Genomic DNA, 72,089 nt, shown 5'->3' with positions numbered 1-72,089 from the left:
AGTATCACTGATGTTCACAGAAGAGTTCATCCTAGCAGGACTGTTTATGACTAACAGTTAGACATGGATGTAAAGAATTCATAAAGATAACTCAAAAAACTACTTAAGGATTAACAAGCATTTATGTAAAGGAAGGAAAGCATTTTGGATACTCAGACCAAGTGATGCAGGGGTACCCTATATACCTTCATGTATATATTAGCTAGAATCATTTAACAGCAAACCCAAGTATAGAATGACAACACTCAAAGAACATAGCATGATAAGCATGAAGACTGCAATAACAACCCTAAATATAGAATGATAGAACTCAAAGAACATGGCATGATGAGCATGAAGACTATAACACCAAACCTAAGTGTAGAATAACCGAACTCAAAAGAATGCAACATGATAAGCATGAAGATGATAGCAAAATATTAGAGTAAAGTCTGAAGTCAAGGTAGATGTGAGAAAGTATTAAGGCAGGTTAGGCAGCTTAATCACATAGGCTATTCAATACAGAGATTGAAATCATTAAAGTCACACAACTACTTAATCAATATTAGATAAATATAATAGCTTATCAAAGATCATCAACAGGTTATGGTGAGCCAAAGTAAACAATTACATACCTATAACAAACATTATATACGAAGAAATTAACAAGAAAGCAGTAGCACATTCATGATTTTCAAATGAAGAAATTAAGAGAGGAACGATGGAGTTGTATTGACCTCCTCTTGAGCAGCAAACTAAATAAAAGACTCTTTTCTAGTCGTATAGAATCAAGAACTCACCCCAACTAGTATAATACTCAGAATCAGAAAGAAATCATAAGCTAGTCAAAATCCTAGCTTAATTTACTACCCAAGACTAAAATCGATATTTGCTAAGTGATTTCTTGATAGCTTTATTGTATTTTTTCTATGTGTTAGGTGTATTAGCTGTGTATGTTGAATATGTTAGGTATTATTAGGTGAGAATATTAAAAACCCCTATTTATAGTGATTGTGAATGCATTAGGGTTTCAGATTCAAATAGATAGTGGAGAGTGACGAAGGGATGGTGATGTAAGCACAATCGAGTGAAAATCTTAGTGAGATAGAAGGGAAAGTGGTATCAATTTTACCTGAGTACGAGAGATGTGAGAGACCGACCGTTGAAGCGTAAGAGACCATCAGTCAGAACCCTAATACCTAGAGATCATTACATTTGACCTCTGGGTGTCGAATATCGATGATGAAGGCAGCTAGCATCTCGTGCTTGCTTCGATTTGAAAGGACGAAGGAAGAAGTCTGGCGAGTTGTAGTTTCACCTTTTGTCCTGACTTCTTTGATTAGGGCTTTTGAAATCGAATGGTGAAAATGGAAAGAGTGACGAAATATGAAGTACAGAAGAAAAACGAATGACCATCCATGCCATGGATTTGAAAGGTCAATGGCGATTTGAGGTTTAATTTTTGGGGTTAGGGTTCGGATTTGGGGGAATTGAATATTTTATGATGGGAGAGGAAATATTCCGCGAGAATCGTGGATAGAGAAGGCAAAGAGGATGATTTTCTGGCTAAATTCATGACCTTGCACGAATTTGTGCAAGGTCTTGTGATTGATTTGAGATGTGAGGTTGAAAGAAAAGGAAGAGGAAGGGGAAAGGGAGGCGGCAGGGTGAGTGACAAATGAATTAGGGTTAGGGGTCTGAGAGGCGATCTCTAGGGTTAAATATGGGAGGTAGAATCTGGGCCATTGGATCTGATGATCAACGGCCTTGATAATTTGGTCATTCAAGATTTTTGGGGAAGAATTTTGGTAGCCGTTAGATTATAAGATTTTAACGGTGGATATGAGATCTTTGGGCGGGTGTTTAAAAACCAAAAGGAAATCGGAGATTAAATGTGCGTCGTCGATCAGATGGACCTACGGTTCAAATGCATGTGCGTTTGTTTTGTGAGTGATAAGGACGGGTGACATGGCATGATCTCATTGGTTCAATAGCAATGGCATAGATTGCCAAAGTGGAGGGGGGGGTGTTTGGACTGGGTCATTTTTGGACTTGGCCTGTGTATTGGGCTGGAATTGATTTAGGGACTAGCCACTTGGTATTTCATTATGGAATTACAATTCTAGCCTTTTAGTTTTTAACTCTTTTGAAATTAATTTAAATAAAATTAATTATTTTCAATAAAATATAGTAGAAATTATAATCATCAAATATATTACTAATTATCGTAATTATTTATTTATAAAATGCTTTGTTTTCTAAATTATAACACTAATTTTGAATTATCAACATAGTAATATAATTAATCTAAATTTGAGAAGTAATTCGTAAATTAATTATAAATCCTCTATGGTGTATTTAAATTTTTTAATAGTAGTATATTTATAATTACACAATACTAATGCTAGGTTATTAATTTCAAAACTAATACTTAAATAATTTGTAAAAAATAGGTATTTATTGAAGGAAAATTCTTTCAAAACATTTATTGCAAATATTTAAGTATAGATAAATTGATTTTAAAAGGGAGGGTCAAAATTGGCCGTCAACAGCTGCCCTTCTTTCACCGGAGAAGATGAAAAAGTTTTTGGGCAAAGAAATTGAACCAAAACAAATTTTATCCCGACTTTAGGCATACATTGCAAGGATGACATATGGATTTAAGGAAGATTATGGATTGCATCATTTAGGGAGAGTTAAGGAAGATTTCGGGAAGATTTTTGGAGTTGGGCCAAATTCTGGCTTTGAATTGCTTAAATACCTCACGCTTCACGAGGATCAGGCCTCACGTAGTTCTGGAGTGAGGTTTTTGAGGAAGCGGTACTCGCAGGAGCTACCCCAGTATCGTATCATAACGATACGACTAGGCAGAGGATTGGGCACTCACGATAGCTTGAATTTTGCGGCTTGACTTGAAGGATTTGAAGATTTGGAGTTCCACTGGTCATTTTTGTTCATGAACTTGGATCCTTGGCCTGCTAGTGAGTTTGTTTTCCCTTATAGAGTTGTAGTTTTGTTTGCTACTTAGAAAGAGTTCCACGGTGCGATATTTGTTCTTGCAAAAAATGAAATACACACATACCCATATATTTCAATGTATAATATATTATGATGTGATGTAAATGATGCAGGAATGATGATGTCTGGCTGCCGGCGAGCCGTTATTTTGGATTGGGATGATAAGATACTTTAACTTGACTCGATTTGTTAGCCGGACTGTGTACCGTTCCGCATCTTTCAGAGCATTGAAAATTGCCTCTATTTTTTAGGAGAGCTTGACTGGTAGAGTGTGTCTCTGCTTGTTGGGAGAGCTTTGCACTTAGAGAATATCTTCGCTTGTTAGGAGACCTTGATTTGTAGAGTGCGTCTCCACTTGTTGGGAGAGCTTAGCACTAAAATGTAAAATAATTTACGCTTGGGAGTGATTGACTTAAATCGTAATCATGCCTAAAGATGCATGAGCAAAACGTCAAAACATACAAGGTAATAGTAAAGGAAAGAAAAGTATGCTCAATAGATACTCTTGATTGCGAAGCTATGTTGCGTCCATCGATTTGCAGAATATCGGTGACGAGGTTTGCGACTATCTATTCTGGCCTATGTTGAGACGGAGCGGCGGTGCGGATTGTTCCGTTGGAGGAATGAACAGTTACTATATACAAGGCTTCGATTAGTGAAGCCAACGCTTGATTTGTATAGGGCGCTCCGACCGATTGAGCCGACGATTTGCTATATACAGGACTTCAATCGTTTAAGTCGACTACTCGTTTTGTATAAGGTGTTCCGATTAATTAAGAAGACGGTTTGCTATGTACATGACTTCAATGGGTGAAACCAGCGGTTTCTTTTGTACAAGGTGCTCCGATTATGGAGCGGGCGGTCTGCTATATACAGTGTGTTTTTCCTGTATCACCGGTCAGACTCCGAGGTACCTACAAAGGATTCAAAGATTAGATTTAGGTCTACCAGAAAAATTTATGTAAAGGAGAAAGGATGATAATCCTGGAAAAGTGGTGGATCTGTTGTTTGCCATAGTATGGTCTCAATGTTTCCTTGCTTGACCATGCACTCAAAGAAAAATGCTTAGTGGGAGAGGGAAGTTGGTTTGTAACGACCACAGTGTTGGTTTGCCCCGGCCTTTGATATGGCTATGCCGCGAAGTTCGGTAGGTGGAACAAATTATTGTATTTTTTAGAAAAACAATTTTGAAAGCTTTGTTTTAAGACAAGTGCCTCCGTTCCGGATTATGACATGCTACGAAAAATTCTCCACATGCGAGTGTCTCTTCTTGAAAACTCTGTCCCGTTGATGTCAATCCTTCGTGAATGCTTGACAACGTGAATGCTTGTCGTCGTCCTAATTTGAACTAATGCATTACAAAGGTTTTTCCTAAGGTTATGACTGCACCCTTTTAGGTTGCCTACGTATCCTAAACGGAATTAGTTCTGAACGTAGTTCGTGGATAATGATAAAATATGATGAAGATGACCGAGCCTGACTCAGACAGCCTACGCATCCAAATGGAATCAGGTCAATACGTAGTTCAATTACAATAGATACAAAATGATGGGATTAAGAATGAAATGACCGAGTCTGACTCAGACTACCTATATATCCGAATGGAATCAGGCTAGAAAGTAGTTCAATTACAAAAGACGACTGAATCTGATGAGGATTTCCTACGTATTCCTTTCTGAGAAAATCAAGTTGGTGTAGTTCTAGAGCAACATACAAAAAATGATGTTTGGATTTTCTATTACAAAAGAAAAGAGGGAGAGAAACCGAACCCTACGTGGGTTACCTACGTATCCCTCCGTAGGAAGTTAGGTTGAGCGTAGTTTTGTTACAACAAAAATCTAACTCTATTTGTCTTCAAACATAGTATCTCTTGATGGCGTCTTAGTTGATGAGCTTCGTGTTGATTCTTTCATCCATTTATGCCAAGATTAGAGCTCCATCTAAAAATACTCGGTGAACCACATAAGGACCTTGCTAGTTTGGTGCGAACTTTCTTTTGGCTTATTCCTGGTGGGGAAAGATTTTCTTCAGGACCAACTACTCCGGTGTGAACTGGAAAGGCTTCACCCTTTTGTTAAATGCACTGGCCATACTTTTTTGATATAGTTGACCATGGCATACTGCATCCATTCTCTTCTCGTCGATGACCATGAGTTGCTCCTATCTGACCCGTATCCACTCTGCATCGTCCAACTTGGCCTATTGAATGACCCTTAAAGATGGTATCTCGACCTCTGCGGGTATCACAGCTTCAGTGTCGTATACTAACATGTTCAGCGTTGACCCAGTGGATGTTCTCATGGTGGTATGATAACCCAGGAAGGCGAAGGTAAGTTTCTCGCACCATTGCCTGTGATTATCCACTATCTTTCACAGAATCCTCCTTATATTCTTATTGGTTACCTCAACTGCCCCATTCATTTGTGGTCTATAGGATGCGGAGTTGATTTGGATGATTCTGAACTTCTCGCAGATTTCTTTCATGAGGTCGCTATTGAGGTTAGTGGTATTGTCAGTGATGATCGATTCCAGTATGCCAAATAGGCAGACGATGTTTTTTCGGACGAAATCTGCCACTACCTTCTTTGTAATGGCCTTGTAAGTAGATGCTTCGAACCATTTAGTGAAGTAATTGATGGACAGCAAGATGAAGCGGTACCATTTGACGTAGTGGGCTCTATTGGTCCAATCACATGCATGCCCCAAGTGGTGAACGGCCAGGGTAAACCCATCACACTCAACTCATTCGGCGAAACCAGGATGAAATCCATGTGAACCTAGCAATGGTGACACTTTTGTACGTAGAAGATACTATCACTTTCCATTGTCATCCAAAAGTATCCGGCTCTCAATATTTTCTTAGATAATGTGAACCCGTTCATGCGGGGTCCGCACGTTCCTGCATGTATTTCCTCCAATAACCTAGTCGCCTCAGTGGCATCTACACATCTCAAAAAACCCAAGTTTGGGGTCCTCCTGTACAAGACTTCCCCGTTAAGGAAAAAGTGATTCGCTAACCTCCTAAGGGCTCATTTCTGACTATTAGTAGCATTCTCGGGATAGTCTCTGGTTGCAAGGAATCTCCTGATGTCATTGTACCATGATTTTCCATCTTGCTTTTCATCAACATGGAAGCAATATGCATGTTGATCCTTGATTTCTACCTTGATAGGGTCGATGTAGTTCTTGTCTGGATGCTAAATCATAGATCATAGAGTTGCAAGGGCGTCAGTGAACTCGTTCTGAATCCTGGGGACGTGCTTGAACTCAATCATTGTGATATTCTCGCATAACTCTTTTATGCAATGCAGGTATGGAAGGATCTTGACATTTTTGGTGGACCATTCCCCTTGGACTTGGTGTATCAATATATCGGAATCCCCTATGACCAAAAGTTCTTTGACGTTCATGTCGACTAACATTCTGATCCCAAGAATGCACGCTTCGTATTCAGCCATATTATTAGTACAAGGGAATCTTATCTTTGCCGATGCTGGATATTGCTGTCTGGATTCCGAAATTAGGACTGCCCCAATTCTGACTCCTTAAATTTTGCTGCTCCATCGAAAAACATTCTCCATCAAGGGTATGACTCTGCAATATCTTCCCTAGCAAATAATACCTCTTCATCGAGAAAATACGTAGTGAGTGGCTCGTAATCCCCATCCACTGGGTTCTCTATGAGGTGGTTGGCTAAAGCTTGCCCCTTGATATCCTTCTGAGTTACGTACACAATGTCAAATTCGCTGAGGAGAATTTGCCATTTAGCTAGATTTCTGGTCAGCATCGGCTTCTGGAAGATATACTTGAGCGGGTCGAGCCGAGATATCAGATGCGTAGTGTATGCTGACATGTAATGCCTTAGTTTCTGGGCAATCCAGGTCAGAGCACAACAAGTACGTTCTATCAAAGTGTATTTGGCCTTGCATGGTGTGAACTTCTTACTTAAGTAGTAGATGGCATGCTCCTTTCTCCCAGTTTCGTCATGCTGTCCCAACACACAGCCGAAGGCGTTATCCAAGACTGACAGATATAGCAATAATGGCTTCCCGGGCTCGGGGGGAACCAACACTGGTGGATTTGACAAATATTCCTGAATCATGTCGAAGGCTTTCTGTCACTCTTCTATCCATTTTGTGGCAGCATCTTTTTTCAGCAACTTGAAAATGGGTTCACATATTACCGTCGATTGGGCTATGAAATGGCTGATGTAATTCAGTCTACCCAGGAAACTAATCATATTTTTCTTACTCTTGGGTAGTGGAAATTCCTGAATGGCCTTGATTTTTTATGGATCCAGTTCTATCCCTTTCCTACTTACGATGAAGCCCAACAATTTTCCAGCAGGGACTCCGAATGCGCATTTTGTCGGATTCAATTTCAAACTGTACCTTCGCAGGCGCTCAAAATATTTCCTCAAATCATCCAAGTGCTCTGAACTTTTTTTTGAGACTTAATGACAACATCATCCACATATACTTCGATCTCTTTATGAATCATGTCATGAAAAAGGGTCGTCATGGCCCTTATGTAGGTGGCACCGGTATTCTTGAGACCGAACGACATGACTCTATAGCAGTAAACTCCCCAAGGTGTGGTAAAGGCTGTCTTTTCTGCATCTTCTTCGTGCATTAATATCTGGTGGTATCCGGTGAAGCAATCCACGAATGACTGCAATTCATGCTTCGCACAGTTATCGATGAGAATGTGGATATTTGGTATAGGGAAGTCATCCTTTGGACTAGCTTTGTTGAGATATCGGTAATCCACGCATATCCTGATCTCCCCGTCTTCCTTGGGTACTAGGATGATATTTGCCAACAGGCTAGGATAATTGGTGACCCTTACCACATTCGCCTCTATCTGCTTGGTCACTTCCTCCTTTATCCTCATACTCAAATCGGGCTTGAATTTTCTAGGTTTCTGCTTGACCGGCAGTGTGGTAGGATCGATGGGCAGTCGATTCCAGACAATGTCAGTACTTAATCCTGGCATGTCATCATATGACCATACAAACACATCGATGTATTGTCAGAGGAGCTCAACTAGTTTTTCCTTCTGCATGGCTTTTAGATGAATGCTGATTCTGGTTTGTTTCACTTCTTCTTCACTTCGAAGGTTGACCACTTCCGTTTCTTTGAGGTTGGGCTTTTTCTGACTCTCTAGTTGTTCGATCTCTTGTGGGAGATTGTCTGGCATCATACTCTCATCATACTCCTAGTAATCTGGGTTGTTTCTCTCGACGGTTTCGTTACATGTCACAATCACGGAACGCGTGTTTCTATTATTTTGATTACTGAAAAGAAAAACTAAGTATAAATGAAGTGGTAAATAAAGTTGCAATATTTTAAGAAAATAATTCTTTTTATTTCATCAAAAGAGGAACGTCTAAGCATTCAAAAGAGGCAAATGACAAAAAGGTACAAACACGGTGAAGGCCTCAATTGACCGCACACTTTTCAAAAAGAAATCTTTTACAGTTCCACACTACCAAGACTCCCGACGAACCAAAGATGGACTGGCAGTCCAGTTCCGAGCTCTTCCCCTAGTTTGGCATCCGTGATGGTTGATGTCTGGATGTTAGTCCCTTCATAACATTCTTCAATCATATTCACGAACATCCTTCTCATTCCATCGATGATATCATCTTCTGGTGCTGAACTCTGTCCCGTACCCGAAACATGCTCTGACACAAAAACCTTTTTCCCGGAGCTACCGGTATGAGCTTTCCCCACCGGAGGCTGATATCCTATGCCGGCCCTTCCTTTCTGCCCATTAGGTTCAATTGGCTCTGTGATCTCGTCTGACCTGGCTCCCAACCCTGTTCCTGGTCTATATCCATATTTCATCATCTCCCTCATAGCCATGTTGGACTGCATTCCCAAGTTTTGTTTAGTCTCTTCTATTTCGGTGGTCTGTATGATTTCTACCGTATGGAAAGAAACTCTGTCTAACACTTCAATAAATGGGACAACATGCTCTAAATAAGCTGATTGGCCCCATTCTCCATGGTCTCTTGATATCCCTACTCAAATTTCATGCATTGGTGTGGAGTGAATGGGACAACCCCTGCCATGTCTATCCAGGGACTTCCTAGCAGCAAGTTGTATGAAGAAGAAATATCCATTATTTGAAACAATATGGGAAATTCAACCGGCCAGATCTGGAAGGCCAAATAAATTTATCCGATAACATCCTTATGCGAACAATCAAAAGCCCTTACCCTCACGTGGCTTTCCTTGACTTCCTTCAAATGAATTCCCAACTCCCGCAGAGTAGAGAGCGGAAAAATATTGACTCATGACCCTTCATCAACCAACACTCGGGACACCACTTTGTCCCCACTTTCTTATCTTCTGAAAGTGATCATATTTGCTTCGACTATTTTCCCAATCATTGCGGCCAGCGCCTCACTGGTGGTGTCGGTTGGCATACTAATGCCACTTAGTACTTTTATTAGGGCATCCTTATGACTGTCAGAACTCATTAGCAAGTCCATGATTGATATTTGCGCCAGAGTTTTCTTGCGTTGCTCCTCCACAGAGTACTCTTTGGTCAACATTCTCTTCCAGAATTTGGCGGCTTCTGGGTCTTTTATGTTCCTTCTTTGAATCTGCTCTCTTCCCAAATTCCCTTGATTTTCATCTTCAGGAGCGTAGCATCTCCCTGACCTAGTCATACCGTAGGCTGCTACAGGGTCAGTCATCTTGGCCTTCCCTTTTTGCTGGTACGTCCATGGGATAGTTTTGTATTCCTGACTCTTTTCGTCCCCTATAGCAATGGAAGGTCATTGCTGATAAGTATGAACCATCACCATAGGTCTCACTTGCACTGTGATCATTGCAGTCCTTTGAGGTGGGATCCTTGCGGCCTCTATATTTCCTATTGTGCCAATCGTTCATTTCAAATTATATTCTTCATCCAATGTGATCATGTTGACCCCTGGTTTCGGTGATTTGGCAGCGGATTGCAATTCACATTGGGCTGAGCCGGAGTGCACTGAATGGATCCGCTTTTGATCAGTGTTTTAATCTCATATTTCAGCTTAAAACAATCTTCAGTATCATGCCCAAGCACGTTTGAATGGTACACGCACCTTTTAGTTGTATCAAAATAATTAGAGGGATACTCAGGAACTATTCCTTCAACTGGATGTATCAATCCTGCTCTTCTCAGTCTTTCAAACAATTGGGCTAGAGGCTCAGCAACCGGGGTATAATTTCTGGGACCCCTCTCTTCAAAATTGGGACGAGGGCGTGGTGCATAAGTGGGTCGGTTTTGGTGGGTAGTGATTTGGACAAGAGTATATGGTCGTTGTGGGCTCCAAGAGGGTTGTATTGAGGTTGGGGGTGGTAATATGGTTGGGTGTTATAGATTGGAGCGTAAGCGAGTGGTGGTGAATGGTTGTTTGGGGAATAGGAAGTGTTTCTGTGATGTGGGTTGGGATGATAGTGAGGGACAAATGTTAAGACCTCTTCTTTCTTCTTCTTTCCGCTATCGATTGACCTTGATTGGATTTCCTTGCTGGCCGCTTGCAGTGCAGCCATGGATTGTACTTTACCAGATTTTATACCTTCTTCTAAGAAATCTCCCATCTTGACCAGCTCGGGGAATTTTTGTCCCATCATTTTTTGAAGTATATACCTTTCTGGGCCCTGATGAAATACTTGGTTAACTCACTGTCATCAAATGGAGGTTGTGCCTTGGCGGCTTTTGACCTCCAGCGATGTGCATATTCTTGGAAATGACTCGGTCGGCTTTTTCTACAGGTTTACCAGTGCGAACCTATCGAGAGTGATATTTGTGTTGAATCGAAAGCGATTCATGAAATCTTCCACCATATCTTCCAAGGTTCTCCAATTTTGCGGATCTTGTCGAGTATACCAGGTAAGTACTTCTCCCTTAAGGCTCCTTATGAACAATTTAATTCTTAGCTTCTCGTTCCTTCCCACTCTACTAACTTGTCACAATATGCCCTCAAATATGCGTGGTGATCACCTGTCCAGTCGAAGATATCTAACTTTGGAGGCTTATATCCCACTGGCATATCCACATCAGGATGGATACACAGATCCTCGTAGTCCAAACTTTCACTTCCCCGGGCGACTTGGAGGTTCTTCATTTGTTTTCTCAAGATTTGCAGCTGCTCAAATACTGACTCCTCTTCCTTACGCATATCTTCCCTCTCCATCTCAGCGTATTGGTCAATCTTATAAGGAACCCTGACCGTGACAAGTGCTGTAAAGGTAGGTTCAGAAATGACATATACAGGAGAAACATATCACTCATGGGTGGCGGTATGTGCCACGAATATGTGCTGATTTGGGTGAGTCGTAAAAGTGACTCCATCATGAGGAGGGGTGTGAGTTGTGTTGGTGGTGATAGGCGGGTTATGTGGTGTTTGAACGTACTATGGTACGTAGGGAGTATGGATAGGGGGATTTGGTGGGTTTGTGGGAGTTACTGGAGGTATGACTTGAGTGGTGGGGACTGAAGTTGGGGTGTTGTTATTTTGGCGTGATATGGAGGGAAAGTGGTCAGGAATTGAAGCTAAAGAAGGAAAGCAAGGTGTTTGAGGGAGCATTGTCACGGCCAGATGTGCTAGTTCCCTGATATGTTGTACTTCCTCCATTAAAGACTCCATCTCCTAGGCCATCGTGGCCATGTGTTCATCATTTATTTTATCGTCCTTCTCTCACGATCGCCCCGGAATATCAACTATGACTAGAGCATGTTCAGTCGGGTTTTCTGTAGCAAACATCTTTCCCTTTGATCTTAGATTGTACGGTGGTTCCGCCAGTTTTAGGTTGACAAAAACCAACTTTATTTTGGGGAGTAATAATAAAGTAAAAAAACAAGAAGAAAGTAAAAAGTAGAAGAAACAGGAACCAGTTTCTTCATTTATACGAGCAGGAAATCACACCGAGCAATTTATTCGCGTATTCAGGCTAGCACATTTTCCTAGAATTCGTGGGACCTCTCATTGCCGGAGGTAGGCCTAAATCGCGAATGTTTGATAAATAATTAGACTTGACACATTTAGATCCGGAACAAGTTTTGTTTTCTTTGATACTGTTTGGACTGAGAATAGTGGGAGCAAAGGTTACATCGCTGTTTCTGATATTCATAGAACTGCATGGGCTTAAATAACTTGCCATTCAGGAAAGTAAGAAAACTGGGGATAAGGGTACAAAGTGGGAAAGAAGGGGGAATCAACCGATGTCTAGTAACCATCACCGGAATCATTCCATATCTCCTCATCTTCTTCTTCTGGCTCTTCCTTTAGATCTTATTCAAACTCTCCTTCGTCATCGTTGAACTTGGACTCCTCTCCCAGATCTCCCTCTGGCTCTGTCTCAGATTCTATCTAGATGCACTCCACTACCCGGTCATTGTCTTCAGCATGTGGTAATATGTGATCGACGGATCCTGGGACCACTTGACGGTGCATTAAGGTAGTCACAATGTAATGTGGTATAATCTCATGGTAGATTTTCAAAGCAACCACTGCATCCTCCAGCCAGGCTATACCCTCTCTGCTTGGTCGGGCTAGCTCATCTTTCTCATTTATGCAGACATAATACTCCGGAGTGCACCACGAGTTTTGACCCATCAACATTGTGACCAGGTCGTTCCACTATTCTTAGAGCCTTCTTATCCTAGGGATTGGAATCTGGCTGCTATACTCATCCTCATATAGCTTTGTCCTCGTCCATAAAGGCACATCCTGGATCATTCTGAACTGTCTGAGAACCCGCAGGGGTGAGTATGGTTGGATGCCCTCAAGTCTGATCAACTCAATGAAGTATTTCTGATGAGTTTTAAGATTGCCCTGCCACCTAACCATGATACCTTCCAATTGATCCATTCTCCACTTAGATTAGTCAACATTTCTCTCCACTCTTCTTCTCCATATGGGGAGACCCAATGTCTCATCCTCTCATTGTGGTTGCAGATCATGTTGTTGACGCCCACAAATTAGTCAATGGTAGCCTCTCACTAGAAGAAATGTTCTGTGGCCCAGATCTGAAGTAGCAAGTTACAACCCTTAAATAAATCATACCCCAGCGCACATGCAAACAAAGCCCTCAGAATCTCAGCTAGTACCATCGACACCAGAGTAGCTTGAAGGTTACCACGGAAGGTCGCCAGAACCATGGGTAATAAGTTGATCTGACCCCTCCTCTACGGGAAGACCAATAATCCCAACAGTGCCAATGAGAAAGTGAAAGGCCTGAGACTCTCCCACGTTGCTTGATCACACTGAAGCTCTCCCAAATACCACTCATAGATTTGCGATGTCCAAATCTATTGACAGTTGATCTAGGCTCACCCATCCGTCCTCGATATTTCTCAGACCTCGACTGTTAGCTAGACCCAAAGCATTCAAGAACCTATAACCGGGCATAGTGACTGGTAGTATTGGTTTCCTTCCTATGAATGGCAGCTCCGTGAAACTAGTAACTTCTTCCAATGTCGGTACTAACTCATAGTCAGCAAACTTGACCACCACCTTAGTCGGATACAAGAATACTATCAGCAGGCGAGTGAGCACCCTGTCTTCTCGGATGTTTAGCAAAGCGGTCAGTGCCCCCAGGTGTGTTTGAATCTCATCTCCGTGTTCCCGGCGGATGTTCTTCCACCACTGCTTCAATCTGTGTGGCGCTTCCATCACCATGTTGATCTCATGGGATGTTTTCTTGGATTTCCATTTACTGAAGTGGGTAAAGAAAGTTATTGGTAAGTGTTTTCTTCGGATCTTTAAGTGTCTCATTAGGTTTGTTCGTCTTTCCACATAAGTCATGTCGTTGGGTGTATGACCAGTTGACATTAGGGTGGTTTTCCTAATTATGTGTCGATACCAAGGACCGACTCACCTAAGGATGATGCAATATGACTTATTTTTGTTAGAGTAGAGTGTTTCGTACTTTTGAGTTGGACTGAAGACTGCGAGAAGTTATGTCAGTTAACCTGACAAAGCCATTCTCTGAAACTAGAGAGTTTTGAAAAGAAGGTTCAGAGGGGTGTAAAAGACGACCCTCGCGTGCCATTGTGTGTGATAGTGTATGGCCAAGACTCGATTGGAAGCAATGTGATGACAGTATATGTAAAGCAGTAACAGATAAGGGCCTAGCAATAATGAGCATGATAATAAGCATAAAGAGCAAATAAAGCAGGTAAGCATGTAATTGCAAATTTAACTACAGTTAAAACAATGTACAAGCAAATCTAAATGCCAAATTCAATCTATGTCTGCTAAGATTAGAACCTAAGTGTTTTCCCCAGTAGAGTCGCCATGTTGATGCACCCTATTTTGCACTATTCAAAACAAGATCCAACTTGTGGTTTCTCTGTTGTTGATAAAAGAGAGTCGCCACCTAATATTTAAAGGTTTACTAGGGTACCTATTTAATTACAAATGATTATATTCTTTATTAGTCTGCTAACCTATGAGATTATGGGTAAGGGTTCTTGTTCTTCTAAGGGGAAAGTGCTAGGCACCCCTTAAAATCTACCTGAGGTAGAGCCATAGGACTTAGACTAGATGTAGAACTAATTGTTTGTACTATGCCTTAACTAGTGTTCAAAAGAGTATAGCTTACCATATATTAGGGCATAATTTCTATAAGGGAAGAGTATGGTTTAAAGAGGATGGATTTAAAGAAAAGCCTTTAGGAAAATAGTGTTGTTATATATAAACTTGAAAAGAACTTTGAAGGACGGAATGTTTATCATGAAAGTGTTTAAAAAAAAGCTAAGTTAATAAACTTTGTTTCCTAAAGAATAGAAGTTCATATTATTCTAATGTGATGAAAGTGTTATGAAAATGATCCTAAGATGTACCTTGGTTTTAAATAGAAATCTGTTTGAAAGCCTTTGTTTTCGGGGCAGCAACACTTTAATATTTTTGAAATAGTTGATTCCCTTTTAGAAAAATTAAACTCGCAACTCGGTTCTGATTTTTCCTTTTGAAAGAGGGACTGCCACCTTTGTTATGCCTTTTTGATTCAAACATCTTTAAGAAAAGAGTTAGTAAAGCATAATAAGTTAATGACAACTTATGATTTGCGGATTGAGGATTAGTTGCTAACTAATGCCTCTTTTAATCCTAAACTCTTTACGGATTGCTTAGGTTATTTTATGTGAGTTGAAAGATAAAATAAAGCATTCAATCCAATATATAATTGTCATATACATGCGAGATAAAAAAACATGAACACAGCCAAGAGTATCAACATAGTGAAACTGTAATAATAACGAAAGCAGTAAATAAAGGAGCGAAGGGAGAGAAAAGACTCTTAGGGGTTTGGGCCTCAAAGAGGCAGGCCTGGAAGTAACAAGGGCGAGCAAAAGCTGACTTTGAACCTTCTGAGACATAGTAGGGCTGGACTTGGGCCTGAGTTCTTAAAGAACTCAGCAGGCCCAAATCACTGTACATGTTCAAAAAGGAAAAGAGAAGGTCAGTAGAATAGAAGTACCTTATACATATCCATATAGATGAAATTCGCAAGCAAAGAATAAAAGAAATGGTTACTGATAGTATTTAAATACTAAGGAAGTCATGCTAATGTGGAGGTTATGCATAGTGAATGATCCACATTGAACACCTTTCGTTGTCATTAAACACCAAACCCAAAGAGAGTAATAAGTGTCAATGAATTGAGGGCTAGGAGAGAATTCTACTCAAGGTCGATGCCCCCTTTCAATCCCCCGACACTTCAAAGTTCCCAAGGGTCTCAAGGCCCAGGGCAATGCTTATGTCGGGAAGAGCAGCCCAATATAGAGTCAAACTCTACTCCCAAATACCTCTAACCACTAACGACTCATTCTTCCCTATAGGTTTGAATGCCAATAAGGCTCTTTCAATGCAAAGCAACCACTATGATATTTCCTACCACAGAAGCATACTTTTTCTTAACAGAATAACCTAGGAAAAACACTTAGAGACAGTTCCCACTTCTTATAACAATACTTTCAGCTCTAGGTGATTGATTAACACACTAGACATACATGAAGCTCTAATTCCAGATACACACATAGGCAGGAACATCATACTGTTTTTGCGAAAGAAACATACAATTGGAATCAAGTATCTCAGAGATAGATAAATAGCACATAGTTTAGAATTGCAACAGCTTTGGGATACAGATGCTAATGCATCAACGTTGATCACATATTAGTTTGACACCAGAACACTATCATGACCATACACATAGGTTAATAACACTACTTAAATCCTTTGGGATTTACAGTAAAGATTCAAACAATGATATAGGCAAGTTATTGCACTCAATCAATAACAATAGAAGGTTTCTCCTATACTAGATTCAATCCAGAATGACTGGTGAAAGGTAGGACTGAGTATAGTTTCAAAACAAGGTTCAAAGTATGAAATCATGAGGGATAAATAAAGATTCAAGCCAAACTTCTACACATACAGAGACTTTAATCAAAGTTATGATCTCGCAAGATAGGATGAGTCTCAAACATTACATAATAAGGTTATCAGTATCATTAGGGGTTAAGAATAGGGGAAACATCATACTAAACAGACTTAAATTAGTTGTAAAGACTAGGTTGAATAACTAAGAACATGGTGGAGCCATATTCAAACTAGAAAAACAATCAGCATTCAACCACAACAGGCACAACTATACTCTGACTTATAAGAGGTAGGATGATCATGATAAAGTATCACTGATGTTCACAGAAGAGTTCATCCTAGTAGGACTGTTTACGACTAACAGTTAGACATGGATGTAAAGCATTCATATAGAGGATTCAAAAGACTACTTAGGGATTAGCAAGCATTTTTGTAAAGGAAGGAAAGCATTTTGGATACTCAGACCAAGTGATGCAGGGGTACCCTATATACCTTCATGTATATCCTAGATATAATCATTTAATAGCAAACCCAAGTATAGAATGACAACACTCAAAAGAATATGGCATAATAAGCATGAAGACTGCAACATCAACCCTAAATATAGAATGACAGAACTCAAAGAACATGGCATGATCTGCATGAAGACTATAACACCAAACCTAAGTATAGAATAACCAAACTCAATAGAATGCATCATGATAAGCATGAAGATGATAGCAGGACATTAGAGTAAAGTATGAAGTCTAGGTAGATATGAGAAAATATTAAGGTAGGGTAGGCAACTTTATCACATAGGCTATTCAATACAGAGATTAAATCATTAAAGTCACACAGCTACTTAATCAATATTAGATAAATGCAATAGCTTATCACATATCATCAACAATTCATGGTGAACCAAAGTAAAAAATTACAAACCTATAACTAACATTATATACGAAGCAATTAATAGGAAAACAATAGCAGATTCATGATTTTCGAATGAAGAAATTAAGAGAGAAATGATGGAGGTGTACTAACCTCTTCTTGAGAAACAAACCAAACAAAAGACTCTTTCTAGCTGTATAGAATCAAGAACTCTCCCCGACCAGTGTAATACTCAGAATCAGAAAGAAATCAGAAGCTTGTCAGAATTCTAACTTAATTTACTACCCAAGACTAAAATTGATATTTGCTAAGTGATTTCATGATAGCTTTGTTTTATTTTGTTTTCTCTATGTTAGGTGTATTAGCTCTGTATGTTAAAGATATTAGTATCGTTAGGTGAGAGTATTAAAAGCCCTATTTATAGTGACTGTGAATGCATTAGTGTTCCAGATTCAAATAGATAGTGGAGAGTGACGAAGGGATGGTGATACAAGCATAATCGAGTGAAAATTTTAGAGAGATAGAGGGGAAATCAATATCGATTTACCTGAGTATGAGAGACGTGAGAGACCGACCGTTGAAGCGTAAGAGACCATCGGTCAAAACCCTAATCATTGCATTTGACCTATGAATATCAATGATAAAGCCATCTAACGTCTCGTGCTTGCTTTGATTTGAAAGGACGAAGGAAGAAATCTGGTGAGTTGTAGTTTCACCTTTTGGTCTGACTTCTTCGATTAAGGCTTTTTAAATCAAATGGTGAAAATGAAAGAGCGACGAGATCTGAATTACAAGAGCAAAACGAGTGACCATGCATGCCTTAGATTTGAAAGGTCAATGGGAATTTGAGGTTTTATTTCTTGGGTTAGGGTTCGAATTTGGGGGATTTGAATTTTTGATGATGAGATAGGAAATATTTAGCAAGAATCGTGGATAGAGAAGGCAAAGAGGATGATTTTCTAGGTAAATTCATGACCTTGCATAAATTTGTGCAATGTCTGGTGATTGATTTGAGCTGTGAGGTTGAGAGAAAAGAGAGAGGAATGGGAAAGAGAGGTAGTAGGGTGAGTGAAAAATGAATTAGGGTTAGGGGCCTGGGAGGCTGTCTCTAGGGTTAAAGATGTTACACCCCGTGCTTTCGTACGTAAAAGTACATCGTAAGTGAATTGATGTAACCTCAGAAATAAGATTATTTTGAAAATACATAAAGTAAGTTAATCATTTTTCCTTAGAGGTTACAAATATTTAAGATCATAAACAACAAGTGCCAAGAGGGTTGGAAGGTTTAGAAGCTAAACGAATTGAAGAAAATAAGTTTCGTCGAAAGTCGACAAGTTGAGAATGTTATAACATGTACTTTTAGGGTGAGACTAGGGTTCTTAACATGATAATAAGGTTATTTTATGAGTTATTTTAGTCGTATGACAGTCGTGTGTTATGTTTTGGAGTTAAGCAAGTGGTGGAACAAAAGTTGGCAAAGTTCATCACAAGTTACATTCATAATATGCTGAAAATTAGGTCAAATGTAGCTAAGCTTTTCTCCCAATATACTTGAAATTAATGGATGATTCATATACAAAATTGAAGATCTACGAGTCTATTTTCCAATTCATTAAATCACTTGTCGATACAACGTCGGAGTAGAGAGATATTCGTATTTTTGCGAGACTGCGCAAGCAGCTCCCCTGGGACCCACTTAGGCGATGGGTCATCTTTGGACCCAACCAGACCATATACCCTCCCAAAACACTCTCAAAGCAGTCTCCATGATTCTAGAGTGAAAATCATAGAGAAAAACATGAATCCAATGCTAGAGATCCCGTGGTGCTTGCTAGATAGTACCCCTTCATCTTGTGACTGTTTTGGAGGATTCTTCAAGTAAAGTAACCTAAGGTTTCATGTTGTTCTTGTTGATTAATATAATAATCAGTCCCTCCTTAATATATATTAGATTTTCTAGGAGAACTACAAGTGTTTACACACCAACTTGAACACCAAAAGTTGATTCAAGAATAGAATACAACACCTATAGTGTTGTGGTGTCATTGAGGATAGTTTTAGGCTGTGCTTGGATTAAATTTCGGGCTATTTCTACTGGTTAAGGTGAGATAACATCCTACTACATGTGCTTGAAGTTATTTGTGTGTTGGTTGCATTATTTGAGCAAAATACTACAAGAGGAGACTTGAAATAGTTTAAGATGTTATTCTTTTTAATAGACTGTTTTAGAAAGGTTGTTTCCATGAACTATAAATTGTTATAAACCCTTGAAAATGACTCTCTTATGATGTTGTTATTATAAAATATTGTCTGCATGTTGAACTTGTTGTTGGTGCTCTGAGTATGAAGAGAAAGGACAACATAATAATGGAAAGTTGTACTTGTTGTTGTTGTTAGATTGTTGGGCTATTTGACGGTGAATTAGGAGATGAATAGGAGGTTAGAAGTCCTACCATTGTATTAATATCATGATTGCTATTTTGTTAAGTTAATTAATGAATGACTTTGGGGTTAAAGGGTTCAAAAGGGATTCAATCTGAGCTTGTCGTTTGTCGTGTTAAATAGTAGTGTCGTTGGTGATGTTTATGCACTTGTTGTTGTGTAGCTGGATATGTGTTGTTGTGCTGAAAGTATATTGGTGAAAGTTGTATGGATTCCTGTTGGTTGATGGACTTGGTAAAGTAAGGTTACATGGGAGATGCTGTCCAAATTTACATAAACGAGCTACTAGTTTAAGTTGCAGACTTAGCCTATGCTCAACACTGATTTTGAATATCATTATGCTATGGCAGATTGAATTTAGTTGTTTGAAAAATTGCTTGGAAGGTATTAAGGACTCAACGGAGATAAGGTATGTTAAGGCTATCATTTCTTTCCTTTTGGCATGATCTATATGATACAATGAAACAAGCAAACATGCAACTTTCACAAGTGACTCTATTCTTAGAAGTACAAGGTTGCCTATGTTCTTGATTCCCCATGTGTCCTATTATTATATTGTCTGTTCATGGGTTGCAGAAAATAAGTAAGTTGATAAAGTTTATCCAAAGGCATAATGATCTTATGACATTCCGAGAGATCTTGCTGACTTACTTCATTATGCATTGCATTCATTTATACATGTATATTGACCCATGACCAGATGACGTTATATACGTGTATATTATATGTACATGGGGTATGGGGAAAGGATACGACGTTATATACGCAGCACCACCTGATCAACTGGTATACGTTGATGATTTCACCCACAGAGTCTGAGATGATATGATGGGATGCCCTCAGAGGCTTGATGATGTTATATACACATATACCTATGCATGATATGACATTTATATGCATATGCATGACATTATAAATGTTTCATGATTCACAGAGCTACTCAGACTTAGAGGTTGAGTTCTTTACTCCATGTTTCTTTCATGTCTTTTATATACTACTTTCCATGCCTTACATACTCAGTACTTTATTTGTACTGACGTCCCTTTTGTTTGGTGATGTTGCGTTTCATGCCCGCAAGTCCCGATAGACAGGTTGACATTCGTCCTAGTAGGCTATCAGCTCAACGGAAGGTGTTGGTGGATTCCACTTGCTCCGGAGTTGCCTATTTGGTCAGTATGCTCTGGACATGTATAGATTGGTATTGCGGGGCCCTGTCCCATCCTTTATAACATTTATGTACTCTTAGAGTCTTGTAGACATTTGTCTTATATATGGATGATTGTATGGCCTTGTCGGCCAATGTTTTGAGTGTACAAATGATCATTTCGGTCGTATATGCCCGTATGTCACATGTATGAGTTTGTATTCCATGTTGAGTCATCCTATGTCGAGTATTCCCTTATGTTTAATTCTGGTTATCTCATGACGGCCCTTCTGTCCCACTTACCCATGATGGTATGATAAGAAAGATGTGTTACATTGGTACTCGGTTGAGCAAGGCACCGGGTTCCCATTGCTGCCCTACGGTTTGGGTCATAACAAAAGTGGTATTAGAGCAGTTCTCTCCTAGGGAGTCTACAAGCCATGTCTAGTAGAGTCTTGTATATGGGTGTGTTGTACACCACATTTATAATCAGGAGGGTACAGGGCATTTAGGACTGTCACTCTTTCTTCTTACTCTAGATCGTGTGGTAGAGCTCAGTTGTAAGAATTCAAACTCCTAAATTGTAAGGCCCCGTAGAAAGTTTTTCAAAATAATGTTAATAATGTTTCGTGGTGCCGAATTTGTTTTATGTGTTGTGTAATAATGTTAATAGTGCAATCTCCGCATTTTGGACTTTTTGGGTTGAACAAAGCATCGAAAAGTAAAGGAAAATGTTTGGCAGAATTATGCATTTCTGCGGTCCATTATGCGACCGCAAAATCACTCTGCGGACCGCATAATGGCCGCAGAGTGAGGCAGTTTTTGGGTCAGTCTGGGAGCAATTATGCGGTTGACTATGCAACCGCATAACTGTTCTGCGGTGCATTATGCGACCGCAGAACAGCTATGTGGGCCGCATAGTGACCGCAGACACAGTCAGTTTTTTGGTAGTTTTGGTCAGCAATTATGCGACCGATATGCGGTCTGCATAATGGTTATGCGATCGCAAAACCTGTTCTGGAGCTTCATTTTTGGGGTTTTAGACCCGACCCTATTTCGTTAAAACACACCCCATTGACCATTTTAAACATATTTTCTGATATTTTTAGAGTGAGAGAGAGGGTCCTAGAGGGAGAAGAGATCTTCATCAAATTGTTCTTCAATTCTCACTTAAATCTTGAAGATTATCAAGAGAGGAACCTAGGTCTTCTTCCTAAGAGGTAAGATTCTATCACGCAAACTCTTAATTTCAAAGTGTAACTAGATTGGGCCATTAGTGAGGTAATTCATGGGGATGGTCATGCTTACCTTGCATGCATTTATCCTTGTAGTATGTGGGAAGATTGTGAGATAATAATGGTAGAGAGTGGGTTGGGAAATGATGGAATATTCCACAAAAGAGCCTTAAAACATTGATGCACACCTATTATTTGATAGTATGCTCAAATGACCAAAAACCATGTTAATCTTCCTAATTTTTGTTCAATTTTGTCATATTGCTAAAATAGATTGAAGTTGCTAATAGTCCAGAACATCTTAGAGTTTTAAGGAGGTCAATTGAGGTATGTTGGCTAAACCCCCTTCTTCTTAGAATCGAACCTCACGGTGGTTATGTAATTGGAGTAAGACCTTGATCATTATAGAATTGGCAATTTCTAACGTAATTGTGTTGAAGGATGTAAGTTCAATATTTATTCTAAATGCTTCATCATGTTATCTTGTCATTGAGGATGTGTTTAAAAATGTAGAACACGTGTTGGAAATGTTAAGACTTCATGTCAAGATTGAAATAAAGGTTGTTATGCCAAATTCTATGAAAAGCCTTTGTGTGCCCAAGATTTCCAAATTGCTCATTACCTGAATTTAATTTCTTGAATGGGGAGCCTTATTGATTTTGATAATGATATTAAATATGGAATAGGGGTCTGGAACTATGAAATACGGCCAAGTGCCAAGAATGACTTTGTAATCGTAATCACTAGTGTCAATAAATTGAAAGTACATGAAAGAAGTACGATGTGAGATGATTGACTGAAAAAGGTAATGTCTCACATGAGATTGTGGTAATGCCTTAGATGAGGCGGCCTAGCCGATCGGGCTGAGATCGAACTCCGTGTAAGAAAACGGTGGTATCGTGAATGAAATTGTGATAATATCTCCAATGAGATGGCCTAGCCGATCGGGCCATGATCGGATGCCATGCGGCACACATGGTGGTACTATACCGAAAATTATAATGAAATTATGGTAATATCTAGAATGAGATGGCCTAGCCGATCGGGCCGAGATCGGACTCCTTGTAAGAATACGGAGGTATTGTGAATTGTGGAACATCGGTACTAAAGGTCACCCAACCTAGTAATATAGAAATTGTCTTGAAAATGTATATGATCCTTAACTTATTGTTTTGCTATTATTTGAAGCCCTTATTGAATTCTTGATTGTTCCTCTTGTATTATTATTCATTCTATTGAGTTGGTGTTTAGCTATACATACTAGTGCTATTCGATGGTACTAATGTCCCTTTTGCTGGGGGTGCTGCATCTTTGAATGGATGCAGGTGGTTACATAGTAGAAAGTGCGGATCACAGATAGTGCTGCATCCTCTTCTCGGCGGACTCGGTGAGCCCCATTTCATTCCGGGGTCATGTATTGTACCTTTTGTTTAAATTATGGTTACTTTGAGGTATAGCCGGGGCCTTGTTGCCGGCACCATCTTTACTCTCTTTTGTATCTTTAGAGGCTCCGTAGACACTATGTGGGTTGTATAACGATGTTTGGAATGTTTAACAAGTCATGTTGTGTTAGATCACTTGTTGCACTTGAACTTTAAGAAATGCATATTTTGGGACTTAAAAGCACAATGATTAATGAATGTATGAATTAGACTCCTACTGTATAATTGATGAAATTTCATCTTCTCTTGATCATGGGTTAATTGGGTAGAAAGTATCTAATAGGCTTGCTCGGCCGGGTTCACTCGGTTGAGTGTCGGTCGCGCTTCCCGAGGATGTGCATGACAAACTTGGTATCAGAGCCTAAGGTTTTAAAGTGTCCTAGGATGTCTCGGAGCCGTGTCTGTAGAGTCCTTCTTATCGGTGTGTTGTCGACCACATCTATAAGTTGGAGGCTACTTGGACATTTAGGAACAATGCCCTTCTTTGATATTCTGGATCATGCGATGAACTAATTGTGCAACTATTTCTCCTCTTTAACTTTCAGTATATGGCACCTAAGAAGAGAGCAAGAATTGGTCAAGGAGTTAAAGCGGCCTTAGGAGTGGCACTTGACCCTTTATTTGATAAAGCGGTTGAACACCCGAGGGGTGAGGATAATCCCCTGACTGCTACACTACCTGATTCCACTACACCGGCCCAGGCCACACCAGTTCCTACACCTACTGAGGGTGCGACGGTTCCTCAATCTTATATTCCGATTCCACCTCCAGCCTCAGCTTCCGACTCTGGTATTTCTGATGGAGATCTTAGGGGAGCTATTCAGATGTTGACTCAGATAGTGGCTTCTCAGGCCCAAAGGTCGAATGTTGCACCCACATCATCTAGCCAATAAGGGGATTCTACTAGTTCTAGGGTTAATAGATTTCTGCACTTGGATTCTCCGGTGTTCACGGGTGCTAATCCCGAGGAGGACCCATGGGACTTCATTGATGAGATGCATAAGACTCTTCGGGTTATGTGCACTACTGAGACGGAGGGAGTGGAGTTGGTCGCCTACCGCCTGAAAGGGGTGGCATATTCGTGGTTTGAGATGTGGGAGGACTCTCCGGAGGAGGGGAGCCCTCCAGCGAGATGGAGTGAGTTTGTGGATGCCTTTATGGACCATTTCTTGCCTACCGAGACTAGGGCAGCCCGTGCCGCAGAGTTTGAGAAAGCAAGGGAGTAGGAGTGTATGGGAGTATCACATGGAGTTTGAGCACTTGTCAAAATATGCTATTCACATGTTTCCTACTATGGAGGCTAGAGTGCGCTGGTTTGTGCAGGGCCTTAGCCCCTTGGTTATCAATGAGGCTGCTACAACTGTCTTGAATTCATACATGAACTATGGGAAAATGGTAGCATTTCATCAAGCTACAGAGGACCGCAAGTTGAAGAACATGAGGGAGCGAGAGGGTGCCAACAAGGCTCGGTCCGCGAGCAACTTTGGGGAGTCATTTGGTGGGGGGATATCAGCTTTCAGGGGAGGGTCATTAGGGCCAACCCAGTCTCATGCTCAGTCTTCAGCCAGTGCACTGCCAGCGGGGCACAGTCAGCAGTAGGGGAGTTGCTTCAGGCCCAATCAGGGCAGTAGGGTACCCCACAATCAGGGCAGATCAGGAGGGAGATTCCCGCAGCAGCAAAGGCCCCCATGCCCTAGGTGTGGGAAGATGCACTCGGGGATTTGCTACATGGACTTACCTATATGTTAAGGGTGTGTATTGAGGGGTCATATTCAGAGGGAGTGTCATTCATCCCGCCAGGGTGCGGGCAGGGGCACATCACAACCATTCAGTTCTGCAGCTACTACATCTTCTGCACCCCCTCCACCTCGAGGCACTCCGGCTCCAGCAGGGCGTGGTGCACATAGTTTAGTAGGACCCAGCCGTTTCTATGCTATAAGTGGTCACTAGTATGCAGAGGCTTCTCCAGATGTCATCCCAGGTATATTGACTATCTAAACTCATGATGTATATGCTCTTATTGATCCCGGTTCCACCTTGTTCTATGTTACCCCTTATGTTGCTATGGAATTTGGGATAGAACTGGAACAACTTCCTGAGCCGTTCTCTGTATCTACTCCAGTTGGCGAGTCTATTATGGCCGCACAAATTTATAGGGGTTGTATTGTCACGGTGCACGGACGGGACACCCTGGCAGATCTCATTGAGTTGGGGATGGTTGATTTTGATGTAATTATGGGAATGGATTGGCTTTATTTATGTTTTTCTAAGCTCGACTGCCGAACTAGAATTGTAAGGTTTAAATTTCCTAATGAGTCGGTTATTGAGTGGAAGGGGACAATGTGGTGCCAAAGGGTAGGTTTATTTCTTACCTTAAGGCCACAAAGATGATCAACAAGGGGTGTATTTACCACTTGGTCCGGGTTACAGACACTGATGTTGAGGCACCTACACTCGAGTCAGTACTAGTTATGAATGAATTTTCGGAGGTCTTTCCTGATGAGCTCCCTAGGGTTCTGCCAGATAGGGAGATTGATTTTGGGATTGATGTGATGCCAGGCATGCAGCCTATATCTATTCTGCCCTATAGAATGGAACCGGAAGAATTGAAGGAACTAAAGGAACAATTGAAGGATTTGTTAGAGAAGGGTTTCATCCGTCCGAGTGTGTCGCCATGGGGCACACCGGTTCTCTTTGTGAGGAAGAAAGATGGATCACTGAGTATGTCCATTGACTACCGGCAGCTCAACAAAGTCACAATCAAAAACAAATACCCACTACCAAGAATAGATGCTTTGTTTGATAAGTTACAGGGTGCTAAATAGTTCTCAAAAATTGATTTACGATCCGGGTATCACTAACTGAAGATTAGGGAGCAGGATATTTCGAAAATAGCTTTTAGGACCCGGTATGGGTATTTTGAATTTCTGGTAATGTCTTTTGGGCTAATAAATGCCCCAGCGGCTTTCATAGATCTTATGAATCGGGTTTTCAAGCCTTTCTTCGACTCCTTTGTGATAGTGTTCATTGACGATATTCTTGTGTATTCACGAGGTCGGGAGGACCATGCCGATCATCTAAGGGCATTGTTGCAGACTCTTCATCAGCACCAATTGTATGCGAAGTTTTCAAAGTGTGAATTTTGGCTCGAATCTATCACATTCTTGGGTCATGTTGTCTCTAGATAAGGAATCAAGGTTGATCCTCAAAAGATTTCAGCAGTAAAGAATTGGCCTAGACCTACAATGCCCATCGAGATTCACAGTTTCTTGGGCTTAGCATGGTATTACAGGAAGTTTGTGGAGGGGTTCTCTACTCTTGCCTCTCCGTTGAATAAATTGACTCAGAAAGAAGTTAAGTTCCAATGGTCTGATGCTTGTGCAAGGAGCTTCCAGGAGTTGAAATCGAGATTGACTACAGCGCCGGTGTTGACCTTGCCAAAGGGTACAGATGAATTTGTGATATATTGTGATGCTTCAAGAATTGGTCTTGGGTGTGTTAATGCAACACGGCAAAGTTATAGCATATGCTTCTAGGAAACTCAAGAATCATGAAAAGAATTATCCAACACATAACTTAGAACTTGCGGCGGTGGTTTTTGCATTGAAAATTTGGCGTCACTATTTATATGGGGTCCATGTGGATGTATTAACGGACCACAAGAGTCTTCAATATATTTTCAAATGCAAAGCGCTAAATCTGAGGCAGATAAGATGGCTTGATTTACTCAAGGATTACGACATCGATATTCTATATCACCCGGGGAAAGCCAATGTTGTGGCGGATGCTCTTAGCCTGAAATCTATGGGTAGTTTAGCACACTTGGAGGTATATCAAAGGCCATTGGCCAAGGAAGTCTATCGATTGGCTAGTTTGGGAGTTCGTCTTACGGACTCTAATGAAGGAGGGGTAATTGTGCAAAATAGGGCCGAATCATCGCTTGTTGTGGAAGTCAAAGAGAAGCAATACAACGATCCATTTTTAGAGCAATTGAATGAGGGGATTCAAAAACATAAGACTATGCCTTTTGCTCTCGACATGGATGATGGTATACCAAGGTACCAAGGGAGACTATGTGTTCCGAATGTAGATGGTCTCCGGGAAAGAATCATGACTGAAGCTCCCGCTTCTAGGTATTCCGTGCATCCATGTTTTACGAAGATGTATCATGACCTCAAGGAAGTCTATTGGTGGAATGACATGAAAATGAATGTGGCAGACTTTGTGGCAAGGTGTCCGAACTATCAGCAAGTGAAGCCCGAACATCAACGGTCTGGTGGGTTGGCACAGAACATAGAAATTCCAATGTGGAAGTGGGAGATGATTAATATGGATTTTGTGGTAGGATTACCATGCACTCCACGTAAGTTTGACTCAATTTGGGTGATCGTGGACCAACTTACGAAATCAGCACACTTCTTGCCAGTTAAATCTATCAACACAGCGGAACAGTATGCTCGGTTGTATATCAAGGAAATGGCCAGGCTACATGGCACTCCAGTTTCCATCATTTCCGATCGAGGGGCTTAGTTCACGGCCAATTGTTTGAGAAATTTCAGCAAGGTTTGGGTACTCAGGTGAATCTTAGTACAGCTTTCCATCCACAGACCGTCAGGCAAGCAGAGCAGACTATTCAGACGCTTGAGGACATGTTGCGTGCTTGTGTTCTTGATTTCAAGGGTAGCTGGGATGGTCATTTGCCACTCATAGAGTTTTCTTATAACAACAACTTTCATGCAAGTATCCGGATGGCACCATTTGAGGCATTATATGGTAAGAGATGTAGATCTCTCATTGGGTGGTTCAAAATTGGGGAAGCAAAGTTGATAGGGCCAGACCTTGTACATCAGGCTATGGAAAAAGATAAGATCATAAAGGAGTGATCAGAGCCGTCAAAAATCATATTCGGATGTTCGTCGCAGAGTCTTAGAGTTCAAAGAAGATGATTGGGTATTCTTGAAGGTTTCCCCCGTGAAGGGTATTATGCGGTTTGGGAAAAAAGGGGAAATTGAGTCTGAGGTATGTCGGGCCGTATAAAATTATTCAGAGGATCGGTGAGGTGGTGTACAAGCTTGAGCTACCACCTGAGATGTCATTAGTACACCCAGTGTTCCATGTGTCTATGTTGAAAATGGTAGTTGGAGATCCGTCAGCTATTATGCCGATTGAGACCATTGAGGTTAATGAAGAATTGTCATATGAAGAGATTCAAGTTGCCATTCTTGATAGGCAAGTCCGAAGGTTGAGGAAAAAAGAAATTGCCTCCGTGAAAGTGTTATGGAGAAACCAGCAGGTTGAAGAAGCCACATGGGAGGTCGAGGAAGAGATGAAGAAGAAGTATCCTCAATTGTTTGAATAGTTGTGCAATCCTTTCTTTTACGAACCTGTCGCCTATGAATTTTGCATCACTTGTTCAGTTAATGTAAAGGTGTTCTTTTTGATTATATGTTTTTTACATGAGGCCACGGTTGGTGTTGTTATGAGTTATGTTACATCGTTGGGTTCTATACATGTTTGTAAGATGTGTTTCTGGGGCTCTATGATAGATGGATAGGCCTAGTTACAAACGAAACTCTGGCGAAATTTTTGAGAATTTAGAGAGTTAGTTAAATTTGGGGCTGCTGGTGTGTGGTATGAAAACTGAGTTGCATAAGATGCTAATAACAGATTTTTACCCTCATTCGAGGACGAATGATCCTAAGTGGGGGAGAATGTAAGGCCTCGTAAAACAATTTGCAAAATAATGTTAATAATGTTTCGTGGTGCCGAATTGGTTTTACGTGTTGTGAGCTAATAATGGTAGAGAGTGGGTTGGGAAATGATGGAATATTCCACAAAAGAGCCTTAAAATATTGATGCACACCTAGTGTTTGATAGTATGCTCAAATGAGCTAAAACCATGTTCATCTTCCTAATTTTGGTTCAATTTTGTCATATCGCTAAAATAGATTGAAGTTGCTAATAGTACGGAACATCTTAGAGTTTTAAGGAGCTCAATTGAGGTATGTTGGCTAAACCCCCTTCTTTTTAGAATCGAACCTCACGGTGGTCATGTAATTGGAGTAAGCCCTTGATCATTATAGAATTGGCGATTTCTAACGTAATTGTGTTGAAGGATGTAAGTTCAATATTTATTCTAAATGCTTCATCATGTTATCTTGTCATTGAGGATGTGTTTAAAAATGTGGAATACGTGTTGGAAATGTTAAGACTTCATGTCAAGATTGAAATAAAGGTTGTTATGCCAAATTGTATGAAAAGCCTTTGTGTGCCCAAGATTTTCGAATTGCTCATTACGTGAATTTAATGTCTTTAATGGGGAGCCTTATTGATTTTGATAATGATACTGAATGTGGAAAAGGGGTCTGGAACTATGAAATACGGCCAAGTGCCAAGAATGACTTTGTAATCGTAATCACTAGTGTTAATAAATCGAAAGTACATGAAAGAAGTACGATGTGAGATGATTGACTGAAAAAGGTAATGTCTCAAATGAGAATGTGGTAATGCCTCAGATGAGACGGCCTAGCCGATCGGGCCGATATCGGACTCCGTGTAATAACACGGTGGTATCATGAATGAAATTGTGGTAATATCTCCAATGAGATGGCCTAGCCGATCGGGCCGTGATCGGACGCCATGCCGCACACATAGTGGTACTGTGCCGTAAATTATAATACAATTGTGGTAATATCTCAAATGAGATGTCCTAGAGTATCGGGCCGAGATCAGACTCCTTGTAAGAATACAGATGTATTGTGAATTATGGAACATCGGTACTAAAGGTCACCCAACCTAGTAATATGGAAAATTGTTTTGAAAATGTATATGATCCTTAACTTGTTGTTTTGCTATTATTTGAAGCCCTTATTAAATTCTTGACCATTCCTCTTGTATTATTATTCATTCTATTGAGTTTGTGTTTAGCTATACATACTAGTGCTATTCGACGGTACTAACGTCATTTTTGCTGAGGGTGCTGTATCTTTGAATGGATGTAGGTGGTTACATAGTAGACAGTGCGAATTACAGATAGTGATGCATCCTCTTCTCAGCGGACTCGGTGAGCCCCATTTCATTCCGGGGTCATGTATTGTAGCTTTTGTTTATATTATGGTCACTTTTGAGGTATAGCCGGGGCCTTATTGCCGGCACCATCTTTACTCTCTTTTGTATCTTTAGAGGCTCCATAGACACTATGTGGGTTGTATAAGAGTGTTGGGAATTTTTAACAAGTCATGTTGTGTTTGATCACTTGTTACACTTGAACTGTAAGAAAAGAATCTTTTGGGTCTTAAAAGCACAATGATTAATGAAATGATTTAGGAATGTATGAATGAGACTTCTACTGTATAATTAATGAAATCTCGTCTTCTCTTGATCATGGGTTAATTGGGTAGAAAGTATCTAATAGGCTTGCTCGTCTGGGTTCACTTGGTTGAGCGCGGGTCATGTCACGACCCAAACTGATGGGCCGCGATGGGCACCCGATACCTTACTCAACCGAGTACCAACATAATGTATCTTTTGTATCATATTATCATAGATAACTGAGCCGGAGAGGCTACCGTGAGATAAATAGAATACAACATGAAATACCAACTTATACATAAGACATACGGGCCTATAAGACCAAAATAACCACTCGTACACTGAAAATAGGTCGACAAGGCCTTACAATCCTTTACGTACATGGCATCTATCTACAAGCCTCTAAGAATAAATATTTATCATAAAGGTTGGGACATAGCCCCGCCATACCAAACACGATACGTCTAAATCATACTGACCAAACAAGCAACTCTAGAGAAAATGGAGCGCACAATACATTTCGATGAGCTGATAGCTTACTTGGAGGGCTCATAACCTGTCTATTGGGACTTACGGGCATGAAATGCAGCATCCCCAGGCAAAAGGGACGTCAGTACAAATAATGTACCGAGTATGTAAGGAATGAAAATCAGTAAATAATAGACATGATAGAAACATGGAGTAAAAGACTCAACATGTAAATCTGAATAACTCTGTGAATCATTAATATTTACAATGCCATGCATATGCATATAAATGTCATACCATGCATAAGTATATGCGTTCATAACATCATCAAGCCTCTGAGGGCATCCTATCATATCATCTCGGCCATTGCGGGCAAATCATCAACGTATACCAGCTGATCAGGTGGTGGTGCGTATATAACATTGTAACCTTTTCCCATATCCCATATACATATATATACGCGTATATAACGCCATCTGGTCATGGGTCAATGTATATGTATAAATGCATGAAATACATTAATATGATTTCTCAGAATATCATAAAAATAATGTGCATGTCGGATAAACTTTATCAAATATGTATTTTTCTGAGACCCATGAACAGAAGATATAATAATAATTCACATGGGGAATCAAGAATATAGACACCCCTAGTATTTCTATGAATAGAATCAATTATGGAAGTTGTGCATTTGCTCGTTTCGTTCGTGTCCCATAGATCATGCCAAAAAGAAAGAAGGGATAGCCTTAACATACCTGAACCGATTCTCTTGAGAAAGATTGTACCTTATTTCTTTGGAATCGCAAAATCCCGTTGCCGTAGCGTTATACGGCCTCATATGAGATTCCCTTTGAGAATTCATCCATTAGCAAGTCTAGGTATTTCCCCTTAATGAATTAGGGGGTATTTTATGAACAATCATTTAGGAAATCGTGTGTTGTTGTATATTAATCTTCTTCAAGTAAGATTTGTGTGCTTTCCAAGCATCTTCAAATATATATAATATTTGGTAGTTTGCATTTGTGAAATGGCACTTTGAAGCCACCATGTATGGAGGAGGAAGATGAACCTCCGTGGCTATATGTGTGCCCTCAAAACATTTGCTGTGATAACTAGGAAAAACACGTTATGTTCTCCCTTTTTTTCTAAGAAAAGATCAAGATTCTAATTGGTAAAAAGAGTTATCCATTTTAAAAATCGAACATTTCTTTTTAAATTGTAGTATATCATATAGATTATTTCTAATACTTGAACCAAAGAGTTCTCAAAATTTTGCCACCTTAACAAATAACATTATGAGTCATTTAATTGGGGTAGGTTTGCTGCCACGTTTGGGGGGGGGGGGGAGGGGGGTTTAGCCTTATCCAAATTTATCCACTTAATTCCTTAATTAATTTGTCAATCCCCCATTAACTAATAATTACCCAATTATCCACATAATTAGGAATTATCTCAAATTACTTAAAATACTACTCACTTTTGACACACTTTGTACACCTTACTATTATGGCCATGTGGTACCTTGTATGGCACTTGTCCAAATACCGGGTATTATAGCTCGGACATTAGTTTTTCTCAAAATGACAAACTTCGACGAAATTCATTTTTCTTCGATTTGCTTACCCTCTTTCCTTCACGAATTTACTTATCACTTGTTTGAAGTAGCACAATACTTATAATCCCAAAATAATCTCATTCCTGAACTTACGTCGATTAACTTACGACGAAATTTTAATTTACGAAAATGCGGGATGTAACATCTCATTTCCGAGCATTCATCAATTTATTTATGTCTATCACTTTATTCTGAAAACTCGAACAAGACATTCTTTTGCTTTTAGCTCCCCTTGCTCCATCTACTGGCTCTTCGGTTAGCCTAACATTCTTTCTCTACTAGGGACGGGAGTCACACTAAGTTAATATTTATCCCTTCAAGGCTTCCATTGCCTATCGTCGTAATACTCATATCTAGCTGTACTATTCTAGAGTGCACCATCTGGGTGTCTCATAAGGAGATCAATTAGGACATTTGCAATATCCTTTGGAAATGTCAGATAACGCTAACAATCCATCCACCATTTTGGGTTACCCTAACACCAGCTAGATCCTGATATCCTGCCTTCTCTTATACTAATTATGTTAGCCCCCATAGGGCATAAATGAGATGGGTGTGGCCAATTGTGCATACCTCTATTATTGTTGAAGGTAACTCAAAAGGCTTATATTCCTCTGTGATAATCTTCATTAGCTGGGTAGCTCGTACACTTTTTCATCTTGCTTCTTTTACTTGCTGAAACTTGTGTCTACCTTCTAATTCTCTTATTCATTTTTTACCATGAGAGTGGATAGACATTCTTGCCTTAGGGATCCTTATCAAGAAGTTTACACATTTTAGTACACACATCATCTGCCAAATACCTCATATTTATCGATCATAAGCATGATGCAAAAATTGAGTTCTTCTGACTCAACTCTTCCACAGCTATATCTCTTACCAACCATCTTTCTAGATGTAAGCATCGTCATATTATGAATAAGATAGAGTTTAGGAGATTGAGTTCTTAAAACTGAGCTCTACCACATGATCTAGAGTACGAAGAAAGAGTAACAATCCTAAATGCCCTGTAGCCTCCTGCTTATAAGTGTGGTGCACAACACACCCATAAACAAGACTCTACTAGACATGGTGTCACGACCCAACTGGAGGGTCATGACTAGCACCCGGGCCATACTTGCCGAGCACCAACGTACATTTTATCTAACCTTCCTTATTATCTTTAAGGGCCGACAAGATCAATATAAATGGTAGACATGGATCAAGAACATCCAACAATTAAAGATAATGTCATGAACATACATAACATGGGACGACAAGACTGTCAAGAAACTATATATAAGGTACGAGCTACCATGAGTCGACACCTGTCTATGAGCCTCTAAAAGAACATAAGTGCTACAACATTGCCGGAACAGGGCCCCGACATACCCATAAGGTCTATAACAAAAATGCATACCAAGACCACGGCAAGTCCGGAGAAAGGATCTTGCCAATAACGCTGAACCGGATAGCCTACTGTGATGGGGGAGCTGCGTCTACCCGTCTATCAGGACCTGCAGCACGACATGCAGCGTCCACAAATAAAAAGGACGTCAGTACGAATAAAGTACTGAGTATGTAAGGCAGAATAGCATAAGTAAGAACAATAATGTAAACAGTGATAGGGAATATACAACCTGTGACATCTGGGTACCTCTGAGGGCTACTGACATGAAATACATGATACATACATATATATATACATAAACGTTTAAAACATATGCCTTTGTGGGCATCATCATCATCATATCGTACCCGGCCATAATAGGCTCGGTAAAACGTACCCGGCCATCATAGGGCTCGGTAGAATCGTACCCGGCCACGTGGAGCTCGGTAAAACCCAACTGATCAGTGGTTGCACAATAGGTGCCATACCCGGCCAACTATAGCGCGGCTCGGTAGAGTAAAATAGATACATATATATGATGCATGCTGGACTCGTTGGAATCATAATTTGAACCTTTCGGAGTGACGTAAGGTCGGTATCCTTCGTACACGTTATTAGGATTAACTCTTCATCAAGAATCTTATAAGAATAAGGAACTACCAACAACATTGATAATATAAGAATAAGAGAAGTAACATCAATATCAATCGTTTCATAAGAAGGGCAGCAATGTAAGTACTGCTAGCTTCTAAGAGTAGAGTATCTTTGGGAGCTCGTTCATTACATTATGTACAATCGGAGTCGTGCAAAAGAATGAAGGGGATAGACTCACATACCTTGTATATACTGCCCAACCTCAAGCTATGCAAATATCACGACTCCTTAGTCTACAATAAGATAAATGACACTATCATTATCGTTTAAGCGTCGTAACTATTATGTATCGACCACAACCTATTTTACGATGAAACGGACAGCACCTCCCCTATTTATATGACTTCCCACAAGTCAATAAAATCACCAAACAGCCCAAACAACATCATTAATAATCATATTGAGCCTCCAAAACAGTCCACCAACCAACAACATTACTACCAAGCTTTTTGATATATATTTCACAAGTTCTAGCTTCAACGACTTAGCTGCAACTTGGATAATCTTAAATATATATAGAGTAAGAGGTTCCTTACTTTTAAACAGAAAGAACAACTCCAATTTGACCTTAATTTTCCACGAAATATCCCTTCAATTCTGCCACAAGAACAAGGAAGCGAAACTAGCAATTAATTCGGGTTTTTCGGCACTAGAATTACTTTAGAAGACTTGAAATCACCTAGGGTTGATATTAAAAACTTGAAGGTGTATTTACAGAACATAAAGCACTTAAAACAACCTCCCACACGAGCTGGAACAACACAAAAATCAGCAACAACAAGAAAAACAAGAAACTTACTAGCACCACGGGATTCCCGACATTTGATTTGTGTTGTTTGCCCTTTGTTTGGGTCTTGGATCATGAGAGAACCTTGAGAGAATGTTTTTAGGGTTATAAGGTCTGAATATACTGAAAAATAATGACTTAAAACGGGGTTGAGTTATCTTATATATGTCCAAATGTCTTAAACCGCCTTTGTGGGCCCCATAGAGAGCAGCTTGGCGCACTCTCGCGAAAACGCGAATATCTCTCTATTCCGAGATCGTATCGATGAACGGTTTAATGCGTTGGAAACTAGACTCATAGATCTTCAATTTGATAGGTAGATCACCCCATAATTCCAAGCACATTGGGAGTAAAATGCAGTAACATTTGACCTAAAGTTTAAGTAAAATTATAAACCTAAGTTGCGACAACTTTTATCGACTTTTATTTCATAACTCGCTTGACTTCAAGACTTATGATGCGGATATTATATGATTCAAATACATTAAAACAAGACCTCTTGGGACAGTTAATCACCTCTAGTGTTATCCGAAAATACGGGTTACAACATCCTTGATTAGCTTAACTTCAAATACTTGTTAACCACTCTTATACACCCTTGTATCGTTTAAGACCAATAGGATTAACTTATTATCATCTCAAAGACAATCTCTTCTTGGATTTACGTCGACTACCTTATGGCGTGATCTATGATATGCGAATTTGGGTTGTAACATCCTCTCCCCCTTAGGAACATTCGTCCTCGAATGTAAGGGTTTATGGGGTGTCTAACTCATCGTGGATTCCGACGGAGATTTCCGGCTGAGTTTCCCTTATAAAATGGACACTAGCCAAACTTGCAAGCAGTTAAACCCAACCTATGGCCATACAAGACTATACAAAGCATTATGGATATGTACATTATCTGCATATCACCATTTTGTATTAAAAAAAGAGTATTCACAAGCTATTGCTTATCTTATAGAGCCGTTTCACCTTATAATGCGTCCTTCTTTCCCCCGGCATCCTCGTTATCTTCACTCTGGAATAGGTAAGGGTATTTAGACTTCATCTCCTCTTCTGCTTCCCATGTCATTTCTTCTATATTCTTGTTCCTCCATAATACTTTCACGGAAGCTACATCCTTTGTTCTCAGCTTGCGGACTTGTCGATCTAATATAGCCACTGGCACTTCATCATATGATAGATCCTTTGTAACTTGTACATCTTTGATAGGGATGACCCGAGAAGGGTCTCCAATACATTTCCTCAACATAGATACATGGAATACCGGGTGGACAAATTCCAATTCAGATGGCAATTCTAACTTGTAAGCAACCTGTCCAATTCGTCGAAGAATTTTGTACGGCCCAATATACCGCGGACTCAACTTACCCTTCTTCCCAAAACGCATAACACCCTTCATCGGCGAGATCTTCAGGAAAACCCAATCACTAACCTTAAATTCCAGATCACGACGTCGGACGTCGGAATAAGACTTTTGCCTGCTTTGTGCCGTCCTCAGTCGCTCTTGTATCACTTTCACCTTCTCAATGGCTTGGTGAATCAAATCTGGCCCATATAATTCTGTCTCACCGACTTCGAACCATCCAACTGGTGATCTACATCTCCTCCCGTACAGTGCCTCATACGGGGCCATTTTAATACTGGAATGATAGCTATTATTGTAGGCAAATTCTATAAGTGCCAGATGGTCATCCCAATTCCCCTTGAAATCTAGAACACATGCTCGTAGCATATCTTCAAGCATCTGGATGGTACGTTCAGCCTGTCCGTCAGTCTGCTGATGGAATGCAGTGCTGAGATTTACTTGTGTGCCTAAACCCTTCTGAAAAGACCTCCAAAAGTTAGCCGTAAATTGAGCTCCTCGGTCTGATATAATAGATACCGGCACACCATGAAGCCTAACAATCTCCTTGATATACAACTTCGCATAATCTTCAGCCGTGTAAGTTGTCTTAACTGGTAGAAAATGGGCAGATTTTGTAAGTCGATCAACTATCACCCAGATGGAGTCAAACTTATGATAAGAGCGAGGTAATCCAATAATGAAGTCCATATTAATCACCTCCCATTTGTAGGTCGGAATCTCTATATTCTGAATCAATCCACTGGGTTTCTGATGCTCGATCTTTACTTGTTGATAATTAGGACACTGGGCTACAAATTCTGCAATAGACTTCTTCATGTTATCCCACCAATACTGCTCCTTAACGTCATGATACATCTTTGTCGAGCCAGGATGGATAGAATATTGGGACTGGTGAATCTCAATCATAATCTTCTCTCGCAACCCTGCCACACTAGGTACACATAATCGGCCCTGGTATCTTAGTGTCCCATCTCCTCCGATCTTGAAAGCTGTAATCTTACACTGCTGAATTCCCTCTCTCAATCTTACTAAGGTAGGATCTTCATATTGCCGTGCTTTTACCTCGGCTACCAAAGATGATTCTGCTGTATTCTGTACAGTAACACCTCTGTCATCAGAGTCCAACAATCTGATTCTCATATTGGCCAGCAGGTGAAGCTCTTTGGTCAACCCTTGTCTACCTGCCTCAATATGTATTAAGCTTCCCATTCACTTACGGCTGAGAGCGTCTGCCACAACATTGGCTTTACCAGGATGGTGCAATATCTCGATGTCGTAGTCTTTCAGTAATTCAAGACACCTACGCTGCCTCAAATTCAACTCCTTCTGCTTGAAGATGTATTGTAAACTCTTGTGATCTGTGTAGATGTCAACATGGACGCCGTATAAGTAGTGCCGCCATATCTTCAAAGCATATATTACTGCAGCCAATTCCAAATCATGAGTCGGGTAATTCTTTTCATGCTTCTTCAATTGTCTTGATGCATAAGCAATCACCTTCCCACGTTGCATCAATACGCACCCCAAACCTATACCTGAGGCATCACAATATACCACATAACCTTCTGTTCCTTCTGGGAGAGTGAGCACTAGCGCGGATGTCAATCGATTCTTTAGCTCCTGAAAACTATGTTCACAAGCATCAGACCACTGGAACTTAGTTTTCTGTGTTAACTTAGTCAATGGTGCTGATATAGAGGAAAACCCTTCTACAAACCGCCTATAATATCCTGCTAGCCCCAGGAAGCTGCGGACTTCTGACGGTGTTGTAGGTCTCGGCCAATTCTTCACTGCATCGATCTTCTGAGTGTCGACACTAATACCCGCATCAGATATCACCTGGCCAAGGAATGCTACTGAGTTTAGCAAGAATTCACATTTAGAGAGCTTAGCATATAACTTATGATCCTGAAGGGTCTGGGCATAAGCCTGAATACGGGAAATATCCATGCCCTCTACCAAGGAGGCTGTTGTGCACTCATTTATCAGATGTGGTCACCCTATCACTCATCTCGGCCACCATATGGGGAGTATACCTTGATAAAGAATCAAACTATATACTATACTCTCATGCACTCATATTACCCTGTCGAAGGTTCAAGAACTTATCAGCTCTAGCTCATCGTATCTCAGCTGGTAAGTAGTGATGAAGAAAGGCCTCAGAAAATTCCTTCCACACGGCTGGAGGAGCGTTCGGACCCCTAGATCTCTCCCAACTATCATACCATAAAATCGCTAAATCCCATAACCGATAAGAAGCCAACTCTACTGCCTCTGTATCACTAGCATGCATAACACGCAATGTACAATGAACCTGATCAATAAATGTTTGCGGGTCCTCCTTGGGGCTTGATCCGGTAAACACTGGAGGGTCTAGATTAATAAAATCACGAACTCCTGCACTAACCGGTTTATCAGCAGCACCGGTATTCTGCCTCTGAGCCTGAGCAGCTACTAAGCTACTCAACAACTGCACTGCACTGCGCATATCGTGGTCTGTAGTGCCAGACGGAGGAACTGGATGTACTGGGTGCCTCCTAATATCCTCTGGAGGAGACAGAGAGGTATGAGACGGCATCTCACTCTGAGGCTCACTTTGGCCTGCTATGGCTGGAGGCACCTGAATGTTACCCTCTCCTACAGCTGTATCAAGCCGTTTACTAATCGCTTGCTTCCTAGTCGAAGGCATCGCTAAAAGAAAACAAGGTGAATATTAGATATGAACACTTACGACTCAACTCTACGCACGATCTAGATTCAGGAAGAAGGTAACAACCCTAGATGTCACGTAGCCTCCTGATTATAAATGTGGCGCGCTACACATCCATAATCAAAACTCTACTAGACACGGCTCATAGACAACCCCTAGGACAGACTTGCTCTGATACCAAGTTTGTCACGACCCAACTGGAGGGTCATGACTAGCACCCGGGCCATACTTGCCGAGCACCAACGTACATTTTATCTAACCTTCCTTATTATCTTTAAGGGCCGACAAGATCAATATAAATGGTAGACATGGATCATGAACATCCAACAATTAAAGATAATGTCATGAACATACATAACATGGGACGACAAGACTGTCAAGAAACTATATATAAGGTACGAGCTACCATGAGTCGACACCTGTCTATGAGCCTCTAAAAGAACATAAGTGCTACAACATTGCCGGAACAGGGCCCCGACATACCCATAAGGTCTATAACAAAAATGCATACCAAGACCACGGCAAGTCCGGAGAAAGGATCTTGCCAATAACGCTGAACCGGATAGCCTACTGTGATGGGGGAGCTGCGTCTACCCGTCTATCAGGACCTGCAGCACGACATGCAGCGTCCACAAATAAAAAGGACGTCAGTACGAATAAAGTACTGAGTATGTAAGGCAGAATAGCATAAGTAAGAACAATAATGTAAACAGTGATAGGGAATATACAACCTGTGACATCTGGGTACCTCTGAGGGCTACTGACATGAAATACATGATACATACATATATATATACATAAACGTTTAAAACATATGCCTTTGTGGGCATCATCATCATCATATCGTACCCGGCCATAATAGGCTCGGTAAAACGTACCCGGCCATCATAGGGCTCGGTAGAATCGTACCCGGCCACGTGGAGCTCGGTAAAACCCAACTGATCAGTGGTTGCACAATAGGTGCCATACCCGGCCAACTATAGCGCGGCTCGGTAGAGTAAAATAGATACATATATATGATGCATGCTGGACTCGTTGGAATCATAATTTGAACCTTTCGGAGTGACGTAAGGTCGGTATCCTTCGTACACGTTATTAGGATTAACTCTTCATCAAGAATCTTATAAGAATCAGGAACTACCAACAACATTGATAATATAAGAATAAGAGAAGTAACATCAATATCAATCGTTTCATAAGAAGGGCAGCAATGTAAGTACTGCTAGCTTCTAAGAGTAGAGTATCTTTGGGAGCTCGTTCATTACATTATGTACAATCGGAGTCGTGCAAAAGAATGAAGGGGATAGACTCACATACCTTGTATATACTGCCCAACCTCAAGCTATGCAAATATCACGACTCCTTAGTCTACAATAAGATAAATGACACTATCATTATCGTTTAAGCGTCGTAACTATTATGTATCGACCACAACCTATTTTACGATGAAACGGACAGCACCTCCCCTATTTATATGACTTCCCACAAGTCAATAAAATCACCAAACAGCCCAAACAACATCATTAATAATCATATTGAGCCTCCAAAACAGTCCACCAACCAACAACATTACTACCAAGCTTTTTGATATATATTTCACAAGTTCTAGCTTCAACGACTTAGCTGCAACTTGGATAATCTTAAATATATATAGAGTAAGAGGTTCCTTACTTTTAAACAGAAAGAACAACTCCAATTTGACCTTAATTTTCCACGAAATATCCCTTCAATTCTGCCACAAGAACAAGGAAGCGAAACTAGCAATTAATTCGGGTTTTTCGGCACTAGAATTACTTTAGAAGACTTGAAATCACCTAGGGTTGATATTAAAAACTTGAAGGTGTATTTACAGAACATAAAGCACTTAAAACAACCTCCCACACGAGCTGGAACAACACAAAAATCAGCAACAACAAGAAAAACAAGAAACTTACTAGCACCACGGGATTCCCGACATTTGATTTGTGTTGTTTGCCCTTTGTTTGGGTCTTGGATCATGAGAGAACCTTGAGAGAATGTTTTTAGGGTTATAAGGTCTGAATATACTGAAAAATAATGACTTAAAACGGGGTTGAGTTATCTTATATATGTCCAAATGTCTTAAACCGCCTTTGTGGGCCCCATAGAGAGCAGCTTGGCGCACTCTCGCGAAAACGCGAATATCTCTCTATTCCGAGATCGTATCGATGAACGGTTTAATGCGTTGGAAACTAGACTCATAGATCTTCAATTTGATAGGTAGATCACCCCATAATTCCAAGCACATTGGGAGTAAAATGCAGTAACATTTGACCTAAAGTTTAAGTAAAATTATAAACCTAAGTTGCGACAACTTTTATCGACTTTTATTTCATAACTCGCTTGACTTCAAGACTTATGATGCGGATATTATATGATTCAAATACATTAAAACAAGACCTCTTGGGACAGTTAATCACCTCTAGTGTTATCCGAAAATACGGGTTACAACATCCTTGATTAGCTTAACTTCAAATACTTGTTAACCACTCTTATACACCCTTGTATCGTTTAAGACCAATAGGATTAACTTATTATCATCTCAAAGATAATCTCTTCTTGGATTTACGTCGACTACCTTATGGCGTGATCTATGATATGCGAATTTGGGTTGTAACACATGGCTTGTAGACTCCATAGGACAGAACTACTCTGATACCACTTTTGTCACGACCCAAACCGATTGACCGCGACGGGCACCCGGTACCTTACTCAACCGAGTACCAACATAACGTATCTTTCGTATCATACTATTGTAGATAACTGAGCTGGAGAAGCTGCCGTGAGATAAGTAGAATACAACATGAAATACCAACTTACACATAAGACATACGGGCCTATAAGACCAAAATAACCACTCGTACACTGAACATAGGCCGACAAGGCCATACAATCTTTTATGTACATGACATCTGTCTACAAGCCTCTAAGAATACATATTTATCATAAAGGTCGGGACATAGCCCCACCATACCAAACAATACACATTTAAATCATACTGACCAAACAAGCAACTCCGAAGCAAATGGAGCGTACCAACACCTTTCGCTGAGCTGATAGCTTACTTGGAGGGTTCATAACCTGTCTATCGGGACCTGTGGGCATGAAACGCAGCGTCCCCAGGCAAAAGGGACGTTAATACAAATAATGTACCGAGTATGTAAGGAATGAAAATCAGTAAATAATAGACATGATAGAAACATGGAGTAAAAGACTCAACATGTAAATCTGAATAACTCTGTGAATCATTAATATTTACAATGCCATGCATATGCGTATAAATGTCATACCATGCGTAGGTATATGAGTTCATAACATCATCAAGCCTCTGAGGGCATCCCATCATATCATCTCGGCCACTGTGGGCAAATCATCAACGTATACCAGCTGATCAGGTGGTGGTGCGTATATAACGTCGTAACCTTTTTCCATATCCCATATACATATATATACACGTATATAATGCCATCTGGTCATGGGTCAATGTACATGTATAAATGCATGAAATGAATAAGAAATACGTTAATAAGATTTCTCGGAATGTCATAAAAATAATGTGCATATCGGATAAACTTTATCAAATAAGTATTTTTCTGAGACCCATGAACAGAAGATATAATAATAATTCACATGGGGAATCAAGAATATAGACACCCCTAGTATTTCTATGAATAGAATCAATTATGGAAGTTGTGCATTTTCTCGTTTCGTTCGTGTCGTATAGATCATGCCGAAAAGAAAGAAGGGATAGCCTTAACATACCTGAACTGATTCTCTTGAGAAAGATTGTACCGTATTTCTTTGGAATCGCAAAATCCCATTGCCGTAGCGTTATAAGGCCTCATATGATATTCCCTTTGAGAATTCATCCCTTAGCAAGTCTAGGTATTTCCCCTTAATGAATTAGGGGGTATTTTATGAACAATCATTTAGGAAATCATGTGTTGTTGTATATTAATCTTTTTCAAGTAATTTTTGTTTGCTTTCCAAGCATCTTCAAATACATATAATATTTGGAAGTTTGCCTTTGTGAAATGGCACTTTGAAGCCACCATGTATGGAGGAGGAAGATGAACCTCGGTGGCTATATGTGTGTTCTCAAAACATTTGTTGTGATAACTAGGAAAAACACGTTATGTTCTCCCTTTTGTTCTAAGAAAAGAAAAAGATTCTAATTGGTAAAAAGAGTTATCCATTTAAAAAATCAAACATATCTTTTTAAATTATAGTATATCATATAGATTATTTCTAATACTTGAACCAAAGATTTCTCAATTTTTTTCCACCTTACCAAATAACATTATGAGTCATTTAATCGGGGTAGGTTTGTTGCCACGTTGGGGGGGGGGTAGGCTTATCCAAATTTATCCACTTAATTCCTTAATTAATTTGTTAATTCTCCCATTAACTAATAATTACCCAATTATCCACATAATTAGGCATTATCTCAAATTACTTAAAATACTACTAGCTTTTTACACAATTTGTATACCTTACTATTATGGCCATGTGGTACCTTGTATGCCACTAGTCCATAAATACCGGGTATTATAGCTTGGACCGTATTTTTTCTCAAAATGTCAAACTTCGGCGAAATTTATTTTTCTTCGATTTGCTTACCCTCTTTCCTTCACGAATTTACTTATCACTTGTTTGAAGTAGCAAAATACTTATAATCCCAAAATAATCTCATTCCCGAACTTAAGTCGATTAACTTATGACGAAATTTTAATGTACAAAAATGCGGGATGTAACATCTCATTTCCGAGCTTTTATCAATTTATTTATGGCGTACTTTCACGTACAAAAATATGCGGTATAATAGGTCGCGTTTCCCAATGATGGGGAGTGACATAAACTCTACTTTATTCGTAATACAACGATACCTACATCCACAAAGATAGTTGGTAAGAGATTGAATATGGCTGTCGAAGAGTTGAGTTAGAAGAACTCCATTTTGCTTCATGCTTATGATGAGTAAGTGTAAGGTCTTCAGTAGATTATGGGTGTACTAAGACGTGTAAGCTTCTTGATAAGGAGCCCTAAGGCATGAATATCTATCCACCTATGGTTTAAAAAACAACAAGAGCATCAGAAGGTAGATACAAGTTTCAACAAGTAAAAGAAGCAAGGTGAAGAAGGGTACGTGGTACCCAGTTAGTGAAGATTATCAGTTTTTACAATTCAGGCAGAGAAATATAAGTATTCTGAGTTACCTTCAATAGTAACAGAGATATATATAATTGGCCACACCCATCTCAGTTATGCCTTGTGGGAGCTAACAAATATAGTTTAAGAGAAGAATGAGATATCGGGATCCAGTTAGGGTTAGAGTAACCAAAATGGTGGATGGATTGTTATCATTAGCTAACATTTCTGAAGGATAGTGCAAATGTTGTAATGGATCTCCTTGTGAGACACCCGGATGGTGAACTCTAGAATAGTATAGTTAGATATGAATACTAGAATATTCAAAAATTTCAGAAGATAGGCAGTGAAATCCTAGAAGGGATAAATATTTAACTTAGTATGACTCCCGCCCCTAGTAAAAAAAGAGATAATGTTAGGCATCCCGAAGAGCCAGTGAGATGAAGCAAGGGCAGATAAAAGTGAAAGAACATTTTGTTGATGTTTTCAGAATAAAGTGATAGACAGAAATATTAGCCGGAGAATAAGAAGAGAGTAAATGAAGCAATTTGAGTAAGATGTGATAAATGGGTGATAACGGTAAATCAAAATATGACAGAATGACAGAGTCTATAATCAAGTAAAGGAAATGACAAGAGGCGACAGGCCTTGAGACAAAAAAACTGTATCAGCCATAAAGTCATACCCTCATTTCGAGAAATAAGTTGGTGACTCGAACATGATTACCAGAAGGCCAAGTTAGACCCCCGGAGTAATAAAAATCAATATGGTCTAGTGAACAAGATAAACTGAACATGAATTAGGGATCGAAAGATTTGATAATAGTCGACATCGTGATAATTTCAGAGATAGCATTCCGACAATAATAGAATAGACAACAAAAGAATAATCTTTAAAGTTCATTCAGGAAGACGCTTCCCTAAAGCAAGCACTATGAGCAGAGTTAAGCTTAAATGACTAAGTGTGCCAGATACACTAAGTGTCACCCTTGTGCATAAGGAATTTAGTTATCCCTGGTACATAAGGGTTACCGTAAGTCGAGTGAGGGTCATTGATGATGTGAAAATATGCCAAAGATGAAGAGGCAAAACATCTATAGATAGATCGTTGTAGCACTAAATCTTAGTACTCCCCTAGGGGGGGGGGGGAAGATGGTGTGATGTGGTATTAAGTCGGAGTTAATTAGTTCAGGTAACTATGGAATGGTAAAGGAAGAATGTGGTAAAAAAAAGTGAAAGGGATGAGGTTGCATTTATCCAGATCCTACATAAATGTCGCGACTCTAGAACATTATGCAAGCACAATGCCAGGGAGAGGCAGTAAGAGTTCTCGTCCAGGATGTTATTGATAAATAAGTGCGAATGGACACTTGATACATCAAGAGCTAGTCCGAGAGGCAAGTTAAGAGAAAGTACATATCCAAAGAGAGATTACGCGGAATATAGATATGAGAATGGACCAACGCGTAGTTAGTAGTCGATTCAGGAAGAGCCTAGTTATGGCTAGACAAAAGGATACAAACAAATCAGCAGATTGTGCAAGATAAACATAGTGAAACCCAACATAGTGAATTCAGTCTCGCAGATATGACGTCATAATCCTTGAGAAATATTTAGATAGGGATTGGGGTAGTTAAAGGTACCGTATAAGTGTTACGGAAATAAAAGAAAATGCCATTGGGAAGAGCATCAAAAATGTCAGTTCAGAAGCAACCCTACGAGCACAAGAGTGCGGAGGTATGTAACTAAGGATAAATCTGGGCGAGTAAGAACATCAAAAAACAATCCTTTGGGTATATGATGTAATAAGATCGCAGCTTTACAAGAGTTAGAGGGTCTCCCCTAAGTAATACAATGAAAGACTAGCTAAGGAAATAAGGAAGAAGGCTTCAACCTAAGCATAGTGACCTAAAGAGGAATTGATCTTGTAACGATCGCGTATAAGGAAACCAGATGCACAGATTCAGCAATTCCTCTAAGTCCAAAATGAATCCGAACTTGATTCGAATCATACCCGAAGCCCTCGGGACCCCGTCCAAATATACCAACAAGTCTTAAAACACATTACAAAATTACTCGATGCCTCAAATCACACAAAATAACATCAATTCAAGCCTAATGAACTAATGAGCTTTCAACTTCTAAAACCAATGCCGAATCATATCAAACCAAATTCGAATGAGCTCAAATTTTGCACCCAAGTCATAAATGACACAACAGACCTGCTCCAACTCTCGGAACTGAAATCCAAACCCTATATCAACAAAGTCAACTCTCGGTCAAACCTCCCAACCATCCAAACCTCATACTTTCCAACTTTCGCCAAAAAGCCTCAAACCAACCTACGGACCTCCAAATCAAAATACGGATATACGCCTAAGTCTAAAATCACCATACTAAGCTATCGAAACAATCAAAACTCCATTCCGAAGTCGTCTACATATAAGTCAAACTCCAGTCAACTCTTTCAACTTAAGCTTCCAACCTTAGGACTAAGTGTCCCAATTCACTCCGAAACATCTCCAGAGCCAAACCAACCTCCCCGGCAAGTCACATAACCACAATTGAAATAGAAAGAGTAATAAATAGGGGAACGAGTCTACAAAACACAAAACGACCGGACGGGTCGTTACATTCTCCCCCTCTTAAACATCCGTTCGTCCTCGAATGGGTCTAGAATCATACCTGAAGTCTCAAATAGGTGTGAATAACTGCTTCGCATCTCCCGCTCTATCTCCCAAGTAGCCTCCTCGATCAGCTGACCTCTCCATTGAACTTTCACTGATGCAATATTATTTGATCTCAACTTTCGAACCTGTCGATCCAAAATGGCCACCGGTTCCACATCATAAGTCAAATCCCCATCCAACTGAACCGTGATGAAGTCCAAAATATGTGATGGATCACCATGATACTTTTGGAGCATAGAAACGTGAAACACTGGGTGAACACCTAATAGACTAGGTGGCAATGCAAGTCTGTAGGCCATCTCTCCAAATCTCTCAAGTGCCTTAAAAGGTCCAATATACAGAGGTCTCAACTTGCCCTTCTTCCCGAACCTCATCACATCCTTCATGGGTGAAACTTTGAGCAACACCTTCTCACCCACCATGTATGCAACATCACGAACCTTCCTATCAACATAACTCTTCTGCCTGGACTGAGCTATACGAAGCCGCTCCTGGCTCAACTTTACCTTCTCTAAGGCATCATGGACCAAATCAGTGCCCAACAACCTAGCCTCCCCTAGTTCAAACCAACTAACTGGAGAATGACATCTCCTCCCATATAAGGCCTCATAATGAGCCATTTGAATACTCGATTGGAAGCTGTTATTGTAGGCGAACTCTGCTAACTAAAGAAACTGATCCCATGAACCTCCAAAATCCATAACATATTCACGTAACATATCCTCCAAGATCTGAATAGTGTGCTCGGACTGTCCATCCGTCAGAGGATGGAATGTTGTACTCAGCTCAACCCGCGTGCCTAGCTCTCGCTGCACTGCTCTCTAAAACTACAATGTAAAGTGCGTGCCTTGGTCAGAAATGTTAGAAATGGGCACGCCATGCAAACAGATAATCTCCCGGATGTAGATATGAGCCAACCACTCTGCATAATAAAAAGAAACCACCGGAATGAAGTGCGTAGACTTAGTCAACCGGTCCATAATAACCCAAACATTGTCATACTTCTCCAAAGTCTGTGGGAGCCCGATAACGAAATCCATGGTGATACGCTCCCACTTCCACTCCGGCATCTCTAATTTTTGAATCAACTCTCCCGGTTTCTGATGCTCCTTTACCTGTTGACAATTCAAGCACCGAGAGACATAGGCAACAATATCCTTCTTCATTCTCTGCCACCAATAGTGTTGTTTCAGGTCACGGTACATCTTCGTGATACCTGGGTCAATGGAATAGCACGAGCTGTGACCTCCTCAAGCATCAAATCTCTCAACCCATCAACATTTAGAACATAAATCTGGCCTTGAAGCCGCATAAAACCATCATCACCAATCACAACCTCCTTAGCACCTCCCACTGCACCATGTACTTCAATACCAACAAGTGAGGACCATCAAACTAGCGAGCCTTGATACTCTCCAACAACGATGTCTAAGCCATGACGCAAGCAAGAAGATGACTAGGCTCCGAAACATCCAATCTCACAAACTGATTGGCCAAGGCCTGAACATCCATGGCTAGGGGCCTTTTTGCTACCGGTAAATATGCCAAACTGCCCATACTCTCCGCCTTTCTACTAAGTGCATCGACCACTAAATTGTCCTTCCCCAGGTGATATAATATAGTGATATTATAGTCTTTCACCAACTCTAAAAATCTCCATTGCGGCAAATTAAGGTCCTTCTACTTGAACAAATGCTGGAGACTCTGATGGTCAGTATAGACCTCACAATGAACACCGTACAAATAGTGCCTCCAAATCTTCAATGCGTGAACAATAGCTGCCAACACTAAGTCATGCACAAGGTAATTCTTCTCATGAACCTTAAACTGTTGAGACGCGTATGCAATCACTCTACCATCCTGCATCAACCCGCGCCAAGCCTAATACGCGACACATCACAATACACGGTGTAAGATCTCGAACCTGTAGGCAACACCAACAATGTGGCTGCAGTCAATACAGTCTTGAGTTTCTAAAAGCTCTCCCCACACTCCTCAAACCATCTAAATAGGGCACCCTTCTGGGTCAATCTAGTCTAAGGTGCAGCAATGGACGAGAAATCCTCTACAAAACAGCAATAATAACCTGCCAAACACAAGAAGCTCCGAATCTATGTAGCGGAAGAAGGTCTAGGCCAACTCCTTACTGCCTCAATCTTTTTCGGAACTACCTTGATCCCCTCACTATACACTACGTGGCCCAAGAACGCCATAGAATCAAGCCAAAACTCACACTTGGAGAATTTAGCATACAACCTCTTCTCCCTCAAAGTCTGGAGTACAACCCTCATATGGTGCTCATGATCCTCCCAGCTGCGAGAGTACAAAAAGATGTTGTTAATGAATACTATTACGAAAGAATCAAGATATGGCTGGAATACACTGTTCATCAAGTGCGTAAGGCTATTGGGGCATTGGTCAACCCAAAAGACATCCACAAAAACTCATAGTGACCATAGCGGGTCCTGAATGCCGTCTTCAAGATGTCTAAATCCCGAATCTTCAACTAGTGATATCCAGACCTCAAATCAATCGTAGAGAACACTCTAGCACCCTGAAGCTAATCTAATAAGTCATCAATGCGCGGTAATGGGTGCTTGTTCTTAATTTTAACTTTGTTCAATTACCTATAATCAATACGCATCCACATAGTACCATCATTCTTCTTTACAAATATAACCGGTGCACCCCAAGGCGACACACTAGGCTTGATGAAATCTTTATCAAGTAACTCTTGAAGTTGTTCCTTCAGTTCCTTTAACTGTGCTGGTGCTATACGATATGGAGGAACATAGATGGGCTGAGTGCCTGGTATCAGGTCATTACCAAAATCAATGTCCCTGTCGGGTGGCATGCCCTGCAGGTCTGCAGGAAATACATCTAGGAAGTCTCTCACTATCGGGACTGACTCAACGGTAGGAGTATCAGCACTAACATCCCTCACGAAGGCCAAATACGCTAGACATCCCTTATCAACCATCCGTTGAGCCTTCAAATATGAAATCACTATAGTAGGAACATAATCCAGGGAACCTCTCCTCTTAACCCTAGGCAATTGCTAATGTCACGGTCTTAGCGTGACAATCCAGAATATCGTGACATGGTCACAATCAGTCCATGCCTAAAATCACGTCAAAATCAACCATGCTAAGAAATAAAAGATCAACTCTCATCTCTAATCTCCCAATAGTCACCACACATGACCGATAAATAATGTCCATAATAATAGAATCACCCATCGGTGTAGATACATGAATAGGCATAACTAAAGAATCATGGGGCATATCCAAAAAATGAGCAAAGTATAATGACATATATGAATAAGTAGAACCGGGATCAAATAATCTCGAAGACTCCCTATGGCATACTGAAACAATAGCCATGATCACGGCATCAGAAGCAACTACCTCTGGCCTGGCTGGAAATGCATAGCAACAGGCCTGACCACCACCTGATTGATCTTTCCCTCTAGGGCAGCCTCGAGCTGATTGAGCCCCACCCTGAGCTGGCTATGCGGGTGGTGTAGCTACTGGTGCTTAAATTATAGGCTGAGAACTCTGCTATGGGACCCAACTCAACATTATGGGGAAATCCCTCTTGAGGTGACTCAAGTCTTTATACTCATAGCAACCTCTCCTGAAAGGCCGCTGACCCTGATTGCCCGAAGAACTTCATGTGGAAACATGAGCATATGGAGAACGGTAAGAACTCTATGCCGGCAATACACTAAATGATGACTGAGCTGGGCATGCACTATAAGAATTGTGGCTAATTAAAGAACCACAAGGAACATGGCGAGCTGCCTAAACGGGTCTAGTAGGATGACCTCTACTATAATGGTGTTGACCTCCAGATGAGGCACTATTGAAACCACCTGAACTACGAGGCCTCTTGGCCTCCCGCTCCTGCCTGTGAATCAACTCTAAGCGTGTAGCAATCTCGACCACCTGGTCAAACCTAGCATCCATCGCAACCTCCCGAGCCATAATGAAGCGTAAACTATAGTTGAGGCCATTAATGAACTTCCTAATCTTCTCCCTATCAGTGGGAACCAACCATACCGCATGACGAGCCAATTTTGCAAACCTCATCTCATACTGAGTCACTGTCATACCCTCCTAGCATAGCTTCTCAAACTGCATGCGTAACTCCTCTCTACGAGTTTGTGGGACAAACTTCTCTAAGAAGAGAACTGAGAACTCATGCCAGGTAAGCGGCACTGTGTCAGCTGGCCTGCTCCACTCATAAGCCTGCCACCATCAGTAAGTTGCCCCTGTCAGCTAAAGAGTAGTAAATACAACCCCACTAGTGTCCAAAATACCCGTTATGCGAAGAATCTACTGACACTGGTCTATAAAATTCTAAGCATCCTCCGACTCTACTCCACTGAACTCTGGAGACTTAAGCCTCCCAAACCGCTCCAATCTCTTTTGCTCCTCATCACTCATAAAGGGACCAACCTCGGTCTGAGCAGCAGCAGCTAGCTGAACTAGAAAGACACCCGATGTCTGGTGACCGAGAGCTAGCTACTCTAGAGTATGGGCGGCAGAAGTCTGGGCACCTCCCCCAGCCTGTGAAGTGGCTGGTGTAGCTGGAACAAAAATCGCCTGAGCCAGGCTCGTGCACATAGTCAAAATCTACGCTAAGGCTTCCTGAAGGTCAGGAATAATGATGGGCACTGCTGGTGCCTAAGCTGGTCCCACCGGTTCAACAGCATCTAGTACCTAATACGGAGCTAGAGCAACTGGTGGCTCCACAAGAGCTTCTCTAGCTGTAGTACGAGCCATACCTCGGCCTCTACCGCAACCCTGGCCTCTACCGCAACCCTGGCCTCTTGCGGCCCTAACTGGTGGCCGTCCGCCTGATTTGGTCACACGTGTCCTCACCATCTGTGAGAGAATACAAGAGTCAAGTTTCAAACTTCGGGAATAACAAACCCGCACGACAAGAATACAAGAAAGTGAAGTTTCCTAACAGTTCGACAACCTCTCAAAGATAAGTATAGATATCTTCGCATTGATCTGCAAGACTCTACAAAACTTTCTCATGACTCGTAATACCTATGAACCTAGGGTTTTGATACCAAATTATCACGATCCAAATTCCCAATCCGTCGTGATGGAGCCTAACACACTTGCTAGGCAAGTCGGACATAATAATAAAGAACCACAATAACAAAATTTACAGAGATAACATAAATCTGAAACCTCAATATGAAAAGATACCGCTAATACATGATAAATCCCCCAAAATTTGGTAAATACAAAGTCATGAGCTCTACAATGGAATACAAGTCTGAAAGCTAAATACCAATACTGTCTGAACTAAAAACAACAGTACATAAGCAAAGAGATGCCAAGACAACCGGCGAGAATGCAACTCTACCCCGTCTCTCAATACTCAGCTCAACAAGCAACTCTACTACTGATAACTGGTACCAACACCTGGATCTGCACAATTAAGTGCAGAGTGCAGTATGATTACAACCGATCCAATGTACTCAATAAGTATCATAATTAATCTCGGCGAGGGAAAATAAGCAAGAATTATAAGTGATACCTACTATAACCTACACAGTTTCATCAATTTAATAAGTACAGAACAATGATATGATCAATCATAAAGCATAGAAGGAACTATCTCTCTGTGCGTGTAAAATTACTCAAGTACTCTACTCAGTAAATGATGCATCATATATGGGTGATATGCAAATGAATCAGGTAAATAACTACGAAAATTGCAAGTAGAGAAGAAACACAAATCCAAACAAACACTGGCCAAATTTTCCTCAACCTTTCCATATCCGTACCAAACTACGAATTAGTTTCCTCAATATCCGCGTGTACACCATCAAGAGAGAAACGGTGGATCCGTATCCACATGCAAGCACAACCAATTCAATGTGCTACCAGCCTGACATGGTCACAAGCTCAATATCATAATCCGCCTGGCGTGGTCACAAAAATAATAGTACAATCTGCTTGGCATGGTCGCAGACATAACAGTACAATCCGACCTGGCATGGTCACAAGCATAACAATAAAATACGCCTGGCGTGGTAACATACATAACAACATAATCTGCCCGGCATGGTCACATGAATAACAACACAATTCGCCCGGCATGGTCACACGCATCCAGTCCAATCATATCACGTAGGAGAAAATATACAAGAATACATATATGTGATGAATGACTAACATATCTCATGCTCGTGGACTGGTATAAATGACATGCTAAAGTGTAGGTATGTGCAAAGTGTACTATCACTGCTCAAATCAGCAATTTCATCACAAATATAGCAATTATCAAGTTCATTTTGGGAATTAGCCTCTATGTAACCTCAAACATGGCTCAGATAGTTCACAACAAGGTTACGAATATGAGAAACATTATAGCTTAAAGCTTAACGGTCAATTCTAGGCATATCATAGCCTAAGCATTACCCCGAACATGGATAAATACCACGGTACTCGCACATGGGCTCAAACCCCACTCATAAGCGCACCCATAACACGTAGCTATCACAAATAATTCAGGCAACTAGTGCCTCAACCAAGTTTTGGTAAGATACTTACCTCAAGTAAGCCAAATTACTCCTCTAACAAGCCCTTCCCACGTGTATCGACCTCTGGATGACCCGAATCTAGCCAAATAAACTTAATATAATCAATAAAAGCCATAGGAATTGATTCCAAATGATAAAGCTAAGATCTTTAACCAAAATCAAAAAGCTAACCCAAAAAGTCAATATCGGGCTCACACCTCGAAACCTGACAAAATTCACAAATTAACACCCATTCGTTTACGAGTCTAACTATACTAAAATCATCTAATTCCAACCTCAAATCGACCTTCAAATCCCCATTTTATAGTTTAGAAAAGTTTTTACCAAAATCCCCATTTCTTCACTGTAATTCACTAATTAGATGCTAAAGATAAAGATGGAATCATGAAATTATAACAAATCCGAGTCAAAAATACTTACCCCAATCCATATCGTGAAAATCCCCTCCAAAATCGCCCAAAGCCAAGCTCTCTAAATCAAAATGTGGTATAATAACTCTAACCCTCGAAATGGGATTTAAAACATTCTGCCCAGTCATTCCTCTTTGCGAACACGAAAGATGCCTCGCGTTCGCGAAGCAAAAATCACACCAGGTTCCAAAACCTCTTAAGCGAACGCGAAAGCTTAGTCGCGAATGCAATGGTCAACACCCTAAAGCTACGCGATCGCGGTTCAGGTCTCGCGACCGCGAAGAACAACGCCTGCCACCGCTGAGCCTTACTTCCCTTCTACGCGAACGCGTCACCTAGCTCGCATTCGCGGTGAACATCCTGCTTCAAACTTCACGAACGCGTCCCTGCATTCACAAACGCGATGCACAAATATTTCCTGCCACCAAATAACTCTACGTGATCGCGACCCTCTCCTTGCGATTGCGTATAAGGAAACCAGATGCACAGATTCAACAGTTCCTCTAAGTCCAAAATGAATCCGAACTTGATCCGAATCATACCCGAGGCCTCCGAGACCCCGTCCAAATATACCAACAAGTCCTAAAACACAATACGAACATACGCGAAGCCTCAAATCACATCAAACAACACTAAAATCATGAATCGCACACCAATTCAAGCCTAATGAACTAGTGAACTTCCAACTTCTAAAGCCAATGTCGAATCATATCAAACCAATTTTGAGTGAGGTGAAATTTTGCATACAAGTCATAAATGACACAAACGACTTACTCCAACTCCCGGAACCGAAATCCGAGCCCGATATTGACAAACGCAACTCTCGGTCAAACCTCCGAATCTTCCAAACCTCTAACTTTCGCCAAAAAGCCTCAAACCAACCTACGGACCACCAAATCAAAATCCGGACATAGTCTTAAGTCCAAAATCACTGTGCAAAGCTATAAAAACCATCAAAACTCCATTCCATAGTTGTCTATACATAAGTCAAACTACGATCAACTCTTTCAACTTAAGCTTCCAACCTTGGGACTAAGTGTCCCAATTCACCCCGAAACATCCCCGGAACCAAACCAACCACCTAAGAAAGTCACACCACCATAATTGAACATGGAAAGAGCAATAAATAGGGGAAAGAGGCTATAATACACAAAACGACTGGCCGAGTCATGGAAAGAGCAATTTAGATCGTTGATTCTTAGTTTTGATGTTAGTTGTGGTGTGTTGAGAATTTAGATAAGTTTGTATAGGGTATTAGGACTTGTTTGTATGATTTGACGGGGCCAGAGGGTTCATGTGTAGTTCATAATGATTTTGGAGGATTTTTGTGTCATTTGGCAATTCTGGTTCTGGTGCATCGCACCTACGGAAATTGGGATGGTTCGAGGACATGTCACTTCTACGGATGTAGAGAGCAGGTGTGATGTCACACCTACAAGGATTGTGCGCGCGCTTGTGACGATTGGTGTGACGACCCAAAATACACCTACATGTGATGGCACCTAACCCAACCCGGTAGGTAAACCAAAGAACAATTACACAATTCTAATGAAAATAATCAGTAATCAATAAGTGAAATAACTTAATTTCTATACAATATCCCAAAGATTGGTAGTACAAGTCATGAGCCGCTAAGATTTGGATTTACTAAGTTAGTATGAAAATAAATACAACATATGTTTGAAATATACATAAACAAAGTACGATTCGAAAACTACCAAGGACAAGTGGTAGCTATATCCAGAAAGCAGGTACATCTTCAGTGCCTGCTCCCATCATCTATAATAACTCAGCTCCAAGATCTGTACGCAAGGTGTTGAAGTGTAGTATGAGTACAACCGACCCCATGTACTCAGCAAGTATCATAACTAACCTTGGCGAGGTAATAATGGCAAAAATTATTAATGATACTCGCAAATAACCTGTTTAATTTCTAAATTTCACAAGTACACAATAATGGTGCCATATAATAATATAAACCCTCATCGATTCACAAAGAGATAATGTGCTAAGTCTTTAACCAGTTAATAATCTAGCATATAGAGAAAATATGCGTCTAATATCACTAAATCATCAAACTTGCATATGGGGAGGATACGTGTAAAGTATCAAATATTCCTTGCATAGTTTCATATAGAGAAGATATGCGTGAAATAACAATTTATCGTTCAACAAGTGCATATAGAGAAGATATGCATGATTAAACAAGTCAAGTCACACTGATTCACATATAGAGAAGATATGTACAATGTTTCAACTCATCAAGTAAGGTAGCATATAGAGGAGATATGCATATACACTCCGGAACTAGCAAATCGAGAAGAGATACAGTAAAATCATATATACATCCAGGAATTTGAAAATAGAGAAGAGATGCAAAGTCCAATCAATGATCAACTTTAGAAAAATCCACATCAACCAGAAACCCGTCGGTTTCTCACAACATGCGTGTACATCATCAAGAGAGAAACATGAGAGGGTGACCCTAAAGGGATGGATCCTTATCCACACACTGCATGGACAACTTACGTGCTAACAATAACGACCGTACGGATAACTCAAGTGCCAATAATAATAACCACATGGACAACTCACATGCCAATAGTCACTTGGATCCACACGGACTACTCACGTGCTATCAGTCCAGTCCATATCACACAAAAAACATATATACAAGAATACATGTACATGAACACTGTATAGAAAATTACATTCTCATGGACTGATATAAGTGACATGCTTAGGTGTATGCCTGTGTGAAATGTACTACCATAGCTCAAATTAGGAAATTTCAGCACAAAAATAGCAGTTATCATGTTCAATAAGGGGATTAAACTATATGCAACCTCTAACATGATCCAATTAGTTCAAAAGGGGGTACAAACATAAGAAACATATTGCATGAAGCTTAGCAATCAATTCAAGGCATATCATACCATAAGCACTACCCTGAGCATGAATAATATCCCGGTACACGCACATGGCTCAACCCCTCACATGTGCGCTACCCATATCACGTAGCTATCACTATAACTCAGACAAATAGTGCCTCAACTAAGTTTAGATAATATACTTACCTCAAACAAGTCAAATCAATACACTAAAGATGTCATCCCGTGTGAATCGACCTCCGAATGGCCCGAATCTAGCCAAAGACAACTCAATAAAATCAAATAATGCCATAGAAATCATATGGCAGCCCTGAGAGATTGGGCATATATGAATGTTGGATGCACCTGCGGAGTCACAGATGCGGTGGATGTGCCGCAGATGCAAAGTGCAACGACTCGACTAGTCGTTTGAGCATTGGCATTTCCATTCGATGTTTTGAGGTCTTGAGTATCTTCATATGATGTATTATGGCCGGCGTGTATGGTAGGTTTTGATGTTCAAGAGGTTTGGGGTTGATTTGGAAAAGAATATTTTATGTTTTGGAGGCTTAAAGTTGAAGAGTTGACCATGGTTTGAATTTTGTATAAACGGTCTCGAAATCACATTTTGATGGTTTTAATACCTTTGTATGCTGATTTTGGACTTAGGCGTATGTCCGGATTCATAATTGGATGTTTTTAGAAGGTTTAGGCTTTATTTGGCAAAAGTTGGAAATTTGAAAGTTTGAAAAGTTCATAGGTTTGACTGAAAGTGGACTTCTATGTTATTGAGTTCTGATTGTTGTTTCGAGAGTTGTAATAGGTTCGATATCTCATTTGGAACTTGTGTGCAAAATTTGGGGTCATTTCGAGTTGTTTAGACGCGTTCGACATAAGTTTGGAATTTGGAAATTTGAAATAGTCCATTAAGCTTGAAGTAAGGTGTGATTCGTGGTTTTGATGTTATTTTGTGTGATTTGAGGCCTTGAGTAGGTCCCTATTATGTTTTGGGACTTGTTGGTATGTTCAGACGGGGTCCTGAGGGTCTCGAGTGAGTTTCGAGGTGGTTTTAGATCATTTTGTACCACTTTGAGATAGCTGATGTTCTGGTGTTCCATTGTTCTTCGTGTTCGTGATCAATATGTCACGTTCGCGTAGAAGGTTTTGGGTGCCGGGTGTTTTTCATCGCATTTGCAATGAAGATGTCATGTTCATGTAGCTTTGTTGGTCAGGCAGGGTTTTTGGCCTTCGCGATCGCGTGGACGTCGCCGTATCGATAAAGGCCTGATCAACGTGGATCTAAATGTTTATGAGGGTGGCGTCGTGTTCACGATGTGTAGTTGTGCTGGAGGTAGATTTCATTTTGTGATCGCAAAGGTATTACCGTGATCACGTATGGTACCGCTGGGCAGTGCATATAACTTGTCATTTTCGGACTTTGAGCTCATTTAAACATATTTTTAGATTGGGAGCTCGGATTGAGGCAATTGTTGAGGTAATTTTAACCACTTAGATTGGGTTAATGTTCTTTATTCGTATTTGATTATTTTTCATGATTCCATCCTTACTTTGGCATTGATTAATGAATCTAGAAGAGAAATTGAGGGTTTTTTGGCAAAATATTTCTAAAGTGAATTATTGAGATTTGAACATCGATTTAGAGTCGGATTTGGGTGAAACTTGTATGGTTGGACTCGTACTCAAATGGATGTTGGATTTGCGAGTTTTGTCATGTTTCGAGGTGCGGGCGGGGTTGACTTTGAGTATTTGATTAAAGATTCAACCTTTATCGTTTGGGTTTGATTCCTATGGCATTGACGTTATTGAATTGTTTTTGGCTAGATTCGAGCCGTTCAAAGGTCGATTCGCGAGGGAAGGCATTCGTAGAGTATTGATTTAGCTTGTTTGATGTAAGTATCTTGCCTAGCTTTGGTTGTGGGAATTTTTCCTACTAATTGATACTGTTTGCTACATGTAGGGGTGATTTATATATGAGGTGACAAGCGTATATACATGTGTCATGGGTATTCATGCTCGGGTAGATTCTAGTTTACTCTATGCCTTGTTTGGTTGTATGTCCTACTTGATTCTATGTATTATTCAATTGATCGACTACGTGAGAACAATAAACCAAGCTAGAGGAATGATGAGGCTATTGGTACCTTATGTTGAACATGATGAGCAAATCTTGAAATTCATGCTAAGCTTGCCTCGGAGGTAGATACACGTAGGTTATGGGCACCTATTGGTACTTATTCTTGTGTTATGACTTGATTGGGATGTGTTCACACAGTGACACATATGATCCTTTGTATGACTACTTGAACTTGGTTGTTATATCTGATTTTGCTGAAGTCATGTTCTATATGTTGAATCCTAATAGTACTTGTTGATTATGTACTTGTGCACTTTATTGATGAGTTATGAGGGTATGCTTCTTGATGACGAATTGTTATTTGTTATTGTAGTGTTTGTGTCACATATGGACATGTAGGGCGGAGGGATACGGGTAGCTATTATGATTTATCAGGGTGGAGCGATACAAGTAGCTATTGCGATTTTGTCAGGGCGGAAGGATACGGGTGGATATTGTGATTTGTGAAGGTGAAGCGATACAGGTTGCTATTGTGATTTTGTCATAGTGGAGTGACATAGTGGTTATTGTGATTTTGTCAGGATAGAGCTATACGAGTGACTATTGTGATTTGTCAAGGCGGAGCAATACGGGTGGCTATTGTGATTTTTCATGGCGGAGACACGGGTGTCTATTATGATTTGTTAGGGCAGAGCGATACGTGTGGCTATTGTGATTTTGTCGGGGCAGAGTGATACAACTAGTTATTGTAATTTTGTCAGGGCAGAGCGACACGAGTGGCTATTGTGATTTGTCAGGGCGGAGTGATATGGGTGACTATTGTTATTTTTGTGTGGGAACAAGGTGCTATTTGTTTGTGTTTCTATTTGATGACTTGTTGTCTAAACTAGGCATGGACATCATCATACCGATTCGCAAGACATTACTAGACACTTGCTCATGACTCATAGAACCTATGAACCTAGAGTGCTGATACCAACTTGTCACGACCCAAAATCCCACTAATGTTGTCATGGCCCCTAACCCAACTCGTTAGGTAAGCCAGACTGTATAAGTTACTACTATAATGACAAATCATCAATATTATAAATAAGAATGCAAAAGAATTTAATACAACTACCCCAAGGACTGGTAGTATAAGTCATGAGACACTATGATTTAGATTTACAAAGCTAGTGAAAGAATAAATACAACATATGTTTGAAAATTACATAAACAGAAATGAAATCCTAAGCTACCATGAACAAAAAGGTAGCATGAATCCAACAAACGGGTATGCCTCAAATGTAAAGCACCATCACAGCTACCCAGCTCCAGAATCTGCACGCAAGCTGCAGAAGTGTAGTATGAGTTAAACCGACCTCATATACTCAATAAGTATCTTGACTAACCTTAGAGAAGTACTGACGAGGTTTTTAAGTCAAAAGATACTCACTTTGCAGAACCTGTACAGCTCAATAACATGTATAACAGAGAGAAAATATTTTAGGTACACAGTCACGAAATAAAGAGTATCAATAGTAAAGGTGCGCAACATGATCTGATTCTGTACAATTTACCAAATAACATATTCCAGAGAATCTTTCTAGAATAAAATGTACCAATGCATGATGACAACTTTCTTTTTACATCAATCTGTTATGCTGCCAACAATTCAATAAAACATGAGATGTCAACTCAACTCAAGTAACCCCATCCTGACAACCAGATTGTCAAATAACCATAGAGGCATAGATTAGCATATTAGGTACAGCGAAACACATGTAAAATGCACGGCAACTCATAAAGAGTTCACTTCAGAGGATACATGACATCTAGGAAACATCCCTTCGTCCTTTCTGTATTGTGCGACCTTGTTTCAGCTTGAAGCCTGTATCTTTGATTTCTTCCTACTCACTCGTATGTGATGTTGCGCACTCGATATCAGTTATGTAGAGTTGACTTGTGATGCTGTAGATGGGATATGAGAGGATATGGATGCTTGATCATCATCTCAATATGGTGTCAAGGCGTAGAAGTGGATGTGTTGGTAGATCTTTCAGTTGTTCATTTGTGGGACGAAGCAGATTCTTGTATCTTGTTGACGAGTGTAGACTTAGAAGGATTAATTGGTTTCCTAGTTGTTGTGACAGTGGTAGGGTCATGGGAAGATGTGGATTCAAGGCCAGCAGGTAGGTTATCTCATGCGAGAAGATTTGAGGTTGCGTGATTCGTATGAGGCTTCTATTCAGCAGAATGCATATACTACCATTTTAGAGGGCTTGAGGAAATTTGTACGACTGTCATAAGGACGAGTATCCACTTGATAGAGTCCTTTGAGTGTTTTATGACTAGAGTCAAATGAGTTTATGAAGTATTCATCTAATTAATAGTACGAGACCAGTGGAAAGGGTACTGTGGGTTATTGATGATGTTTTCTATGGCTTCGACCCAAGTAAGAGAGTCTACTATCGACGATCGGATTACATGGTCATGCATAGTATTAGTTCTTGGACTAGGATGTGCTTGTGGATTGGCTATAATTTGAGAAAAATTTCATCGAGGATGATTTCGAGCAAGGGATTGGTTGGATGTATGATGTACTACACCTTATGGGTATATAGGGGTTTGGTATGATTCGGGTTTAATACTCATTGTGGATATAGTAAAGGAATCGCTTGGTTGCTTCTTTTGGATATTCATGTGTTGGTGGAGCGCAGGTTGTTCGGTGAGTATTGGCTGCACGTTGGGATTGGAGCAAGGTGAATGACTTTCGAGAAGGTTTTGACGGGCTCAGGACTCATATGTGGTATTTAAGGATTTTTGGATTTCGTGTATGGATAGGACTTTGGGCTTACATTGGATAGTGCCAAGACTTACGGTATTTCTATATCATTATCAATTCTACATTGCGATATTAGGAAGATGAAAGGAATAGCTTCGGATTCATCAAAAGGTTGTTCAGTGCATGCATTTTCATGTTGAGGTACTCTTGCTTGTAGCAGTCTATGTGACTTGGTTGATTTAGAGGGATTTAGTTATAATGATTTGATTATTGGGAAAATGGGTTCTGAAGGGTTTGCAATGGTTTGGTCTCGACTTGTGGGTGGTGTGCTCTACAAGCATGGGGAGTCCGTGACATATTGTGATTTTGTTCAACGGGATTTGAGTTAGTGGAAGTTTTTTGGTTGATGGGATGTCTATCCTACTTGTGATTCAGAGTTCAAAATGGGATCTTTGTGTTTTCATGATAGCATGATAGAAGTGGTGCACCGTGTGGGATTGAGACTTCATGGGAAAGTTTGCGCTTCGGTTTTGAAAGGAAGTTCATGAGTTCTAGACGACATGAGAGATTTCAGATGTTTAGAGGATGTTAGTACTACCTTGTCTCGCTTGAGGGGTGTTCGTGTTAGGAGATGTATTGTGTTTTGACATGCAGATGCTTGACTAGTATCATGGTAATTGCCTGATTGTAGGCTATTGAGGTTCAAGTTTCTCTACATGGTGCTGAAGATTTATGTGAGTATTTTCTGTGAGATGATTGTGTATGAGTGATGTGTTAGTCATTTGAGTAGCGGAGTTACGATCAGATATGGAGATTTCGGTATTCTTAAGGTTTAGAGATTGGATGTTCTCAGAGGTAGACTATTCATTGGTTGTGGACTATGAAGATATGTTCAGAGTTAGATAGCTGAAGGTGTGTGTTATTGATATGTTACTATGGACTTTTTAAAGGTTATTTACCTTTTTTGAGATGATCCGAATCGGGTTGGGGGCTATTTGTAGGCCTAATGAGAATGTGTATTCTACATTGGATCGGGCTTTCTTACTCTTGCGCAACATTTACTGTAGGTATGTCATCAGGCGGTATAAATGTTATTCGTGCCCTGCTTTGTTTCATATGTTGAGCTCTTATGCTACGACGAGTTGTATACTGCTTTGCTATTCACACATATGATGTGGTTCTGTTCAGTCCTGTGGCGAGATTTGGAGCGAGAAGGCTCTTGGGATATTAAGTTGCTTATTTCACCTTAGTCATGCTTGTCCTATCGGTGGTATATGGTTCTATCCATTTCTCTATGGTTATGGTCATGCATTTCGCGCGTTTGCTATTGATTCATGTGGTTGTTGACTGTGAGCATTATGGCTCGATGGGTATTCCATGTGGATCGGTATGTTTGGATCTGGTCACGCACTGCAACAGAGTTATGCTGGGATATGATCTTTGTGCTTGCTTTGTGTGCTTTGCTTCTCCCTTGTGAGATGGGTTCACAATGTTGTGCTTTTTGGTGGTATTTGTTGGACTTGTTGGGTGGTTCTCTTATTTGTCTCTACTTCTATCTCTGGTTAAATTTGAGTTGTTGCTTGTTGGGTGCACGAATTGTATCGTATGTGACTAGGTGCCATTGGGTGTTGCTTACTAGTCGAATAGCTTGTACTAGGTGAAATGAGATCATTGGACCTGGAATTAGTGCATTTGGGCTAGGATAAGGTATGTTTGATTAGGAATGTCGTTAATCAACTTAGAGTTTGGCAATGGTTCTTGTCGGGTGAGATAACTCCATGACTTGTTTATTGGGTAAGTAGTTATGAGTTTCTACATGTTTCTTGCATCATTGGCAGTGTTCTGAAGGTTTGGAACAAGGTTTTATTTGATATGAGCTTTGTTACCAGTATCAGGTTTAGTAATGAGCATCTATTATGGTCAGATATATTGCTATGAGTACATGGGCTATGTGGTACATCCTTTGATTTGATATTGGTAGTGTATTGCCGACTTGATCCACCTTGTTGAGATTGTTACAATGTATATATACAAGGACCGAATCTTATAAGTCACTCCAGATGTTGGAGCTTGGATTCTAAGGTTTATGGATTAAGGTTAAATAAAAGATCCTTAGTTAGGTTGTACTGACGGGCCTATATGGATTGATATAACATGGGATCACCCGTGGGTATGTGTCTGGTGAGTTTATATAGTAATTTGATGGCTTAGGAATGACTCCTGGTACGTTAAAAAACGAACGTATGTTTAAGTGGGGAAAATGTAACAACCCGACCGGTCATTTTGAGCATTGGCATTTCAGTTTGGTGGTTTGAGGCCTTGAGTAGATTCATATGATGTATTATGACTTGCGTGTATGGTTGGTTTCGATGTTCGGGGTTGATTTGGAAGAGAAATTTTCATTTTTAGGATGCTTAAAGTTGAAAAGTTAACCAAGGTTTTACTTTTGTGTAAACGGTCTCGAATTTGCATTTTGATAGTTCCAATAGGTTCGTATGGCGATTCTGGACTTAGGCGTATATCTTAATTTGTAATTGAATATTTCTAGAAGGTTTTGGCTCTATTTGGCAAAAGTTGGAAATTTAAAGGTTTAAAAAGTTCATAGGTTTGACTGAGAGTTGACTTCAGTGTTATCGGGATCAGATTGTTGCTCCGAGAGTTGGAATAACTTCGTTATATCATTTGGAACTTGAGTGCAAAATTTAGGGTCATTCCGAGTTGTTTAAACACGTTCCACGTAAGTTTGGAATTTGGAAATTTGAAATAGTTCATTAAGCTTGAATTAAGGTATGATTCATGGTTTTGATGTTATTTTATGTTATTTGAGACCTCGAGTAGGTCCGTGTTATATTTTGGGACTTGTTGGTATGTTCGGACGGGGTCCCGAGGGGCTTGGGCGAGTTTCACAGTGGTTTTAGATCATTTTGAACCACTTTGAGATGGTTGATGTTCTGGTGTTCTGTTGTTCTTCGTGTTTGCAATCAGTATGTCGCGTTCGCATAGAAGGTTTTGGGTCACTGGTGTTTGTTCATCGTGTTCGCGATGAAGAGGTCGCCTTCGCAAAGCTTTGTTAGTCAGGCGGGGGTTTTGGCCATCGCGTTCGCGTGGAAATCGCCGCGTCCGCAAAGGCGTGGTTAGCATGGATTTACGCGTTAGCGAGGGGGACGTCGCGTTCGATATGTAGTTGGGCTGGAGGAAGATTTCACTTCGTGATTGTGAAGGTATTAGCGCAATCGCGTAGGGTGCCGCAGGGCAATGCATATAAGTTGTCATTGCGAACTTTGATCTCATTTATTATATTTTGAGACTGGGAGCTCGGATTGAGGCAATTTTCACCACTTGGATTGGGGTAAGTGTTCTTCACTCAGATTAGATTAGTTTTCATGATTCCATCCTTGATTTTGGCATTTGATTGATGAATCTAAAAAAGAAATTGAGGGTTTTCGGTAAAACTTTTCTAAAGTGAATAATTGAGATTTGAACATCGATTCGAAGTCGGATTTGGGTGAAACTTGCATGGTTGGACTCGTATTCGAATGGGTTATCAGAATTTGTAAGTTTTGTCGGGTTCCGAGCTACAGGCCCAGGTTGACATTTTGGTGAACTTTGAGTATTTGGTTAAAGATTCGACCATTATCGTTTGGGTTTGATTCCTATGGCATTAAGTGATGTTATTGAGTTGTTTTGGCTAGATTCGAGCCGTTCGGAGGTCGATTCGCATGGGAAGGCATTCTTAGAGTATTGATTTCTGCTTGTTTGAGGCAAGTGTCTTGCTTATCTTTAGTTGAGGGAATTTTTCTAACTAATTGATATTGTTTTCTACATGTAGGGTGATGTATATATGAGGTGACGAGCGTATACATGTTCCATGGGTATTCATGCTCGGGTAGATTCTAGCTTTCTCTATGCCTTATTTTGATGTCTGTCCTACTTGATTCTATGCATTGTTTAATTAATTGACTATGTGAGTACAATAAACCATGCTAGAGGAATGTTGAGGCTATTGGTACCTTATGTTAAATTGATGAGAAAATCTTGAGATTTATACTAAGCTTGCCCCAGAGGTAGATACACGTAGATTATGGGCACACATTAGTTCTTGTTTTTGTATTATGCCTTGATTGGGACATGTGCACTCTTGACACATATGTGATCCTTTGTAAGACTACTTGAACTTGGTTTCTATATCTGATTTTGCTTTAGTCATGATCTATATGTTGAATCACAACCATACTTGTTGATTATGTCTTTGTACACTTTATTCATGAGTTATGAGGGTATGCTTGTTGATGATGATTTGTTATATTTTTTTTTTGTGATTGTGGTACATGTGTACATGTTGGGCGGAGAGATACAAGTGGCTATTGTAATTTCTCAGGGCGGAGCGATACATGTGGCTATTGTGATTTTGTTAGGGCAGAGCGATACAAGTGGCTATTGTGATTTTGTCAGGGCGAAGCGATATGGGTGGCTATTGTGATTTGTCAGGGCGGAGCGATACTGTTAGATATTGTGATTTCTCAGGTCGGAGTGATACAAGTGGCTATTGTAATTTTTGTGTGGGCATGAGGTGCCATATGTTTGTTCTTCTATTTGATGACTTGTTGTCTAAAGTGGGTGTTGCCTTGATTTCTGCAAGTGGATTCTTTATGAGTTGTCGTGCATTTTATATGTGTTTCGCTTTTAATCTATGCCTCTATGGTTATTTGACAATTTGGTTGCCAAGATGGAGTTGCTTGAATTGAATGACATCTCATGTTTTGTTCAGTTGTTGGTAGCGTAACTTATTGATGTAAAGAGAAAGTTGTCATCATGTGTTGATACATTTGATTCTTGAAATATTCTGTTGAATGTGTTATTTGGTAATTGATACGGAATCGGATCATGTTGGTTACCTTAACTTTTGATACTCTTTATGCCGCAACTTTCTACCTAAAATATTTTCTCTGTGTTATACGTTCTGCACAGGTTATGCAAAGTGAGTATCTTTTGACTTAAAAACCACATCGTTATTACTCTGAGGTTATTCACGATACTTATTGAGTATATGGGGTCGATTGTACACATATTACACTTCTGCACCTTACAAGTAGATCTTGGAACTGAGTAGCTATGAAAATGGAGCTTTGCATTGGAGGCGTACACGTTTGTTGGATTCATACTAGCTTTTTGTTCATGGTAGCTTAGGATTTCAGTTTTGTTTATGTAATTTTCAAATATATGTTGTATTTATTCTTTTCACCAGCTTTGTACATCTAAATCATAGTGGCTCATGACTTGTACTACCAGTCCTTGGGATAGTTATATTAAATTATTTTGCAGTCTTATTTATAATATTAATGATATCTCATTGTAGTAGTAACTTATACAGTTTGGCTTACCTAGCGGGTTGGGTTAGGTGCCATCACGACATTGGCGGGATTTTGGGTCGTGACACGAAGGCTGGCAGCATAAGCCTTGGACAGTAGAAGCGGTGTCACAGATGCGACCATTTGGTCCACAGATACGGAATCATTGGCAGACCTTATAATTTCGAGGGTTAGCTCATTGTTTTTCACTATTATGAGTTTTGGAGCTCGGTAAGAGGCGATTTTGGAAGAGGGTTTTTACTATAATTTTGAGAATAAGTAAATTTCTCCTTCATTTGACTATATATCTTGAATCCTCATGGATGTATGTACCTGAATCATGAATGTTTTACGAGAAAATTTGGGATTTTCGTCTACAACTTAAGAGGATAAATATTGGGGATTTGAGGGATGATTTGGACATGGTTTTGGAATCTAATAACATATTTGGACTCGTAGGGGTTATGGGTAGTCGGGATCTACCCATTGACCCAGGTTGTGACCATGTGGGCTCGTGTTAACTTTTGTTGACGTTTGGGGATTTGATTAAAGATTGAAGCTTTATTGTTTGGAGTTAATTTCGATAGTATTATTTGATATTATTGAGTTGTATTTGACTAGATTCGAGGAATTTAGAGGTTGATTTGTAAGGAAAAGCTGTTTTGAAAGGTTGAAGTTGTTACTAGGTGGGGTAAGCCTCTTGTATCGTTCTGAGAGGGAATTCTCTCCACAGGTGATTTTCATGGTATTTCCTACATAATTTAGGTGCTTCGTATATACGAGGTGACGGGCATATATGTGTGGTTAGCTTTTGACCATAGCCGGTTAGAGTTTGGCTTATATTATGTCTTGTTGAGACTTTCTGAAATTTTGTCCATATTTCATTGATTCTTGGACTATGTGATGAATCTTAATCAATTTTAGATACCATGCTAGAATTATGACTTGTTTAATTAAACATGATAGACTTCTTTCACCATGTTGGGCTTTCTACTTTAGCCATATTCATGCAATTGCTGTACTTGACCTATGATTTAGTCATAATTGACTCTATCGCATATTGGATATCATCATCGGACTTAGCAATGTTAGATGAACAAACTGAATTGTTTTGGGAAGTTGAATTACATGACTGGCTATAGCTATATTTTATCCATGTTGATACTCATATGCATTTCTATTATTATGTATGATTCATCTTTATTACATCGTCTCATATGCATATACTTGAGTTGGGGAGTAGGATATTAAGGAAAGTTGAGGATTTGGAAAAAAGGACATTATGAACGGATATTGATTGTGGACTTCAGTATTACTAGTGGATCGAGTTGCATGCCGCAACAATGCTTAAATACAGAAAGTACATATTTTCTTAACTATGAAGTACCTTCCATAAATCAAACTACAAAGAAAAAGAGAGGCGATATAGCGACACTTACGTCGTAGGGATCATTCTAATGTTATCACTTATTGATTTCGTACCCGGGATGTTAATCTTCTTTGAAATACTAGAAGAGCTCTTAAGGATATGTTTGTGGGTGTTCTCTGGTCGTGTGTTATGGAAAAATGAAGATAAAGACAACCTAAGACCTTAATATATCAACTTTTGAAAAGTCAAAGAGGTGCTAGCTTGGCACCCTCTCATTAGCCCATCTTCCGACGTTTATATCTTTTTATGCGGATGTCGTATGAACAAACGGTTAAGAGAATTAGAAACTACATTCCACAACCTTAAATTTGGTATATAATATGTCCCCAAAAGACCTCATATAACACACAAAATGTATTGCTCAAATAGCTTTACTGACACACCTACTTGTCACCTATGCAGTCTGCGCAGTCTCACGAATTTGCAAATATCTCACTACTCCAATGTTATATAGATAAACGTTTTAATGAGTTAGAAACTATACTTGTAGATATTCACTTTGATATGTGGATCATCCCGTAATCCCAATTATATTGGGAGAAAAGCTCCGCTACATTTGACATAATGTTTAGCACATTTATGACTGTAACTTGTGATGACCTTTGCCAACTTTTGTTCCACAACTCGCTTGACTTAAAAACGTAATAAACGAATATCATATGACTAAAATAAATCATAACATAACCTACTTCTCATGTAAGAAGCCTAGTATCACCCCAAAAGTACATGTTATAACATTCTCAACTTGTCGACATTCGACGAAACTTATTTTCTTCAGTTTGCTTAGCTTCTAAATCTTTCAACCCTCTTGGTACCTGTTATCTATGATCTTAAAGATATGTAACCTCTAAGGTAACATGATTAACTTACCATATGTACTTTCAAAATTGATCTCATTTCTGAGCTTACATCAATTGACTTATGATGTACTCTCACGTGCGAAAACATGTGGTGTTACATCATTCCCCCCTTGGGAACATTCGTCCTCGAATGTTGAATGATGTGATTATCAGTCTCATAACCTAGAGCTCTTGCAAATACTTTAATATTTTTCTTGCCATCTAGGCAATTGTTCTGTGAATAAATCCAAAGACCAGGGCATTCCCCCCTTTAGGCCTCTTTCTCACACCACGACTTGTGATCGAAATTCTTCCAATCTCTTAACTGTTGCTACCTTCTGTCATATAGCCTGTACGACTTTGTCCTGGTATATGCGTCTATGCGACTTTTCTCTCTATTTTTGTCCAGCTTTTAGCCAATCTCTAGGCCTCACTTTGTGAACATATACAGAACTATGACAAGCTGCCCCTCTGGGATCTATAAGTGTATTGAAGTTCTTCACTCGGTACTTTGTCAAACTTACGACTATTGCTATATCTTATTTCATAGCCTCGGTTATCTATGCTTATAGCTTTACTACAACTAGGTAGGTCATACTATACCATAATTCTTACTTCGGTTTATTATTATCGAGGTCTACTACCCAACTCTAGGTTACTCTCTCGCTGCTTATCCATATGTATAAATGTAAGTCCTTTAGTGCTTCCTCATTACTTTTCATCTTAAGAATGACGACCTAAACTGATCTCATACTTTGTACTTTTATCCATGTATTAGTGATTCACCTCAACGTTGATCTATATTCTACAACTGATAACTTGAAATCTCTTACGTAATACATTATCACTAGGGCTCACGTTGCATCGGGGAACATTTGAAGTGATTTTCCTGATCCACATAGGGAAAATACTATACTTCAATAGCCGTATTTCATGGCATCCCAACGTGATTCATCTTATGGGGATATTCTAATCACATGCAATTCATGAAATCCCTTTTCTTTAAAATCATCACTCAATCAAAGGCCTAAACGTCATCCTCTTATCTATCACCATTAAACCCTTATTCTACTATCAGGGCGGCATTTCATATCTTCTAATTACTCCTAGCCTTAGACTCCTCTGAGTTCATTCAGACTGTACCGAGCTTTCTTTAACTTTCGGAAACCATCAGCTCTCTTGTTTTGATGGCTTAATCCCGAGGCTTACCTATTCTTATCACCTTATCACTCATCTTTTCTTATCCTTACTCCTATCTACCTAAAACCTTATTGCTCTACGATACTTTATCTTGCGAGCTACACATATATATTCATACTACTCGCAACCTTTTTTTAACTTGCTAGAACCATAGATTTCCTTTTGTTCCTTCTTAGTTTCCTTTAAACACAAGCAATTACTTTTCCTGGTCGTTCTGCCACTTGTTGCATGAATGCTTGGCTTACCTTAGTGCCCACGAATACTGGAATTTCCAGTAACTCATATGATCTCAAATATAACTTTTGATTTTTTTTGTTCCTTCTATTCGTTAGCCACGTTAGGTGCCACTTTCTTTTGGAGTGCATACAATGTTGTAGTGAGACTGTTATTACAAGTCCATTTCTTCTTTATATCACTATGCTTAAGTTGAAGCCTTCTTCCTTATTTCCTCAGCTAGTCTTTCTTTGTAGACTTAGGGGGGACCCTTTGACTCATGTAAAGCTGCAAGCTTATTACATCGTATACTCGAAAGAAATTTTGATATTCTTACTCACCTATTATTATCCTTTGTTACTTACCTCCACGCCCTTGTACTCGTAGGTTTGCTTCTGAACTGAAATTTTTGACTGTCTTCCCAGTGGCACTTTCTTTTATTTCCATAATACTTATACGGTACCTTTAACAACCCCAACTCCTATCTGAATATTTCTCTAGGATTACGACATCATATCTATGAGACTGAATTTACTATGTTGGGGTGGGGTTCACTACGTTTATCTTGCACAATCTGTTGATTTGTCTGTATCCTCTTGTCTAGCCATGACTGGGCTCTTCCTGAATAAACTACTAACTACTCGTTAGTCCATTCTCATATCTATATTCTGCGTAATCTCTCTTGGGTTATATCC

The 72,089-nt window shown here is 40.1% G+C and overlaps 1 protein-coding gene across 1 annotated transcript; it reads right to left on the bottom strand.

Annotated features, from left to right (window-relative positions):
• Window positions 1-48,485: 48,485 nt before the first annotated feature.
• LOC138899898 (uncharacterized) lies at window positions 48,486-50,638 on the bottom strand. The gene is made up of 4 exons (XM_070186597.1): window positions 50,286-50,638; window positions 49,892-49,971; window positions 48,875-49,023; window positions 48,486-48,773 (listed from the first exon to the last, which is right to left on the bottom strand). Exons 1-4 carry the CDS (start codon window positions 50,636-50,638, stop codon window positions 48,486-48,488), a joined length of 870 nt encoding a protein of 289 aa, XP_070042698.1.
• Between the last annotated feature and the right edge of the window lie 21,451 nt (window positions 50,639-72,089).

Source organism: Nicotiana tomentosiformis, chromosome 10, assembly GCF_000390325.3.
Source record: "Nicotiana tomentosiformis chromosome 10, ASM39032v3, whole genome shotgun sequence".
NCBI lineage: Eukaryota > Viridiplantae > Streptophyta > Magnoliopsida > Solanales > Solanaceae > Nicotiana > Nicotiana tomentosiformis.
The sequence above is the reverse complement of the archived record's forward strand: the minus strand, read 5'-3'. Positions and strand labels throughout refer to the sequence as shown.

Bases quoted from the DNA above. Each gene is read 5' to 3' on its own strand.
- LOC138899898 (XM_070186597.1), bottom strand. From the start codon at position 50,638: ATGGTTGATAAGGGATGTCTAGCGTATTTGGCCTTCGTGAGGGATGTT. The intron at 49,024-49,891 runs GTGAGTTTTGGC...TTGGTATTGAAG, and splicing joins GTATGCTAAATTCTCCAAGT to TACATGGTGCAGTGGGAGGT. The intron at 48,774-48,874 runs GTATCACGAAGA...AATTGTCAACAG, and splicing joins GTGCTATTCCATTGACCCAG to GTAAAGGAGCATCAGAAACC.